Source organism: Ochotona curzoniae, unplaced genomic scaffold (genome assembly GCF_017591425.1).
Source record: "Ochotona curzoniae isolate NIBS_2020 unplaced genomic scaffold, NIBS_Ocur_1.0 contig_2927, whole genome shotgun sequence".
In the NCBI taxonomy this organism is placed as follows: domain Eukaryota; kingdom Metazoa; phylum Chordata; class Mammalia; order Lagomorpha; family Ochotonidae; genus Ochotona; species Ochotona curzoniae.
This window is the reverse complement of record NW_024465654.1, coordinates 3,135,184-3,189,892: the sequence shown is the minus strand read 5'-3', so window position 1 is coordinate 3,189,892 and position 54,709 is coordinate 3,135,184. Positions and strand designations below refer to the sequence as shown.

The 54,709-nt window shown below is 57.6% G+C and overlaps 5 protein-coding genes and 1 non-coding gene across 11 annotated transcripts; all 6 read right to left on the bottom strand.

Moving 5' to 3' along the window:
- Positions 1-3,379: 3,379 nt before the first annotated feature.
- On the bottom strand, positions 3,380-20,456 carry PTPN6 (protein tyrosine phosphatase non-receptor type 6). Of its 2 annotated transcripts, none has more exons than XM_040978825.1 (15): positions 20,418-20,456; positions 13,629-13,751; positions 13,195-13,389; positions 11,007-11,196; positions 10,747-10,863; positions 10,538-10,651; positions 10,364-10,460; positions 9,988-10,067; positions 9,666-9,815; positions 6,331-6,462; positions 6,044-6,198; positions 4,548-4,615; positions 4,275-4,426; positions 4,086-4,177; positions 3,380-3,790 (listed from the first exon to the last, which is right to left on the bottom strand). In XM_040978825.1, the coding sequence occupies exons 1-15, from the start codon at positions 20,429-20,431 to the stop codon at positions 3,676-3,678; spliced, it is 1,794 nt and encodes a 597-aa protein (XP_040834759.1). In that variant the 5' UTR covers positions 20,432-20,456; the 3' UTR covers positions 3,380-3,675. The 2 variants fall into 2 exon arrangements, with proteins under 2 accessions (XP_040834759.1, XP_040834760.1); XM_040978826.1 differs by lacking the exon at positions 20,418-20,456 and adding an exon at positions 13,853-14,038.
- A 695-nt stretch (positions 20,457-21,151) lies between these two features.
- On the bottom strand, positions 21,152-23,315 carry CUNH12orf57 (chromosome unknown C12orf57 homolog). 2 transcript variants are annotated; one of them, XM_040979027.1, is made up of 3 exons: positions 22,679-23,315; positions 22,353-22,442; positions 21,152-21,374 (listed from the first exon to the last, which is right to left on the bottom strand). In XM_040979027.1, exons 1-3 carry the CDS (start codon positions 22,728-22,730, stop codon positions 21,223-21,225), a joined length of 294 nt encoding a protein of 97 aa, XP_040834961.1. In that variant the 5' UTR covers positions 22,731-23,315; the 3' UTR covers positions 21,152-21,222. The 2 variants fall into 2 exon arrangements, with proteins under 2 accessions (XP_040834961.1, XP_040834960.1); XM_040979026.1 differs by having other exon boundaries at positions 22,266-22,442; positions 22,679-23,034.
- LOC121155606 lies at positions 22,978-23,039 on the bottom strand. The gene has a single exon (XR_005883684.1). It is a non-coding gene; the product is annotated as a U7 small nuclear RNA (small nuclear RNA).
- A 393-nt stretch (positions 23,316-23,708) lies between the features above and the next one.
- Positions 23,709-35,591, bottom strand: ATN1 (atrophin 1). Of its 2 annotated transcripts, XM_040978820.1 has the most exons (10): positions 35,524-35,591; positions 29,941-30,134; positions 29,677-29,814; positions 29,448-29,560; positions 26,890-28,863; positions 26,459-26,681; positions 25,511-26,207; positions 24,693-24,836; positions 24,261-24,441; positions 23,709-24,169 (listed from the first exon to the last, which is right to left on the bottom strand). In XM_040978820.1, exons 2-10 carry the CDS (start codon positions 29,965-29,967, stop codon positions 24,136-24,138), a joined length of 3,531 nt encoding a protein of 1,176 aa, XP_040834754.1. In that variant the 5' UTR covers positions 29,968-30,134; positions 35,524-35,591; the 3' UTR covers positions 23,709-24,135. The 2 variants fall into 2 exon arrangements, with proteins under 2 accessions (XP_040834754.1, XP_040834755.1); XM_040978821.1 differs by lacking the exon at positions 35,524-35,591 and having other exon boundaries at positions 26,890-28,859; positions 29,447-29,560; positions 29,941-30,564.
- A 3,409-nt stretch (positions 35,592-39,000) lies between these two features.
- Positions 39,001-45,869, bottom strand: ENO2 (enolase 2). Of its 2 annotated transcripts, XM_040978823.1 has the most exons (12): positions 45,791-45,869; positions 44,668-44,767; positions 44,165-44,260; positions 43,982-44,040; positions 43,699-43,768; positions 43,146-43,279; positions 42,748-42,970; positions 41,659-41,856; positions 40,707-40,908; positions 40,366-40,474; positions 40,161-40,219; positions 39,001-39,949 (listed from the first exon to the last, which is right to left on the bottom strand). In XM_040978823.1, exons 2-12 carry the CDS (start codon positions 44,750-44,752, stop codon positions 39,880-39,882), a joined length of 1,305 nt encoding a protein of 434 aa, XP_040834757.1. In that variant the 5' UTR covers positions 44,753-44,767; positions 45,791-45,869; the 3' UTR covers positions 39,001-39,879. The 2 variants fall into 2 exon arrangements, with proteins under 2 accessions (XP_040834757.1, XP_040834758.1); XM_040978824.1 differs by lacking the exons at positions 43,699-43,768; positions 43,982-44,040; positions 45,791-45,869 and having other exon boundaries at positions 44,668-44,758.
- A 995-nt stretch (positions 45,870-46,864) lies between these two features.
- Positions 46,865-53,597, bottom strand: LRRC23 (leucine rich repeat containing 23). Of its 2 annotated transcripts, XM_040979024.1 has the most exons (7): positions 53,455-53,597; positions 52,783-52,954; positions 52,582-52,691; positions 51,553-51,806; positions 50,156-50,286; positions 49,528-49,664; positions 46,865-47,176 (listed from the first exon to the last, which is right to left on the bottom strand). In XM_040979024.1, exons 2-7 carry the CDS (start codon positions 52,906-52,908, stop codon positions 46,903-46,905), a joined length of 1,032 nt encoding a protein of 343 aa, XP_040834958.1. In that variant the 5' UTR covers positions 52,909-52,954; positions 53,455-53,597; the 3' UTR covers positions 46,865-46,902. The 2 variants fall into 2 exon arrangements, with proteins under 2 accessions (XP_040834958.1, XP_040834959.1); XM_040979025.1 differs by lacking the exon at positions 53,455-53,597 and having other exon boundaries at positions 52,783-53,010.
- Between the last annotated feature and the right edge of the window lie 1,112 nt (positions 53,598-54,709).

Sequence of the window (54,709 nt, the reverse complement as noted above, 5' to 3'; positions counted from 1 at the left end):
AGCGGCCCCCCCTCCGCGCTCAACAAAGAGCAAGCAAGCCCATCTGTCTCATGTTCCTGTTCACGCTTTATTTCTCTCCCGTTTCCGAGGTTGGGAAGCAGCAGACACGCCTGGGGAACCAGCAAGTATGTCTCCAAATCTTGCTGCGGCTCCAGAGGCAGCCATTTTGTCTCCTTCCCATTGTTCCCCTTTTCCCAGTGAGTCACACCACGCAGCCAGAGGGGTAAAGGTCAGAGGTGGCTGGGCAGGAGGCCTCCGTGGTCTTCGCGCCTCCCTGAAGGTCACTGCCGAAGAGACCCGACCCGGGGGCCATCTTTACCAGACAGTGTTAGGAGCTTTCCAATCAGACCATCCAACACTGTGCTGGAAGATGGACCCAGAGCCGGCCAGCCGGAGCTCCAGGCCGGTGCTGCCCAGTCGCCGCAGGGACCCGGGTCGCACGCCAGCTGGGGGCCTCCTGAGAATACAGAAGCCAACCCCAAGCGCAAGGTCGCCTGGAGCTGGGAATCCACGGGATGACAGATCACAACCAGGTGGGGGGAAAGGAGGGTTGCAGGCCATTGTGTCCCTTCCAAGGGCAGCCTGCCAACCTACCCCGCCCCCTTTACGCAGCACCCTGAGCCCAAGGACAAGGGGGGTTCCGCGTCGGGGGAGAGCTGCTGGGGCAGGGGTTCGACGGGGCCGCGGAGGGCCTGAGGCCATGTCTGTCGCTGACACGGGGCCAGGGGCCTCCATCATTACCCGGCAGTATTAGAGACTCCCATCCAGCACCCAAACACTGCTGGGTAAGACGAGGGCCCCCACCCAGCCTACCCACCTCCAGCTCGGGCGGCCCCATGCCCTTGCTGCGGCGGGGGCGGCTGCGTCGCTGCGGATCCCGGAGTCTCCCATCCCCCCGCCGCCCGCGTCCCTGGGGACACTTCCGGGTGCGCCCCTGGCTGCCCACCACCAGCGCCACCGGCCAAGGGCCCAGCAGGCCTTCAGCAGCCCCCTGGCCCGCCCGCTGCTGCTTTCCTGCAGCGGGGAGCTCCTTCGCCGCCATCCCCACCCTCCACTAGCTGCGCCTGCTCCCCCAGACCCCACCGACACACACGCACACACTGCCCGGTGCATCCGCGAGCTCGGCCCCAGGCCCGCGCGCCTAAGGGGGGAGGCCTTTACCTGTGCCCAGGCCCACCTGCCCCTCACCGAGGCAGTGCGGAGCAGAGGAGGGGGCGTCCAGGCCCGCACGGCACGGCCTCGAGCGCGCACTGGCCGCCGCTCTTCCTCCTTCCTCCTCCGCCCGCCGCTCCTCACCTGGGCCCCGCCCGCCGCCGCCCAGCGCACAGGTGTGTCCTCCTGCCATAGGCTGCCCCCCCACCGCCTTAACCCCTTCCCTGCCAGCGCCCGCCGCCTCCCGGCCCCACTCCCCGCCAGGCCTCCCCCTACCTGCTCCAGGCCGCCCGCTCCTCGCTCACCTGCCTCCTGACTCCCACCCTGTCCGCAGACGAACAAAGGGAGGGGCTGTCCCTGCGCCCCCCCACAGCCACTCCCGGCCGCCCACCCCAGGGCCTAGCTGGGCCGCCTCGGATCCTGCCCACAGCCGGAGGTCCCCGGGGTCAGCGAGGTCGGCGAGGGGTCAGCTTGGCGGTGCTACGACTGGGTCCCTGCCCAGTGCCCAGCCTATGTTGCGTATGCCTAGAGAGAAAGAGACGCCAGGCCGGTGGCGAGAACGCGGACAGACCGACGGACCGATGGGCAGGCCTGCAGGCAGGCCCGGGCCCGGCGCCTCCCGGTTCCCAGCGCGCGGGTCGGAGGTCCTGCCAGCCTGCCCAAGCCCGAGGTGCCCCCGCAGCCATGGGCAGCTGCCCCGGGCGCAGCGGCCTTGCTCTGCGGACAGCCGCTGGCGACCCCACCTCACCTCGCGGCACCCACGGTGGACTCAAGTCCCCAGCCAAAGGCGGTTAGCCCGAGGGCGGTTAGAGGGGTGGAACCTGCCTTTCTTTTGTGCCGCTTGCTTGGGCTGGGATAGAGAAGGGCGTTGCTGGGAGAGGGGCCCCGAGGCGACAGGTGATTGCCCCACCCACCCCGCCACCCCCGGGAGGGCCGCAGCTCCGGGGAGCTATTGTGTTGCTCAATCCCTAGGCTCCCTGCGCTCGCTCCCTCCCCTTTGTTTGCGTCCCAATTCATACCTGTCCGCAATTATTTTATGTTTGTGGGCTCCTGGCCAGCCTCCCCAAGGCACGCTGGCGGGCCCCAGCCCTAACGAGCCCCAGTACCCGGACACAATGGATCCTGAGCAAGGGTTGGCCGAATGGCTGTGTGCTCTGGGTGCAGCCTAAATGCTCAGTTTCTGGGGCGTTTCTTCTGGGTCCACCCCCATCCCACCTCCCAGGACACTGGCTTTGTCTGTGGAAAGGGACTCCCAAACTGGGGAGGTTGTGGAAGGGTATGGGACAGCAAGATAAACCTGCTTCTGCCTGCTGGAGCCCCCTATGCGGTGCTGCTGGCTACCCAGCACCGGCCCAGCCCGACTTCCTGGCCGGTGAGAACGTGCTGGATGGTTGGGTCTAGGAGTGGGCCCTCTGGCCCCAGCTGTAGCTGCAGCAGCAGGTTCTGGGGCCAGACCCAACCTGCAGTGCCTGGACTCAAGACCCACTCACTGCGTGTGGGATTGTAGCTTCCTGAGAGGCAGCCCAAGTCATCCGGCCTGCCACCCACATGCAAGACCCGTTCCAGGCTCCGACTTCAGCCAGGATCAGCTGTTCCTGTTGTGGGCATTTGGGGAGTGAGCTGCTCAATGAGACATGAAGTCACTGCTTGCAATACTGGCATCCTGTTTAAGGCACCAGTTCGAATCCAAGCTATTCTGCTTCCCATCCAGCTCCCTGCTGCTACACCTGGGAGCAACCAGTGCCAGCCCTGGTACTCAATATCCTAACACACACACACACACACACACACACACAAACACACACACATCCTGAATGGAGTTTCTTGGCTCCGGCCTGGCTCAGCCCCAGCTGTTTGAGGCATTTGGGGAATGACTCAGCAAATGGAAGATTTTTCTCTTTGTCACTCTGCCTCTCAAATGAATAAATCTTCAAAAAAAACAAAAAAACAAAAAGTGTTATCTCATAAACAGTCCCTGAACACAGCCCATGTGGCCAGGATTCTTGTTGCCATGGTTACCACCATCCATTGCCCCTCGTGTTCCTGATAGCCTGTTCTGGCCATGCTCCATTCTGCCTGCTGAACAGAGGCAGAGACACCATGCCTACGGCCACTCTCCTGGGTGCAGCAGAAGCCAGAACCAGGTCTGTGTGTGCCTGGAGGCAGTCCCACCATGTCCCCCTGCCCACCTCCAGCCCAGTCACTCCCTCACCCGGCAAACAAGGCGCACAGTGATCCAAAAGGTTTTATTTACAGAAGTAGAAGGGCTGGCTCTGCCTGGGGCGTGGCTGGGCTATATACACAGTGATGGGGTGCGGGGAGGGATGTGGGGTGTGGCCATTTACATTACAACCCAACGGGGGCTCCTAGACTGGGCGGCTAGGGTCAGTCCCCCACTAGAAGCTGCACAGATAAGGGAGTAAGAGGATGAGGGATCCTGGGTCCGCCAGCAGCTGGTAGCCATCCAGGGGATGCTGGTGGAAGCAGCCGGGCCTCCCACAGCCTCCTTGGCCAGCGCCCAGCTCACTTCCTCTTGAGGGAACCCTTGCCCTTCTCCTTGTCGGCTGACCGCTGCTTCTTCACTTTGTCCTCCTTCTTGTTCTTGCTCTGCAGGTTCTCATACACGTCCTCCTTGTGCCTGCAGGACAGGAGGGCAGGTGCGGGCTGGCTGGTGGTGAAGGCTGGGCAGAGGGAAGGGGCCAGCGCATCTCCCAAGTGGGCAGGAGGCAGACAGGATGGGGAGGGCAGCTGGTCACCCCTCCACTGGCCCACCCAATTGGGTAAAGGCTTATAAATGGCGGTAGTAAGAGCAGAACTTGAACTTGAACCCAGACCTCCCCAACTGCAACGCTTTTCCTCTCCAGAAAGAAAAGGTTCTGGCTGGCCAGGAGAACAGGGTCAAGGGTGGGAGGTGGCAGCCGGGGGTCACTCACCGGGAGGATGTGCGGACAGCCTTGGCATGGGCATTCTTCAGAGCTGGAGGGTACGTGATGTTCCCATACTCTGACTCCTGGCCCTTCTGGGACTGCAGACAGAGCATAGTGGGAGGATGGTGGTCCCCAGTGGGACTAGAGGTGTCCCCTCTCCACTGTGGCCTTCCCAGACCCTGTTCTTGCACATACCTGCATGACTTCCAGCTTCTTCTTGGTGGTTTCAATATACTGAGCAATGGCCACATAGATGAACTTGTACTGTGCCTCGGTCTGCACCATGCCTGACCGCTGGGCCCGCACCATCTGGATAGTCTTCTGGATGTCGATGTCACAGTCCAGCCCTGGACAGGGGCAACAGGCGGCAGGCCCACCTTAGGCCATGGCAGTGGTACAAGCCAGGATGGGGCTTGGCTTGGGGGTCCCGTTCCCCACTCCACCCTGGCACCCCCAGGGAACACTCACCCTTGGTGGAGATGCTTTCCATGAGCATGTCAATGACAATGATGGTGCCTGTCCGGCCGATGCCTGCGCTGCGGAGAGAACCCAGCGCCCATCTGTCAGAGCCCAAGAACCCTCGCTACAGAGGCAGCTCGTTTCAGCCTCGTGCGACCCAGTCACTGGACAAGCAAGGGCCAGTGCATCTGCCAAGGGCTGGGCAGACACACCGCCACCTCAACACCCCTCCCTCCACTTCCTGTTCCAACTCCTGACTCCCTCACACACCCTGCAAGACCCAGGACCCCAGCCAGGCTCAGGGGTCCTCCTTCCCTGCCTTGGGGTTTCTTTGCAAAGAGCTTCATTTCCTTGAGACGGCAGGGTTCAGGGTGCCACTGTCAACCCAGGAGGGAGTCTCCCTTCTCTCCTCCCTCTGCCAGCACTCTCACAGCCAAGGTCTGTGCCCGTCATGGCAGTGCCCCAAGTCTTGATGTCTAATTTAAAACCCAGATTGTCAAAAATAACCCCCCCTCACCCACTTCCTTCCTGCAACATCTAAATTAAGGCCTTGGGGATTTCAAGACGTATATGAATGTGTGAGAGTGAGTGTGTGGTGAGCAAGGGAGGGGCCCCTGCAGAGGAGAGCTCTCGGGGACGGACCGAGCCACAGCACCAGGGCACCTGTGGATGCCATGCACGCACACACACACAGAGATGCCACAGAGGAGGAGCATTTCTGGAGTCCTTAGGGCCTGGCGTCACAAAGAGGGAGCGGGAAGGGAAGGGTCCATTTCCGGCTGCCCTGTTCCCTTCCTGACGTCAGTGTGGATTATGGAAGTGCCAACAGCTCCCATTACGCAAGGGTGAAGTGTATTCTAGTGACAGCCTCGCCGATAATTCTGAGCACACAGATGTAGAGTCTGAGATCAGACAAGCTCAGTCTTTTGCCCAGGACCACACAGCTGGGACTGGGAGGCACCAAGTGGAAACAGGAGGCCTCTATCTGAGACCTGCACCCACTGTCAGCCCCACTCTCCGTGTGCCCCAGGCCCCAGCACCCCTACCTTCCTCCACTGACCCCATCTGTCTCCTGACCTTGAACCCCAGAGGAGCTAAGGGTGCATGCACCCTTCCCAAAAGACATCACACATCCCACACTCTCCTGTGCAGGCCAAGATGGGGATGCTGACTGGGGGAGGGAGAGAGAGAAGGAGAGCAATGCAAAAGCCTAGCTCCACACTGACCCTAGATGGAAGGTGCTGGGTGCAGAGAAGGCCCTGGAAGGACTACGGTGAGCGACCTAGGACCTCAGTAAGCAGTGACCGCCAGGCCAGCCCCTCCACAGATGAGCAAGCTGGCAACCTGGCAGGTGGCTGTCCCTGGCTGAGGGTGGAGCCAAACCCAGAGGAGCCCGGGTGTCTGGGAAAGGCACAGAAAGAGCTGACAGGCCAGGTGCTGACAACGGAGCAGGGCATGGTGAGTGGCAGTCACCTGCTAGCTACTGTCCTTGTCGCTCTCCTCACCTGCAGTGCACGATGATGGGCCCCGCGTGGGGCAAGCTCTCCTGCCGCTGGTTGATCTGGTCCAGGAAGCTGAGGACACCCCCAGGCTCGCTGGGGACTCCATGGTCAGGCCAACTCAGGTACTGGTAGTGCCAGATTTCCCGAACCAAGTCCCCCTGGAGTGAAGACTCGGCTCAGCACCTCCTGCTCTCACCCTGCACACCCTCCGACAGCATCCTGCCCGGCCAGGACAAGAGCGCAGGTTCCAGGGAGGGGCTCTGGGCGTGGCCAGGGCTGGGGTCACTCACGTTGTCCAGCGGGGAGACCTGTAGGGTGCGGAGCTTGTACTCGGCCGTGTCGTGCTCCCTGCAGTTGGTCACAGAGTAGAGTCCATAAACGCGCTGAGTCCCCACTTCCGGCCAGTAAGGGACGCATTTGTTCTGAAAAGGGAAGGAATGCGGGGAATGAAGCCAGAGGTGGGATGATGTCTGGAGTGCTCAGTCAGGCAGCCGCGCATGTGACCTGGGCTCTACCAGCAGCATGCAATGAGGCCTGAGCAGCAGCTTAGCCTTCCCATCACTCAACAGCAACACACGCTCCACATCCAAGACACACCGAGGCACTGCCTGTGCCCTGTGCCCCAAGGCTCAAGGGAGGAGGGAGGCAGCACCTGGCATAACAGGCTAATCCTCCACCTGCGGCGCTGGCATCACTTAAGAGTACCAGTTCAGGTCCTGGTTCCTCTACTTCCCTTCCAACTCCCTGATTGTGGCCTGGGAAAGCAGTGGAGGCCCAAGCCTTGGGACCCTGCACCCACATGGAACACTGGAGGAAGTTCTTGGCTCCAAGCTCCAACCACTACAGCCATTTGGGGAGCAAAGCAGGATATGGAAGACTTCTCTCTGTTTCCTTGTGTCTCTGTAACTCTGCTTTTCAAATAAAAATAATAATAAAAGGGGGGGGCAATGGCCTAGTGACTACATCCTAGCCTTGCAACCGCCAGAATCCCATATGGGCGCTGGTTTTTGTCCCAGCTGCTCCACTTCCCTTCAAAATTCCTTTACTGCTGCCTGGGAAAGAAGTCAAGGATGGCCCAAAGCACCAAATTGGAGACCCAGAACAACCTCCTGGCTCCTGGCTCCAGGCTTCAGATCAACTTAGCTCCAGCTGTTGCAGCAGCTTGGAGAGTGAACCAGAGGATAGAAGATCTTCCTCTCCATATCTCCTTCTCTCTGTGTATCTGCCTTTCCAATAATAATAATAATAAATCGTTTATTAAACAAGGAGCAGGGAAAATAGAATGAGCTTGGAGCACAGCTAAAGAAGGGGTTAATTTTCTGGGTTCTAGAGTCTATCAGGGCAGCTTCACAGAGGAGGTGGCACCTGAGCTAGGTCTTCAAAATTAGGGAAGAGAGAAAGTCACTTCCTAGAAGCAAGTGAGTTTGGGCAAAGCTTCAAAAACCTGGGAGATAGTGGGCATTCCCGGGCACCAGTGCCCCGACTGCCAGGCCTCAGACAGAGAGCCCACAGAGAAGGCAGCTGAGAGCCCCTGGAGGCGCGCCAGAGAAGGAGGCCCCAGGGGTCTGCCTGGCACTTCAGACAGGAGCACTTGGCCTGCAGGACAGGGGTGTGGGGGAAGGAGAGCCCACAGGTAAGGGAGACGCCAGGGGACTTTCCTTTTACTATTTATTGCCAAGGCAATAAATACTAAAGCTTTAACCACTGCAGCCATTTGGGGAGAAAATCAAATCAAGTAAGTTTGATTTACAGAGAGAAAGAAACAGAAAAATCTTTTTGCTGGTTCGCTCCCCAGAGGGCCACATCGGCCACAGCTGAGCCGATCAGAGGCCAGGAGCTTCCTCCAGGTCTCTCACGCGGGTGCAGGGTCCCAAGGCTTTGGGCGGTCCTCTGCTGCTCTCCCAGGCCACAAGCAAGGAGCTGGATGGGAAGTGGAACAGCCGGGACACAACAGACACCCACAACAGCCATCCACAACAGACACCCAAGTGGGATCCTGATACTTGCAAGGTGAAAATTTAGCTACAGAGTTGCAGCCCTAGGCCCACCAGGGGCTTTCTGAGCCAGAGCAAGAGGGGCCTGGGGAAGAAAGGAGGACTGGGCAGCGGACCCCCAAACACAGCAACAGAGAAGGACGTCCCTAACACCTGGGGTGGGCACAGTGATGCTGTGGATCACATCACCGCTTGGGATGACCAAACCCCATCCCAGGTCTGCAGTTCAGGCCCTGGCTATCCTGCTTCGGGCTCAGCTTCCTGCTAATGTGCCTGGGAAGGCAGCAGAGGATGGCCCAGGAGCAGCTGTCCTCCTGCCAGCCGCAGGGGAGACCTGCGCAGGGTTCCTGGTTCCTGCTTTGGCCTGGTCTAGTCTTTGCTATTGCAGGCATTTGGGAAGAAAAGCAGCAGATGGATATACTAATCTCTCCATCACTCACTCACTCTCCCCCTCCCTCTCAAGTAAATAAATCAGTAGCCCTGGGACTAGAGTTCAAGAGACCCAGATGTTGAAAACAAGCCCCTGGGAGTCCTGGTGTGTAGACAAGACATTTTCTCTTGCCTTTAGTTATCCCAAGAAGGGCTAAACCCTTGTCCTCAGGGTCCGCAGTGTGGTATAGCTAGTAAAGCCACCATCTGCAATGTCTGCATTTCCATCTGTGCTGGTTCAAGTCCCAGCTAGTCCACTTCCAAGCCAGCTCCCTGATGAGGTGCCTGAGATGGGGCTGGCACAGTGGCACAGCACACTAATCCTCTACACTGTGGTACTGGCATCACCAGTTGGTGGTTTGTGTCATTTCTTTTTTCTTTTTTAAAGATTTTTTTTTTTTATTGCAAAGTCAGATATATACAGAGAGGAGGAGAGACAGAGAGGAAGATCTTCCACCGGATGATTCACTCCCCAAGCTGCCGCAACGGCCAGAGCTGAGCCTATCCTCCAGGTCTCCCATGTGGTGAAGTGTCCAAGGCTTTGGGCCATCCTCGAATGCTTTCCCAAGCCACAAGCAGGGAGCTGGATGGAAAGTAGAGCTGCCGGGATTAGAACCGGCGCCCATATGAGATCCCAGCACATTCAAGGTGGGGACTTTAGCTACAGCCCAGGCCCTAGCTGCTCCACTTCTGATTCAGCTCTCTGCTTATGGACCAGGAAGGCAGTGGAGGATGGTCTAAGTCCCTGGGATCCTGCACCCACGTGGGAGACCTGGAAGTAGCTCCTGTCTTCTGGTTTTAGTTTGGCTCAGCCCTAGCTATTGTGGCCATTGGGGAGTGAATCAACAGATGGAAGATCTCTCTGTGTCTCTCCTCCTCTCAAAAATGCCTTTCCAATAAAAAAATTAATATTTTTTAAAAATAAGAATAAGATGCCTGGGAAAGCAGCAGAGCACAGCTGAAGTTCTTGGGCCCCTGCATCCACATGGGAGACCCAGAAGAAGCTTGTGGCCCCTGGCTTTTGTCTGGCCCAGTGCCAGCCATTGTGGCCATACGGAGCATGAAACTCTCTGCAAGTCTGCCTTTCCGAGAAATAAACCCTCAAACAAGCCAGCAAGCCCGCTCAGATCCCTTTTGCCCTGATACTTGTTCAGAGTCACGATGGCGAATGGCGGGGCCTGGGGAGGCGGGTGCTGCCTTACCCGGCCCTTCTCCACCTCCCGGGTGGTCATGACGATGACCTGGCTGTTCTCCTGCCACACCATTTGCCAGAAGTCGTTGACCGTGGCCTCCAGACAGCCCTGGCTGGCGATGTAGGTCTTAGTGTTCTCATCGGGGCTTAGCAGCTGATTCTGGAAGCCAGCAGCAGCAGGGCCATGAGCCAATTGGTTGGGGACGACCCTGGCACCTCCGCCACACTCAGCCACCCATGGTAGCAAGCATCAGCTTGGCCTTGACATCTCAGGGGTCCCCAAGAACAGCTAGGAGCCCAGCCAGTCTTCCCCCGGGGCCAGGCCTGCTGACCTTGATGTAGTTGGCATTGATGTAGTCAGATCCAGGGATGTTGCTGTCGCGGCCCTGCAGGATCACCCGGCTGTGGTCAACTGGGAGTGGGCAGAGGGAAGGCAAGGTGGCCAGGGTCAGACCCCGGGCACACTAACAGCCCAGTCATTCTGCAGTGGGGTCTGTGTGGGGCAGTGGGGTAGAGGGTTCAGAGAAGCAATTCAGTGAGGACCTAGCGGTAGTCTGCCTGTTGGCTGGGACTTGGGTAGGTGACCTTCTATGTGGGGGCAGGAGGAGGTCAAGATTTTATGGGGGGGCAGCTTCCTGGAGGAAAGGGGAGGGCAGGGTGAGGAAGGAGCCTGAGCCAGCGTGGGGCCTGGCCAGCTTGGAAGCTCACAGGGAAGGATGTTCTTATAACGGTTCTTGCTCTTGTTCTCTGGCCGCTGCCCTTCCAGCCGCTGATGCAAGTTCTTCACCTCCTGCTTCTGCAGGCTCTATGGGGCAAGAAGGGGGGACGTGAGCACCAGCCAGAACCCCACATGCTGCCCCGCACAGCCCCGTGGTAGCGCACCTCAAACTCCTCCCAAAAGCCGGCCTTGGCTGAGTCCTCCGACTCCTGCTTCTTATTTAGCTCCAAAACACGGTTCTCAATGTCAGCTGCGTTCACCCGCGTGGCGTAGTATGGCTGGAGGGTCAAGAAGGGTGGGCAGTCAGACGTTCCCATGGTCACAGGCGAGTGGCTCAGGGGAAGGCGGGAAGTGGCCAGGCCCACTTTCTCACCTGCCTCAGGTAGACAAATGCCCCGGAGGCCTCCTCGATGCCCGTTTTCTTAAAGTGCTCCACCAGGTCCGTAAGACTGTCGAAGGTCTCAGCCCCGCCTACCGTGTAGCGTCCACTCTGCGGGGCACCAAGGAAAGCCATGCCAACACCCCCAAGCCTCGGCCCTGAGCCCCAGCAGGCCCTCCCTGCCACCCGCACTTTGGGCACACATGGGAGCCCCACAGTAGGTCTCCTCCCAACTTGCCTGCCTGCTTGCCTACCTCACACATGACCTTGATGTGCGTGACCCTGAGCGGTGAGCCCGGGCCAGCCTTGGGCTGGTCGCTGAGCACCGACAGCACAAAATCTCCAGGCTGGCTGAGGCTTTCACGCACGAGAAACGTCCAGGGTTCGCCCTTGGCCTGCAGCAGGGTCTCCGCCTGTGCTCCAGACATGTGGCCATGGTACCACCTGGAGGAAACGGCAACCATGAAGCTGAGACCCAGGCCACAGCAGTGAGCTCCCTGGGCATCATACCGCCCTTCACAAGGCCAGTGCACCGAGGTCCATGGCTCTCACATGAAAAGCAGCTGTGACCCCATGGCACAAAGAAGCTGGGGCCGTGCCATCATACACGGGCCCGGAACCTCGTACGGACAAAAGGCAGCCTAACCAGGCTCTGAGCGGGTGTTGAACCCAGAGCCCATCTGAGAGCTTTGAGGATAGAGGTGAGGCAGGCAGGATTTGGGCCACAACGAGAACCCAAAGACATTAGAGACAAATAAATAAATAAATAAATAAATAAACAAAACAAAACAAAAAAACCACTGCGGCCCACAGGGAGCCGGGGAACGGGGCGCTCACAGGGAGAACTGCCCCAGGGGGTCGGGGAGTGGGCAGGCACAGGATGGTTTAAGAGGGCTCCAGGTGGGTGGGATGATGTCACCAAAAAGGGAGGCAGAAGAGCAGAAAACAGAACTAAGACCTTTCCCCAAAGTATACCCCCTTCCCAAGAGGAAACCATAGCCCCGCGATGCCCGGCCCCACAGGAAACCACGTGATGGAAAAAAAACACAAACTCCTTCTGGGGAGAGAGTGAGAAGTGAGGTTCCCTCAGCCGGCAGCAGGAGGAGGGGGGCATTTTCCAACCGCAGGGATGGGGGGAGGAAGGAGGGGCTGGCCTCGTGTCTACCCCCTACCTTCCTGGCCCAGGGGAGGCTCCGGCTAGACACCCCTGCTGGAGCCCCTCCATCCCCTAGCCAGGAGTCCCCCGAGCTACCCCTTCCCCGACCACCACTCCAGGGGACAGCACAGGGGGCACCCCCAAAGCAGTGGGGAGGGGGCGAACCCCCTTCCCTAAGCACCAGGATGAGGAAGTCCCCATGCAAATGTGAGGCTGACCACAGGCAGGGAGGTAGCCTACGAGGGGACAAATGCAAATGCCGGAAGTGGAGGCCAAAGAAGGGGCAGAGGCAGAAGTCTGCAGGCCGAGCTTCTTCCCAGAGTCCTCCAGGGTCAGGGGTGAGACCCAGGCCTCCCGACCCCTGACCCCGCACCCCAGCCCTGCCCTGTCCTGAGTCCTCATTCACAAGCCTCAGGAACCTAGACCCTCAATTCCTGCCCAGGAGCAACTGAGCTCTCACCTCCCCATCCAGAGCCACCCCAAGCTCTGACTACCCTATCCTGACCCGGGAACAAGAGTGGTTCAAGGGCCCCTGAGAGCAGGAATCCCTCCTCCCTCCCTCTCAGGCGTGCTGCTGCAGGTGACCAAGAAAATGCTGAGGGAGGACGGCCACGAGGGCAAGCAGGGCAGCCGCTCTCCACGGCTTCCTGTCCACTCAGCCCTGTCCACTATCAAGTTTGAATCAGTCCTTTGGGCAACAGTCCTGATGCCAAGTTCAGAGGCCTGCACCCCAGAAGGACTGAAGGTTCATAAACAAAACACGCAGAGGGACCCTGCTGCCTTTCACAAGGTCCTGTGTGTGCACCCCAGGGCAAGTCCGAGCACCCCAGCCCTCACACCTTGTCCTGCTCCAGGGAGATGACAAGGGAAGGCAAAACTCAGTTCTTGGGAGCCCCTTCTGCTCTGCACAGCCAAGGAGAGAGGATGGCCTTGAGCAGCCCCCTGCACCTGGCAGAGTGCTGGACTTCTCCATCTGGGACCCCACTGCACCTGCAAACCATCATCTCTGGCACTGGCTGGTGTGAAGGCTGTTTTTACATAGCACACAACCCTGACAGTGTGTGTGTGTGTGTGTGTGTGTGTGTGAGGGGGGTGGGGTGTCCAGGCCTATTCAGGCCCACAGAAGGAAAGCTTTCTAACAACAGGCCCGGCCGCCACTAGGAGGACCCTGAGTGAAACAAGGCCTCCATCTGTGGCTTCCTGGGAGACACAGGGAGAAAAGGCCAGAGCTGTGCATTGGAACTAGCGGGGGGATACAGGAGAGGCTGGAGGTGCAGGGGCCTCACCTCTCACTCGTGGGGTCGGAGCAGTTGAGCGGGTACTTGAGGTGGATGATGGTGCCATCTCGGTCTTGCAGGACTCCCTGCTGCTGTGTGTAGTACTCCACCAGCTCCGTTAGCGTGGCAAACTTCTCCCCTCCATACAGATCGTAGAAATCCCCTGAGTTCTGAATTCGAATGTGGGTCACCTGGTCCCCCACCCTGTGGAGCAACCAGCCGTAGTGAGTGAGGAGCCTGGTGGGGCTGACCGAGTTCCTAAGTTTGGGAGGGAAGTGGCCGGCATAGGAGTAGGGTGTTGGGCCGGTGAGGGGTACTGGGGGACTCTGGGGACCTCACAAGGATGCAGACAAGACATGGATGCAACCAGGGCAGGCAGCGTGGCTGGCAGGGGAGCCAGGAAGGCGGGTCTGGGGGCCAGGTTGGGTGGGAAGGCCACCCACCTGACGGACAGGGAGAAGTCGCCCTGGTTCTTGCGACTGGGCCGTGCCAGGAAACTCCCATGGACGCCTCGGCCCTTGAGCAGGGTCTCAGCGTCCAGTCCACTAAGATCACGGTGGAACCACCTGGAAGGCCAGACAGGACAGTGAGGAGAGGTCCCCGGGTCCCTCCGTCACCACCAAGGGCTCCCTGGCCCGTCCACCCCCACCAAGGCTTCAGCCCTTACCTCACCATCCTGGGGGCTCCCGGAAGAGCAAGGGCACGGGGAGGAGGGTGGGCAGCCTCACGAGGGCTGCTGGAGGTGCGTTCTGGGGCTAAGGCTCACACAAGGCTCCCTGCGAGTGCCCAGGCCACCTCACCACCCACCCCACAGGTCGGTTCTGGGGCCGCCTGGAACTGCCACTGTACTGGCCTGGGACAGCCAGCAGGGCGGAGACAGGAAGGGGCGCGGCCGACCCCTGGAGGGAACTCACTTCTCATTTTGCCCAAAGCAGAAGAGTGGGGCGGAGGGGGTAGTGGGGAGACAGTGGGGTGGGGGCGGGGCCCACTTCCCACAGGGCTGCCACCAGAGGCTGGGGCCTGGCACTGCCGATCTGTGACAACTGAGGGTTTGGGCGTGCCTGGGACATGGGAGGCAAGCATTTTGCTTCATGCACCTGAGTCTACAAGGACCCCATGCCACACTCCCTCCTGCCAGTCTCCTCCTCCTCCTCCCCCATCCCATGCTTCCTCCTCTTCCTCCTCTACTGGCAGCTTCTACACAGCCTCCCTGCGCCACACTAAGGCTGCCTGGGACAGTGTGAGCTGTCCGTCCTGGGACCCTCTTGAACGGCAGATGCCCTGCAGTGCTGTCCTCTGCGAGACTTGGCCGGTTGCTACTCACCAGAGCTCTTGTTTGCAGGCTGGGAGTGGAAAGAACGGCTTAGGTCACCCAGTTGGTAAAGTGCCAGTGCCCTCCCTACCAGGACTCAAACCCTGACCGGCTGCTTCCTAAGCCAGGGGTGAGCACGCCCACACCCTAGGCTTCAGGGCTTCTAAGAACAGAGGCTGAGCAGGCCCTGGTCCAGGGAGACGGCAGAAGGTGTCCCCAAGAGGGAAGGGTGCTCTCCCCTCCTTCCCACACCTGAAGACACCCTTGCAACACAGGGATGGACAAAGTGACCCCTGCCCAGTCAAACAGATTGAACAGACTGGGGTCTTTTCTCCTTCCTGCCCCCAGACCTCTGCACTGCCTTGGACGGTGAAGGGACCTAGGTGAAGGGGGACAAGGAAAGGAGGGAGCACGCTTCTCCTTTGTCAAAGATGATGACCTAGTGGACACATCCCAGCCCAGCTCCTGACCGCTACCTTGAACCTGCTCATGTCCTAGCCCAGCTCCTGACAATAGGACCCTACTACCTGGGAGGCAACCAGGTGAGGGCAGCAGTGGCTGGGTGCTGCCACCCACGACAGGAGAGCTGGATGGAGGTCCCAACTCCTGGTTCTGCTGTCGCCCATCCATTTCAGGTTTGTGGGGAGTGAACCAGCAGATGGGAACTGTATTTCAGTCTCTCACAAATCAATACCTAACTTTAACAATAAATAAATATTTGTAACTTGACGGGATATGGCAATTTTCTGGAAACTTTCGCTCGTGCTAGGAATGCTCTACATCTCCATGAGTGTGTATAGATAAAGCATTCAGGCCACATGCTTAACATTGATGATGCATTGTAAATAAGCTATACCTCAAAAAATAAGGAAAAGATGTGGGCGCTGTGGCAAAGCGGATGAAGGTACAGCAACAGCATCCCATATGGACGCCAATTTGAGTCAAGGCTGCTCCACTTCCAATCCAGCTCCCTGCCAATGGCTTGGGGAAGCAACAGAATATAGCCCAACTGCTTCGGCCCCTACAACCACGTGGGAGATCCAGCTTCTAGCCTCAGTCTAACCCAGCCCCAGCCATTGCAGTCATCTAGAAGGTGGGCCAGCAGATGAAAGATCAGACCCCGCTCTCTGTCTCTCACTCTCCTTCTCTTACTCTGCATTTCAACTAAATAAAACTTTTTTTAGAAAAGAAAAACAAATAACATACTAAAATCCAAAAGTTTAACTTCCCCAGGAAAAGTATTTTTATTGTTTGTAAATATCAAATATAACTTCTTTTTGAAAAAAAAAAAATAAAGGCTTTTCCTCCTTTATTGCTTTCCTCCTCCTAGATGCCCTGGGGAAACTGCAGGGTCTGTTTATCAGCTGGAATCCCCAGGAGCTCCCTCTTGTGCGGAGGGAGGGGGACAGCAGGTGCAAGCCTGGCTCTCCCCAGGAGGTCCACAGCATTCAGTACCACTCCTGGCACAGGAGCCTGTGCCCTGTGGACCAGGGCATCAGACACCACAGTCCTGTCCACAAGCACGGTTCCTGACTGTTCCCACAATACCCCCACTCTCCTATACACGCACATATGTACACATGCACACACATACACAGTCACACCCCATGCGATGCATCCACCACATCCATCCACACACGGGCTTGTCTGAGTCAAACGCCCACACACAGGTGTGATCCCGACCGCCCAGTTTCAGAAGTGGGCTCACACATCCCGCCCCTCCCCACTTTCCAGGTACCCCAGCCCCGGGACCATCTCTTTCCAGGGTTCATATTCCCTAGTGGCAGCCAGTCAAACAGACACTGGGAAACCCCAGACCCACGGGAGAACAGAAACTCCCTGAAGGCTGTTGGGCCACAGGACACGGAGAAAAGACACTGTCCCCACTGTCCTTTGACAAGAAAGTCAGTCACAGCATGGTGGCTGGTGCCTACGGAGCTGACAGTGCACCTGCATACAAATGACCTTCCCATCACAGCCTCAGCCCAGACTCCCCAAGACACCAGAGAGAACATGGAAGTTTTCAGAAATTCAAGAGAGGGACAGGCACTGGGTCTAATGGTTAAGATGTCGGTCCCCAGGAGATAATGCCTGCATTGTAGCTACCTGCCCACGCAGACCCCAGCGGGCAGCGGGCAGCAGTGCAGGTGGCTCCCTGCCATCTGCCTCAGAGGTCCAAATCCAATTCCAGGCAAATGGGGAACAGACCAGCACGGGTGAGCTCCTCAGTCTGCCATCTATCTCAGCCTCACAACCCATTTAAAAATTAATTTAAAAAGAGGAAAATTATTGGGAGGGTGTGCTTTGGTAATTGATGTTTCTAAAAACCACAAAGTAGAAGTTGTCACAGAAAATTATACTTTCCTTGGGGCTTTGATATACAGCCATTTTTTCTGCCATTTTTTTGAGTTCCTGTGATGTCAGACAGAACTCGTTTGCTTTTTTAAAGTCAAGATGTATTTATCTTAAAAAAAATACATTTATTTTTATTGCAAAGTCAGATATACAGAGAGGAGGACAGAGAGGAAGAGCTTCCATCCGATGATTCACTCCCCAAGTGATCGCAACAGCTGGAACTGAGCTGATCAGAAGCTAGGAGCCAGGAGTTTCTTCCAGGTCTCCTACACTGGTGCAGGGTCCCAAGGCTTTGGACCATCTTCGACTGCTTTCCCAGGCCACGAGCCGGGAGCTGGATGGGAAGTGGGGCTGCCAGGGTTAGAACCAGTACTTGGTGACAGGGCATCTGGCGCCACAGGTAAACACTGTGCCACAGCCCCAGTCCCTCCCTCTTCAGGGCACGAAAGGCTGTGGGTTGCAGAAGTAGGTAGCCTGACCATTCAGAGGAGAAAAATATTCCCTTGGGAAGCAGGCAAATAAAAGCAAAAATATATGGAATTTGTTCCCCCTTTATAAATACAAAAATTAAAAATGAAACCACAGCCCTCAAATACTCCTGTAAGAAGCTGGTGGTAAGTGGCAGATGCTCAGGGCCCCTGCATCCGCACACCGTGTCCCTCCACTCAACACTCAGGCTCAGGGCAGACCCGCACAGTAACAACGCTGCCCAGGACCTTGCTTGGAACCTGGCTGGGGTCCCAGCTGTGAATCCAATGACAACTTCCTGTTAGCAGACACCCTGCCCCAAATGTATTTTAAAATCTTATTTCTTTTCCTTGTATTTGAAAGACAGGCAGAAAGAGATCCTTCATCCATTTGTGCACTCCCAAATGCCTGTAATGGGGCCTGGAGCAGTAGCCTAAAGGCTACTAAAGTCCTTGCCTTGCATGTGTCAGGATCCCACATGGGTGCCTGTTTGTATCCCGGCTGTTCCACTTCCCATCCAGCTCCCTGCCTGTGGCCTGGGAAAGCAGTCAAGGAAGGCCCAAAGCCTTGGGACCCTGCACCCACGTGGGAGACCCAGAAGAAGCTCCTGGCTCCTGGCTTCAGAATGGCTCAGCTCCAACCTTTGCAGCCACTTCGGGAGTGAACTGGCAAACAGAAGATATTTCTCTCTGTTTCTCCTTCTCTCTGTAAATCTGACTTTCCAATTAAAATAAAATAACATCAATATTGTTCAAAAGGAAAGAAAAAGTGTCTACACAGGACACTTACAAGTTTTCTTGTCATTATTCCCTAGCAAGGAAGTATAGCATGGTACCATATGGTAGAAGTAATGTAGAGATGGCTTCAAGGTTGCCTCGGTTCTGCCTACAGGCCCTCCCCCAGGGACAAGGGGGCTGGGGCCTAGCCCTTGGGGTACAGCAGAATGAAGGGGGCCCTGCTGACCCTGAACGGTGTTCAGGAAGAGGGAGCCATTTGAGAGCCCGGGCTCTCCCTCTAGTTTTCTAGTTGTAGTTACTTGAATTTAAAAAGCCATTTTCCACAAGGCTCATGAGCATCCAGAGCAAATGGTAGGGGTGCAAGAAAGGGGTGTTACCCAGAGCAAAGGCCTGACCGAAGTATCAGGGAACAGCTGAACATCTCAGGCCACTCGTTCCCAGCGGATGCTATTAGTCTGGTTTTAGAAATAGAAACTAAGACTCGGAGATATGAAGAAACTTGCCAAGGTCACTAGCCAGTGAGTGGGAGGCTAGACATCCCAAGGTCAGGGCAGCGGAGCTTGCACCCTGAGCACCCCACCAAACACACTGCTGCAGACGCCACTGCAGCGCCACAATGGGGGCCCATGACAGACAGGGCAGGCAGGTCCCCAAAGGCGGAGGGTTCCAATCTGTTTCCTCTGGTGCAGCTGCTCCGCAGGGCTGCTGGAGACTGGGACCCAGCGACAGGGTCTTCCGTGGCCTGGAGGAGAATCTAGGATAGAATCACCAGGCCACTGGGAGGAACGTGATCAGGGAAGCACAGGCCTCGGGAGGAACCTGGCAGGTGGACGTCAAGAACAGGGATTGTGATGCCGCTGGGAACACCCACAGCTAGGAGGTAGCGTGCCTGAGTTGAGTCCTGGCTCGGATGCTGACTCAGCTTCCTCCGGAAGGACACGCTGGAATGGGAAGCAGTAAGTGATGGTTCAACTTCTCAGGGCCCTGCAGCCCATTCAGAAGGCCTAGCTTGAATGACTCAGAAAATGAGAACTCTCCGTCTGTCTCTACCCAGATTCAGACCAGTGCCCAGCATCCCAGGCCATGGCTTAACTGGTTGTGCCACAGTTCCAACCCCTCTCTTTGCTTTTTAAATAAAGAAAATAAATTTTTAAAATATTGGGGCAGGGAGCTGAGTCCAACACAGTTGCCTAGAGGCTAAAGTCCTCACCTTGCATGTGTCAGGATCCCATATGGGTGCTAGTTCATGATCCAGCTGCCCGACTTCCCTTCCAGCTCCCTGCTTGCAACCTGGGAAAGCAGTAGAGGATGGTCCAAAGCCTTGGGACCTTGCACCCACACAGGAGATCTGGAAGAAGCTCCAAGCTCCTGGCTTTGAATCAGCTCAGCTCTGGCCATTGTGGCCAACTGGGGAGTGAACCAGCAGATGAAAGATCTTCCTCTCCAACTCTCCTCCTCTCTGTAAATCTGTCTTTCCAATTAAAATACATCTTATGTATATATATATATATATATATATTAATCTCACTTGTGAATGACAGGGGGATTCTCTGTGCAGGGGGTTGGGAGAAGACAGGGTGGGCAGAAGGAAAGTACAAGAGAGGGTGAAAAACAGAAGTTGGTACGAGTCGGCGGCCAAGCAGCCCACAAACTCACCAGAACTTTCTAAGCAGACTCGCACTTACAACATCCCAGTTGGAACCTTGTCATTCTGTGCGGTCCTGCCTCCTCTTCACTGACTTTCCCCACTGCCCTTCCACTGGCCTTTTCATGTCTGTCCCCACACCAAGGATTTCGTCACCACGTAGCTGGTTCCTCCTCATTCCCCAGATCTCAGCTCAAATGTCACCTCTCCAGGAAGGCCTCCCTGACTCCTCCAGCTGGCAACAGCCGCCCCAATCACTAGCTCGCACATGCCCAACACGTCTGAGGACTTGAAGTCATCCTCTAGACGGGGCTGGGAGCAGGTGTTGGGTCCATTTTGTTCACTCCAGGATTACTGGCATCTTAAACAGCCCGTGCTGGTTGGATGTATGATGCTGCAGCCGGGGGAAGCAGGTGGAACCTGGGCCAGACGTTGGGAAACCAAGGGTGAAACTGGAAACAGGAATTTTGCTCTCATGTTCCACATAATGTGCACTGGCCAAGGGGGACAGAGCTCAGGCAGCAGATCCGAAGCTGCAGGCAGAAACGCAATGGGGAGAACAAACACCCAAGTGTCAGGACCCAAGTGCTCAAAAACTCAGGGGTAGGGCAGCAGGAGGTACAGGGCGCCAGCAAATACAGGCCACCTTCTCCCTGAGCGGCAACAGTCCCTCCCTCCCACACTACCAGGAGACCGTGGCACCCAGAGGACTTACCCGCGGGACAGCATTTCCCAGGAGGATGGGGGAGTCACGGGCAGATAGCTCTAGGGGGCGGGGCCGGGCCAGAGCACCCCGGTGCACCGGCAGCCCAGGTCAGGTGAGAAGTAAGGCTTCCACCCAGCCGCTTCCTCTTTGATCCACCCCGCCCAGCCAGGCCAATGGCACGCGCAGGGACAAACTCCTGCTGATGGTCTCTGGGTAAAGGAGAGGGCGGGCGGGGCTGGCCCGAGACCGCCCACAGCATCCTGCTTTTCACCCCCCGCGTTGCCGCCGCCAGCCACCTAGAGCAGGGCTGCCTGCCGGGCCGGCCTCCTTCCCTAGGGAGGGGAGGAGCCACCTGCAGCTCCACCTGGAGCTCCAGCTGAGAGCGGTAGGAGGGCGGGGAGGGGCGAAGACCAGGAAGTAACCCTGATCTAGCCAACCCCTACCAACAAGACAAGCTTAGAGGGCCTGAGGGCTTGGAATCTTCAGAGAGAGGGGCCCCAGCCGTGCAGGCCCACCCACCCAAGGCCGCGAAGGGAGCTGCCCAGATGGCAGCTGTTCACCTAGAGGGCCGGGGTGAGGGGTGGAGCTGGGGGTGCAGAAGGGGTAAGGGAGGAGGCTGAGGCCTTCCTTCGCTGGTCACGTCCAAGGAAGTACAAGAAGCAGCTGAATGGGGGACAGGGCCTACTGGAAGGCATCTGGGCATTGGGCGAACACGGTTAGAACCACAAAGGACTGAGACAGGCCAAGTCACCGGGGCATTTATTGTCCTCTGGTACATGCCTGCCCCAGCCACGGTCCAGGCCAGGGCCAGCACTCAGGAGGCAGCCACGCTGCCCCCAGCTGCCGGCCCATGTGGCGGGAGCGTCATGGGCGGCAGGAACAGAGCCTTCAGCTTGCCCGACAGGCTGGCGATCTCAGGGTCTTGTGCTTCGTAGGACTTGACCAAGCGAGCAAACTTGAGGACACCTACGAGAGAGTGGCAAGTCACCCACAGGCCTAAGATGGCTGAATGGGGGAGTTAGCCTGAGCTTAAGTTACTGGCTGCTCCCTTCAGGCCAGATGTGCCACATGTGCACCTTAATTCTACATGGCTTATTTCTGCGGTGTTATTATTGATCATTAAAGGATTTATTTTATTTGAAAGGCAAAGTTAGAAATCTTCCAGCCGCTATTCACTTCCCAGATGGCTGCAACAGCCAGAGGTGAAGCTGGGACATTCCTCTGGGACTCCCCCATGGGTACAAGGGCCCGACCACTTGAGCCATTTTCTGCTGCTTTCCCAGGCGCGTTAGCAGAGAGCCGGATGGGAGGGAAATGAAGCAACCAGGACTGGAACCAAAGCCCATATGGAATGCCAGCGCTGCAGGTGACAGCTTTGCCCACTCGGCCACAGCCCCAGCTCCTGTTCCTAGTCTTTAACAATGGATTTGAAAGAAGAGTTCTAGGCTGATGGTGGTGGGGAAGACAGATCATCCAATGAGCCACTCCCCAAATGACCCCAAGGGCAGTAGCTGATCTGGGCAGAAGTGAGACCACCTGGGTATCCCCCACAGGTGCAAGAGGCCCAAGTCCTTGCACCCTCAGGCAGCTGGAGCAGCCTCACAAGGCAGCAAAACCAAACCACTTCCTGGTTCAAGCGGATGGCCTCCAGGTGCTGGTGCCTTGGGATCGGCACCTCGTCAGCGCATGCAATGCTAGTGTAACAGGGCATCGCCAGCACAAGATGAGGGCAGACCCGGGTTCTGAGGGCCAGGGTTGCCAGCCAGATGGTGGCTGCCGTCCTGTGGTGGGCGAGAACTACGGCGGCTCAAGGGCCACCCTGCCCTACCCTCCGTGCACGCCCTCTCCTGGACCCACCTTCCCCGTCGCAGCTAAAACCGTAGGCTTTGATGACCTCCTGCTGGATCTGCGTGGCCACCGGCAGAACGAATTGCAGCATTTTGCCCATGTCGTTGCATGCGTTGTCTCGAGCCTCGTCCATGCGCACCGCGTTCTCCGGGGCTGAGAAAGCCTGAATCACCTCGGCCAAGACCACTGGACGGCAGAGGCCAGCCGGGGGTGGCCGTGGGAGGGCGTTCCGGGGACAGGCGACGGGGCGCAGGCAGGAGCGACACAGACAATTAATGCACCGAAACCAACGTCCCCCGCCAGTCACTCAGAACCTCGAAAGCCGGCACCCCGCGTTCCCCGTCCCCGCTGCCCTGAGGATGGAGCCCTGCCTGCCGCCCCGCATGCTCCGCCGCCCACGCGGTGACCAGCACGCCGCTCACCCTTGGCCTGCTCCGCGCTCAGGGCCGCGGGCTGAGCCGAGGCGGTCGCCATCACTGCCGCAAGACCCGAGCGAACAGGCAGCACGGAAGGGCTGCGCAGGAAGGAGCCAGCTTCCCGAGGGCAGACGGGGAGAGGAGGGAGGGAAGGGAGGAAGCGCCAGCCGGAGCCGGAAGCCGGCACAGCCAGGACCTCCCGCTCGGGGAGAGCGGACAGCCCGATGGCCCCAGCAAACAAGGGCCAGGGCTTTACAGAACTAACCGCACTAAACGCAGAATCTGTCGTTAAAAACGCTCATGTGAGGGGCTTTCCAGCACAGAGCGGAAAGCCTACTAGACAAATTCGAAAAGAGCTGTAACACTGTTACGGCCGCACGCAGGGAGGCGATCGCGGGAAACACTTGAACTCCACTGTTAGTGAGGGTGAGCTCAGAAAAGCGGTTTCTGTCTTCCATCCACTAATAGGTAGGCCACACTGTGCATTAATTCTCAGCAGAAACGAGGAGTATTCTTAAGAACGTGTAAAATGATTCATCTTTAAGAGTTTAGGGACGGTGGATACGAGCCTATGCAGATGAGATCGGTGCTCATTGGCTGAGAAAACTGCCCGTCACAGCCTTTTTTGTTATTAACGAACACAGGGATTCGCAGTCTTCAAAGCCCCGGCCCTCGCACTGCTCTAAAATGGTTTTTCGTGGTAGTGGGCGATGGCTACTTCCCGCTCGGCTGGCCCCCGCGTTGGCCGCACGCGGTGCAGGCTGCCGGGCCCCCGTGCAGCTCCGCAAACCATCCCGACAGCAGGATGGCCCTCGCGGGGAGTCTGCCCCTGAGCGTCCTGTCGCCTTTCCCGCCTTGGTGAGGGCAGGCCAGACCAGCGCGCGGTTACCCCTCCAGGCCCAGGCTCTTGGTTCTCCCGGATCCCCCTCCACTCCCAGCCCCCCACAGGCCGCCCCATTCCCGCTTCCCAGCCCGCAAAAAACAGACCAGTCACAGCCGACTTCCTGGGGAATTGTGAGGATGTTTTTGTTTGCTTGGTTTTGGTTGGGATGTTTTTTTAAAGAGCATCATATAGATATTTATATATAAATTATTAATGTGGGAAGGGACACGGGGTGTACATCGCAGAGGGGCAGGCACACAGGGATTGGGAGGGGTGGGGGTGGCACAGGATGCTACGCAAAAACAGCCACATCTAACAGATGAGATCATCACACCAACGGGGCAGGAGGGGCATGGGGAGGGGGAAAGCAGGGGCCCGAGGAGGAGGGACCTGGCCCAAGACACCGTGCGCTGGCTGTCCCCACCCTGGCCACCCCCACCTGATCGTGTCCCCTCGTCCCTCTGCCCAGGTGCAGGGGCTCGGGCACTGCGCAGCACCCGCTCCTGGGCTCTGCTGGCCACCAGGAGGGGCACCTGCGAGGTCAGCCGTGGCCTTCCGGGTACACTCGCGCTGACAGCTTCTACAGAGGCTTGTCACTCTCCTTCTTCAGGTGACTAGGGGGCGGGCACGAGAGAGCAGAGGTGAGAGAGACAACAACCTTGACCTTACACCCTGCAGCCCAAGGAAATGGGCTTCCCGTGGTACCTGTAATAGTCCTCCTGGGCTGGGAGCGGCACACTGTGCAGTGGGTGATGGGCGTGCAGCCACTGCTGCTGCTCCAGTGCCAGGCGCTGCAGCTCAGCCGACTGCGCGTGCATGGCCTGCAGTTGATGCGCTGCAGACATCGGAGCGGACAGGGAGGCTGGCAGGTCCCGGTAAGGGGCAGCTAGAAGCAGGAAGGACAGGGGCACGTGAGGGACGGACAGGAACCAAGTACCCAGCTCTGGGCCAGAGCCTGACCAGCCACCTTACATGTACTCAGCAGGGCTACAGAGCACAGCCAATGTGACCTGTGGCTGATGGGAGGAGGGTGTTGGGGTTCACCCATCAGCCAGGCATTCAAACAGGTGCCTCAGCTCTCTGCACCTTCCCATCCCTCTCCAAGCACCACCACCCTACCACAATCGCCATCCTTACCAAAGAGCTGGTGACGAAGAACTTCGTTCTCGTGCAGAGGGTGAGGAAGGAGGGGGTTAGGGAGGGTCCCCGCTGGGTAGGGGATCCGGGTAAGGTGAGACCCTGATGCCAGGGGATCAATGAGAGGGTGCACCGAGGCAGACGCTGGAGGGCAGAGAACAGGGAGGTGTCAACGCCAGGTGGGCAGGCTTAGGGGCAACCATGCAGCTGGGTGAAGGGGCGCCAGTCTGGGACAAGTAGACACAGGAGGAACTCCCCAGGGGCACAGAGGCCCCTGTAGGGGATAGCAGGAGCCCTGGACATGGCAAGCTGGAGTGGGGACACATGACTGGCAGGACAGAAATGACAGCTGTCGCAGAGGGGTCTAAGAAGGACAGTGATGGGCTACTTTGAGGGGACAGAGACAGCACAGGAAACGAGCTGGGAAGAGAGCGGAGAGGGGATTGCATGCATTCTCAGGGGGGCCAGGTGGAGGGTGCCCGGGGCCAGGGGGCAGAGGAAGGAGTGTGGGCAAAGGATGGCGACTAAAGCTCAGTGCTCCTGCCTAGGGCACCACACCCAATGCTACGGGTCCCCTTTGGAAAGCTCCAGATCTAAAGGTGCGAAGATCAGGAAGGGGAGGAGATTAAGAATTGAGCTAAATCCAGAAGGACAAGTAAATGAAGGGGAGCAGGGGGCTGGCTAAGGGACAGTGACACAAAGGCAACGCTCCTTCTGAAGGTAGCAGCCCAGGCTGCTTAGCAGGGGCCTGCCCAGGGCTGGGGAGGGGGGGAAACGCAAGCTCTTGGAACTGTGTGGGACTGGGAGAGGGGTCTCACCTGCGTGAATGGCATCCTGCTGGTGCAGGTGCAGATGCGAGTGGATGTGGGAGTGCTGATGGTGGTGGGGGGTTACGTTGAGCATCTGCAGCCGGGCCAGGGGGTCATTGCCCAGGGCCGCCACCCTTTCGGCGTGCTGCCTCTCGGCTGCCAGCCGCTCCGCGTAGGACATGTCAGGACGCAGGGCTGGCCCAGCGGCCAGTGCCAGCCGTTCCCGCTCCAAGGGCCCGAGGCTCGGATGGAAGGGGAAAGGGTGCAGGCCTGGCGGGCCGGGCTGCAGAGCCAGGCCACCGTGACGAGGGAAGGGATCCAGGCCAGGCCCAGGGACCCCATGGAGGGGCTCCAGCTCACTCGGCTTCACCTCGAAGCCAGGCTTGAGGCGGTCGCGGAGGTCTCGTTCCCGGGCTTCGCGTTCCCTCTCCCGGGCGGCTGGGTCGCTGCTATACAGGGCCGGGACGTTGTAACCCAGAAGCCCGGGGTCCACGGCCCCAAGGGGCACATAGAAGGGATGGTTACGATTGCCAGGAGACATGACATGCGGCCGGGCGTATTCACTGAGAGTGCGCAGGGCTGGAGTGTCAGGACCCAGGTAGGGCGGCACCGTGGCCACAGCGCTGCCTGGCTCAAACGGAGGTCGGTGCGGCACTGGGCCCAGAGACGGGCACTCCACGGGGGCCCTGCCCTCCTGGGCCAGTTTCTGTAGGATACAGAGAAAAGTGAAGTAAAAAAGACGTACAGCAAAAAGGGAGAGTGGTCCCAAGTTGCCCACTGGTCTCCAAAGTTGATTGCCTCACCCCGCTGGACTGATCCACCACGCACCCTCCCGCCCACTCCCCCGCATCCTTTCGGGATCTGCTCCTTGGGCTGCAGTGGTCGCTCCTGGCCGACAGGTGGCGGGGCAACGCCCCCGCTCTCGGCCTCCCGCGGCGCACATCGTGACGCACTCACCACGCTGCGCTCGAGCTCGCGCTCCTTCTCGCGCTCGCGCTCCTTCTCCCGCTCCCGCTCGCGTTCGCGCTCCTTCTCTTCGCGCGCGCGCTGCTCGGCCTCGCGCCGCACCTTCTCCACCAGGTCGGCGCGCTTCTTGGCCAGCTTGGAGCCCTCCAGCGGCACGAAGTACAAGTCGCTGCGCGCGCACGAGTTGAAGCCGCGATCCAGGTGCTTGTTGAACCTGCCGGGCCAGCGCGCGCTTTAGGCGGCGAGAGCTGCTGGCGCGGCCCCGCCCCGGCCTCGGCCTCAACGACGGGCGCGCGGCCGGTGATGGCCAGGTCCAGTGTCCATTTACAAAGCACCACGAGAACGCAAGGCCCCTTAGGGCCTCCCTTCTCTCGATCCTGCATCCCAACCCCACCTGTACCCCATCTCACCCTCTCGCTCACCTGGCCGACTGACTGGCATGGCTGGGCATGTCTACCACCTTGGGAGGGGGCGAAGGGCTGCGGGCCGGGGGCACTGGACTCTCCGGGGCCTCATACTCCTCAGCCGGCTCTTGCTTGATCTGCGTGGCATTCAGGGGAGGCCCTGAGTTTGGGGCCGCAGGTGGCGGCGGCAGAGATGACAGGCTTGTGGGCCCCGCAGGTGGCAGGGGTCCGGGCCCCACCGTGGGCGAACCCGGCTTGAAGGTCCCAGGGCCTGCGGGCGGGGAAGCGCCTCGATAGCCCGGTGGGGTCCCTGTTCGGAAGGAGGGCGGCGACCCAGGCTTGTATCCCGGTGGGGTGGCCGTCTTGTAGGCTCCAGGGGATGGGGCTCTCTTTCCATATGGCGGGGGCCCAGGTGGGGAGGCTGTTTTGTAGCCTGCTGGCGACGAAGCCACGGTGGCAATGACCGTGGAAAGGGTAGCGGAGGAGGTGGTGACCGGAGGCACGGCTGGGAAGGAGTAGGGCGCCCCTTGGGGGCCCTGTGAGGGGGACGGATGGGAGCAAGGGTAGGAGCCTTGAGAGTTGGAAGAGGAGGCGGCTGGGGGTCCGCTGGGGCCTGCTTGGCTGTAGGACACCTGGTTGTGAGAGGGCGGCAGGTGTGCTGGCCCTGGGGGATAGGGCCTCAGGGACCCCAGAGAGGATGACATGGTGTAAGGGTGAGCGTGGTGGGAGCCACTGCCCTCCAGATGGGGGTATGCTCCAGGGGGAGGGGGCCCGGAGCTCCCGTGGTGATGCTGCTGCTGTGTCTGCGGCTGCTGCTGTTGTTGCTGGTGGTGGTGGTGGTGGGTGGGGGCTGGTGGGTGGGCAGTGGACTGGCCCCCGGTGGAAGGAGGGAAGGGGCCTGGGTGGGCATTGCTGTTGGCTAAGAGGCGGCCGTATGGAGGAGGTGGAGGGGGGCCCTGGCTCCACACAGCTTGGGATGGGAGAGAAGGCTGAGTGTACTTGGGTGGCTGGTTGGAAACAGAGAGGCTTGTCGGCGGTGGGAAGGAGTGAGGATAACTGGGCAGCGCCTGGGAAGCTGGGTACTGGGAGGCAGAGGAGGAGGGCGCACTGGAGGAGACGGCTGCCGAGCTGCTGCTGGAGGAGTAGGAATACCTCATTGGAGGGGCTGGGGCAGAAGAGGAGGAAGCAGGGGGGAGAGGATGGGGCGAGGGAGCCAGAGTAGGGCCCTTCTCAGGGCCAGGAGGAAGGCCTCCCATGCCCTGCCCCATGGCGTGGGGGGAGGACAGATGCCCGGGCATTGGCTGGGCACCCAGGCCTGGAGGAGAAGCCGATGCGTTGTTGAGGGGTCTCAGTGCCGGTGGGGGAGGCAAGTTTGGTGTCACGTGGGGGAACGTGGCTGGTGGCGGAGCAGAGGGCAGGCCCCCGCTGCCCATGGGAGTGTTAGGTGGCTTGGCTGGGGGAGCACCAGTGGCCCCAGAGCTTGACATGGAAATGGGGGTAGTGGGTGGGGGGTGCTGCTTGCCCCCACTAGGGGCCCCCACTGAAGAGGCAGCCCCTCCCGCTTTGGAACCCATGGGAGGTCCAGACAAAACTCCACCAGCAGCCCCCGAGTAGAGCTGTGGGTGAGGCGGGGGAGCCCCGGGAGCAGCCTGGAACATTCGAGAGGTGGGGGGCTCCATGGGAGCATGATATCCAGAGGGTGTCACGGAAGGATGGGATTCAAAGCCAGGCTCTGGCTGTCGGGGGGCACTGTCTGGAGGTGGAGGGGAAGGAGGAAAGAGTGGAGGTGGGTGGTAGGGACGTGCAGGCCCTTGGGACAGGCCGGAGGAAGAGTCGGAGTCGTTCTCCACACTTCCGGGACTGTAGATGCTGGGGGACGTGCTCCGGTTGTCCTGGTCAATGTCCCGGGGGTCACTGCTGCCATCGTCATTGAGGCTCCGCCCATCCAGGCTGTCCAGATCCGAGGGAGACTGGGGGCGGGGGAGCTCCTGCGGTGGGGAAAGCCGGGTGTCCCCCTTTTCTGTTCCCGTCACAGCATATGGCATGCTCAGCTGAGAGGGTGTTCATGCCATTGGGAGCAGCCCCACGCTCCCCACATCCTCAGAAAGGCCCACCCCTTCCTTAGGTGTCCCCGCCAACATGTCTCCCGTCCACAGCTGACCCAGATCTCAGGCTGCACTGCCTGCATCCACACTGCTCACCTCGCTCCTCTGGGTAACCAGCCCCAAGCCCTCAGTCCCTTCCAAAAGGACCACTTCTGTATGTTCTTTGAATAATCAAAACACAGGGACCTGGGTAGCATATTAAGCCACGACCAACAGTGCCAAGTACCCCTTTTGGGTGCTGGTTCGAGTCCCAGATGGTCTACTTCCAATCCAGCTCCCTGCTGATGCGCCTAGAAAGGCAGCAGAGGATGGCCCAGGAGCCTGGTCCCCTGTACCCGTGTGCCTCACCGCCATGAGGTTCCTGCTTCAGCCTGGAGAGTGGCAACAGATGGAAGATCTACCCCCTTCTCCCTCCATCACTCTGTAAATTGTTTAAGTGGTTAGAAGACTGCTCGGGGTTCACGTCCCACCTCAGTTTTAGTCTTTTTTGGTGCGTTGGTCTCCTCACTCTCGCTCTCTGAGATCTCCTCACTCCGGCCCTGCTTGTTGGTCTTCGGGGTGGAGGCTTCCTCTACTCGGGCCTTCTGGGAGAGGGACAGAGAACATTCCTGCCTTCTGCCTCTGGAGCCTCAGCCAGACAGGAAGTTCCTCCCCCCGCCCTGGCCCCAGCGTCCTTAGGGAGAACCTGAGCACAGGAAACCTTGGCCGTCTGCCTGGACTTCTCGGCTTTGCCATCGCTGCTGGACGTGCTGACCCCTCCAGGGGAGGCCCGGCCCCTCGATCTCAGTTCCTCCCGGGGCCCAGGGGCCTCTTTCTTCCGTCCACTCCTCATTGACATCTGAGGGCAGAAGCGGGAAACAGGTCACTCTTGTTTCCATGGCTCAGGGCTCCTGAACCCAGTGCTTCGTCCGGCCCTTCCGTGCCCCTTCCCTGCCCTTCCCTGCCTGCATTCTGGCAGACTTACTGAGTCTTTATTCTGTCGGGTCTTCATTCTTCAGGCTGTGGAGACCCCATTCTCCTCTGCCTGTGCAGCTGAATACAGAAACTTCTCTGCTGCACCCCAAGTTCCCCACACCTGTGGCCTAGGGAGCAGGAAGCAGGATCTTCACGTTTCCAGTGTAAACGCCTGGAACTTGCAGGATCTGTTTGCAGGGAAACCTGTTAGCAAAGAAGGCCATGAGAGCGTTCATGCTGAGGACTCTGGGTATTATTGTGCCTGTCCGAGGGCTCAGTGGTTCAACCTTTGGAACAAGAAGTACAGATGCCAGACGTAGCTGGCTAGTCCCGTGTACAACCTCAGCTACCTGAAAGGGAAATCTGCTGACCAGACAATCTGTTATCTCTGGGTAAGGCATACTATCAGAGTGCCTGTAAGTCCCAACCCAGGACTGCCGTGCCATTCTTAATCACTCAGGGGTGTGGACACATGGATTCTAAACAGACTTACAAAAGAGCATGAAAAAAATTCAGCAGGGGCCAGCACTATGGCATAGCAGGGAAAGCAATGCCGGTATCCTGTATGCTCCAGGCTCAAAAATCAACCGCGCTGCACTTCTGATCCAGCTCCCTGCTAAGGCACCTGGGAAGGCAGCGGAAGGTGGCCCAGGTACTTGAGCTCCTGGCTTCTTCCTGGCCCAACCCATCGTTGCATACGATTTAGGAGTGAATCAACAGATAGAAGAGCTCTGTCTCTGCCTCTGTTTATAGCCTTTCAAATAAATTTAAGAAAAGAAAGGCTGAGAGGCAGGCATTGCAGGATAACACGTTAATCCACGAAGTCCCAGGTCCTCTGCTTCTGATCCAGCCTCCTGCCAGTGCACCTGTGGGTCCCTACCACCTACATGGATTCAGGTGGAGGCAGAGCTCTGGGCTTCAGCCCAGCCTAGTCCCAGCTGCTGCAGGCATTTGGGGAGTAAACCAGCAAATGGAAGATCCATCTCTGTCCCTCTCTCTGGCACACTCTGCTTTAAAATAAAACAAACCTAATTAAGACATAAGGGGACTCAAGTAGTCATTCACTGGGTACCTTCTTTATGCCAGGACCTTTACCTACATAATTTCATTTAATATTTACAACCAAGCCTGAATGGTAAGCATAATTACTGTCATCACGGAGTAAGGAAGCCGTGCTTCAGAGACTGATGGTGTCTCGCCCCAGCCTCACCCAGTGAAGAGCAGGGGGCACAAGCAAGCCCACAGCCCTGCCCCACTGCCCTCGGGAATTGGGGGACCGAATTCTCAAAGGCCTTGCCCAGTCACAGAGATGGGACTTCACAACAGGAAAAGCTTGGGCCATTCTGTGACCCAAAGGAGCACATCCCTACAATTGAAAAACCAAACCTGGGTATTCCCGAGTTGCAAAGCCTCATCAAGATGTGCTCTGCAGCTCAGTCGGCTCTGAACCCATGGGCTCCGCAACTGCAGGTATAACCACTTGTTTGGATCAAAAATTTGCCTTTAAAGAATCCAGAAAACAATGCCAAATGCACTTCACACACTGCAGTGAATTGCCACGATGAGGTGTTGCACACCACCAGCCACAGTTGACTGTCTCTCCAGCACTCAAGCGCTGTTAGCCTCACGCTGTGTGGCTGCAGCAAACACATCCAGCCCTCCTGTCATTACTCTCTAAATAATGTAGCATGACAACTGTTTGCACAACACCTACACTGCATCAGGCAGTGTAAGTGACCCAGGAGGATGGCCCGTTTGTATCAGGAACTTAAGCATATGTGACTTTGGGTATCTGTTGGGAATGGGGGAGGGGATACTGCAAACAACCCCCCAACCAGCGGATACCAAAAGGTAACTGAAGCTGAGTGTGTTCGGGAAGACTCACAAGGCCAGCGAGCACACATGTAGGATCAGAGGTTCCTAAGACCTGCACAGGAGCACACACCTCCCCACGGCATATTCAGCTATATATTTCAGCAGCAAGGCAGGTATCCTTTTTATTTTTAAATATGTATTTAGTTGAAAGGTAAGTACAGAGAGAATCAGAAGAGTGATCTTGTCTGCTGGTTCACTCCCCAAATCCCTGCAACAGGCAAGACTGGGCCAGGCCACAGCCAGAAGCCTGGGATTCCGTCTGGGTCGCCCAAGTTCTTTCTGCTACCTCCCAGGCGCACTAGGAGGAATCTGGAATGGGAAGTGCAGAGTAGCAAGGGTTCGAATGCCTTGAATGTAGGCAGCTGCCCACACAGCAGCTTAACCCACCGCACCAAAACACATGTGGCTGCAACACCCACATGGCCACTGGTTCAAGTCCCAGCTACTCTGTTTTCCATCTAGCTTCCTGCTAACATGCCTGGGAAAGTAGCTAAAGATGGCCCAAGTGCCTGGGTCCCTGCCACCCACATGAGAGACCAGGATGGCGTTCCAAGCTTCTGCCTGGCCCAGCCCTGGCTCTAGTGCCCACTTGGGGAGTCAACCAGCAGATGGGAGATCTATCTCTGTAACACTACCTTTCAAATAAATACTCCAAAAGATAAAGCCCCCAGAGACAAGTATATTTACATGTCTATATTCAGCTACATTCATTTGTACTTATACTTCTTGCTAAGTCAAGTTTATCCATATTATTGACTGTAAGATCTTTTGAGAGTAATAATGTTATTTTTGTACTGTTTTCTTCCTTTTTATGTTGATAATCATGTATACGTGGTTGTTCTTTATGTTGGCCTTTAACTCTCTAACTTCAGTAAGTTCTTAAAAAATTTACATATTAATTTTCATTTTACTTGAAAGGGAGAGTGAAAGAGACACATTTGCTATCCACTGGTTCACTCCTCAAATGCTTAACAACAGTCAGGGTTGGGCCAGGCCAGAGCCGGGGGTCAGGAGCTCGCCTGAGTCTCCCACATGGGCTGGAGTGTCCGAGTACTTCGGCCATCACCTGCTGCCTCCTCCTACAGCGCCCATCCGCAGGAAGCTGTGTCGAAAGCACAGGAGCAGGGACTTGAGTCAGGCACTCTGGTACGGACACAGGCATCCTGAGCAGGGTCTTCACCACTGTCCCAAACGTGTGCCCCTCAGGACGTCCTTATTCCTGAACTAAGTATTGTCAGACTGAAGCAGACCCATCGAAGCAGGGAGGCCCTGGGGCCTTCTCAGTGGCTTCTCACCCATTCCCACAGAACTACAGAGGCAAGGTGCTGAGGAGTGCAACCTAGCCAGGAAGGCGAGTCACTCGGCCTTGCAAAGTAGCCAGGCAAATCTGCCAAACTTTCCACTGGTGCTGTCTGCCCAGCAAACTAGTCACTTTCCTTTAACTATGGCATCTGCCACCATCTTGAGTTTGTGGTGTGGACTGGTTTTAATGATATTATCAAACAACAAAGGCAAAAAACAAAAGGGGAAAGAAGGCTGAAGAATACTGGGACTGGTGTGTGTTGGCCACCCTCTGGCAACAAGGTTCCCATCTCTCCTTCCCATCACAGAACCCCAGTCCGTCAAGCACTAGGGGGTCCCAAAGGTCACAGAAAGACAGCAATGTCCCTGCCAGCTGAAATCTGGTAAGAAGGTATAATGAGTAGCTTTGAAGGAAAGAGCCATACAAGTGTAGGCTGATCCTGAGTGCGAGTGGTGGCATGGCAGGGGAGCGGAGGGAAGGGGCAGGGGCTGCATGGGGAGGTGTGCTTCTGTCCACAGTCACTGCACTTGGTATTCACAGAGCACCTACTGTGTTCAGGGCAGCTGGCTCGGAAGCAGTCCCCTCCCCTCCCTTACTACAAAAGGAAAATGACAAAGACCAGAGGGAGGAGGAGGTGGGCAGGGAGAAACAAGCCAAGAGCCCTAAGAATAGGAAAAGAGATTAAGGGAAAATTCTGGGCAAGATGTCAGAAGGGAATACAGTGGAGTCAGAGTGTGACAGAGTCAACTTCACGATCCAGCCCCATCCCGTTATTCAACCAGATGAACACCACAGCCCTCAGGGCAGCCCACGCCGGCTGACAGCAGCACCCCACCTATACCTCCTTAGGACCACTACAGCTCACTGCCAAGGGACTTTTCCAAGGTCACAGAGGGGCTGCAAGGACCAGATCCAGGACTCCTGGCTCCCATGCCAATGCTGCACTAAGCCACCACCTGGCCTCTCTCCTGAGCTACCCTCCCCTGGAGGCCCAGCCATTCCTGTGAGGTGAGTGGAGGGAAGCGGTTGCTGTGGGGCCTGGGAAGATGGGAGACCTGGGAAGTCAACTGGAAGAAAATGGAAGACCATCAGAGTAACGAAGCCAAAAGGACCACTGTGGCCCACACATCCCTCGGGGAGGGCAGAGGCCAGAAGAACTGGCCAAGAGGCCGGCCAGCATCTACAAGAGCATGTCACACTCAACAGCACCACCAGCAAGCACCCTCCTGAGCCCAGCCAGCAGTTCCAAGGACACAGCCCTGGGCTGAGCTCAGGCCAACAGACTGAGCCCCCACCCACCTGACAGCCCACTGGGTTGTTGTCATGGCAACAGAATGCCCAGCTCTACCCCAGAGGAGAGCTTCCCAGGGGTCCATCTGGTGGCTACCACCACCCAGTTGCTAAAGCCACTCTTCCCTCCTCCGTACTCTTCTGGGAAGGAAGCTGAAGGGTGTCTGCCCAGGTAGTCAGAGTCCTGGCACAAAGGGAGATTTTTTTTTTGTTTTTAATCTGGAAGCTGTGACCAAGGTCCACCATCCCCCCTCCTTGGAGATCAGAGCTGAGGGACCTGGGATGAAAGGCAGAGGTCACAACTTGTTACAAGTACCTCTTAATTCTCTTCTCCACCCTTTCTTCCAACTCTTCCTCCTCCCGTGCTTTGCTCCTCAGCAGTCAGACCCACGCGACCCACCCGGCCATGGTGCCTCTCTCTCTGAGAACTAAGGAGGACTGGACTGGGGGAAAACCAGGGTCAGAGGCCCTCAAGAGTGGGTCACAAAGACACGGCCTTCCCGCCCCCGGCTCGGGCAACCTCACGCTCTCGGCAGGGGTGGACCTCTCGCGGGCCCTGAGCAGCGTCTCCCCAGGTTGGATTCCCCTCGCTCATCAGCCACAATCCGCACCCCCCTCCCACCTACCACACCCCTTTCCCTTCTATTCTGAACACCCGACCCCTCTGGGATCCGAAGCCGCAGGTTCTAGGCCCGTGGGGGTTCTTCCCGGAGCTTTCACGTCCCCACCTCGCTGCCATCTCCCCGATCCATTCTGCCTTCGCCCCAACCCCACTCACGGCTTCCGCGGGCTCTCCTCCCCCACCCTCCGCCTCGGCGTTCCTCCCCTTTCAGTTCCCGGCTCCGGGCCACCCTCGGCCCCCTCGGCCCTTCTCCTGGGATTCTCCCTCTCCATCCTCCCTCCCGATCCTTGGTGCTCGCCCCCATTCCTTCTCCCGGGCGGTCCAGGTCCCCCGGCCTCAGGCCAGGCCATGCCCGCAGTAGTGGGGGAACGGGATTGTTTTTTTTTTTTTAAATCACAAATGGAGGCGGCTGCAGGAGGGGGAACTGGAAGGGGTGGGGGCGGGGAGCCGCAGGCCCGGGCCGGGCGGTTTCGGGCCCGGACCCGGGTGGCGGCCGATCTTACCTGGCCGGAGCTCGGGACGGCTGGCTGGCTCCGACGCGTCCGGGGGGCGGCGGCGGCCGCTCCCCCGCTCCCCACTCTGCTTCCTGGCTTCAGTCGCCGCCGCGACGCCGGCGGCGGCGGCCCCGACCCCCTCCGAGAGCGGCCCCCATCCCCCTTTCTCCCCCCACCGGGTCCCGACCGTCCGCCGGCCCCCGGAGCAAATCCCGATCCGCGCTCTCGCGCAGCCCGCGCCCCTCCCCAGCCCCGGCCCGCCGCCTCCCCGGGCTGCCCGGAACGCCCCGGGCCGCGCCGCTCGCTCGCGCCCGGCCGGCCCTCGGCACCGCTCCGAGCCGCCGCCGCCCGCGCCGCCGCGCGCAGCCCGCAGCCGCGCGATCCGCGGCCCCCTGGGCGGCCCCCGCCCTTCCCGGGCGGCTCGCGCGCTCGCCCCTCCCCGAGGCCCGCGGTGCCCCCTCGGCGGGTCCCGGCCCGGCGCGGGGCTGCGGGCGGGCTGGGCGGCGCGTCCGGCGACTCGCACAGGAAAAGCGGACGGCGGAGGGAGGGAGCTGGGGGGGATGGGAGAAGGGAGGAAGAGGGAGAAGGAGGGAGCGCGGAGGAACGGAGGAGAGAGGGGCCAGGAGGGAGACGCGAGGGAGGGAGCGCCGAGCAGGCTGCGGCGGGGGGAGGCGCCGCGCCACTTGGCCCAGGCCGAGGGGCCCGGGGCGCGCGCTTGGCAAGGTGGGGAGCCCGCGGGCCCGGCGCGGGAGAGGGCGGGCCGGGAGGGGCTGTGAGTGCTAGGGCAGACGTCGGGAAGGCCGGAGAAGTTTGGGGGCGATCGGGTTGGGTCCTTGAAGTGGATGGGTGAGGCAAAAAGCAGCGTGGGAGGGGGTGTAGTTATCTGTGGGCTGTTATCAGAGAAAAGGGTGCAAACGCCGGGTCAGATGAAGACATAAGGGGATGAAGTTTCTGGAAAAGTAGAATTTGGGGAGGGGTGATTGGTGGTGAGAACGGTGAGAAGAATCTGGGGTGATAGAGAGCCAGTGAGAGACCAAAGGGATGTCGTGAGGAGAGGAGAAAGGGGGGAAGGTGCGACCAGAGACAATCTAGGAGAGACTGGAGTGCTGGGAGGGGGGAGGGTCCAGAGAGCGAGGGCTTCTGCTGCAGCTGAGGGTAGCCTCCATTGGCAGACAGAATGGAGGTAAAGGGGTTTCAAAAAGATGAAAAGCAATGGAAGGCGAGGAAGGGATTTGTAGAGGGAAGGCCTGTGCTGGGGAAAGGCTGCAGTGCTGATGGGCAGGGGGGAGTAGTGACGGGCCCTCCCTTCCCTCCAGTAACTTCCCCCCTTTGCCCTCCCAAGTCCATTGGAAGTGTTCTGTAATGTACCAAAGGTCCTAGAGAAGGGGTCAGGTGGGATTAGGCTCAGGGTGGGCTCAAATCCTTAGGTGCCCTGGTCCACCACTCCCAGGAGACCCGCCAGTGCCCTCCAGCCATCACCCCTCCTCCGTCACCCCTCCTCCATCCCCCCTGCCAGTTCACCACCCACTCTGTCTGGGCTCTCTGCTGGCCACACTCAGCAGCAACATCTCCCAGGACAAAGGACAGCAGAGTCGTGGGGTGATTTTTGGGAAGTCTAAAGGAGAGAGGCTAGCTGGGAAACTGGAAGAGCTGGAGCTGGAGTTTGCATTGGGAGCCCTGGGTAGCACTCCTCTGATTTTGGGGTGGGTGGAGGGTGGTACCTGTAAGTGCCAGTCCAGTTAGAGGCCAAGGGTGGGCCCTGAATTGACAGGGCTCCCCCCTAGCTTCTGGAAGCAGGTTGGCAGTATGCCCCCTAATTCCTGGGGCCGACTTAGCCAAATTCTGAAACCCAAAAGCTCTCAGCAGATACCAGCTCTGCCCCTCCCCCCTACCAGGAGCAGGGACCGAGAACCGGAAGCTTCCTTGGCCCAGGAGTGAATCACCAGGTTCCTTAAGTTGCCCAGGCTCACTTGGCCCACCCCGTGCCCTCCAGCTTTGCCCCACTTTTCCAAGACCCTTTGAATGCTCCTTGAGGGCCCCTGCCCCTCCCTCCTCCACCCCATCTTGAGCCAAGGCTCCTCCTTTCGCCTCACACCCTCCCCTCTGCACCTCCTCTCTCTCTGCACTGCCCAGCTCAGCCGGCTCCTGGGCCCTGGCCCAAGCTATTGCCACTGCTCCCAAGCTGCACTCTTCCCTCTTGTTTTACAAACACTAGGGAATGGTTAGCTTGTCCCAGGCTAAAAGGAATGGGAGGCCAAGGTAGTGATGCAGATGGGACAAAGTCAAGAGACAAACCAGGTCCGGGCTCATTTCCTGTATATCTACCTGAGGGCCAACCGCAGGGGACATCACACACACACACACACACACACACACACCTTGTCCCTCAGCACAGCTTCCTCTCCTGGCCCCAGCCTCCCTCCCCACCCCCCGCGGGTCTCCAAGCAACAGCACAAAGAGAGAAGAGAGGGACAGTGGAGGCCCAGGCTGTAATCCAATCCGACCTACTACCTGTATGTGTGGGTGGGGGGAGGCCGGCTGTCAGAGAAAGTGACCTAGGGGAGAGGGAGGAGGCAGAAAGAATGGAGGGGAGAGGTGGCTCAGCCGGCAGTTACTGAGCAAAGATGGGTATCAGACCGCGGTGAGGCCCAGAGAGGTGCGGGGAGCCTGAAAGAGCCACTGACAGAGAGGGGAAACCTGAGATGGCCACCTGGGAATTCAGAGGTACTGTTTTGGAGGGAGGCTAGTGGCCCCTGGACCTGGAAGTGGCTGGGGCGGCAGAGACTCAAGGAGGAGCCGAGCGATAGGTTGGGATTCTCTGGCAGCCCTGGAGCCGCGCAGGATGGCGGAGGGAGCCCAGGACCGGAACTCAGACAGTAGCAGCAGCAGAACCCGACTGAAATGAGGCCCGCAGAAGGGACAACCTTAAATCCCTCCCCCACCTCGCCTTCCAGTCTGCGTCCTGCAGAGTCGTGACTCCCCCTAGTGGCCAATATTCCCCGGGTGCACACCCTAGCAGATGAGACCCACCGGAGCACTCCTCTGTGCTGCTGGGGGGAGGTCCCGCTAGGATGTCCCTGCCCCAAGGTGAGCATCTTTAAGTGGCTAATGGACCGCAGGAGGCCACTAAGCCACCTGCCCTCTGCCCAGCACCGCAGGCATGGACACTGGGTTGCCTCAGGCCCTCCTCTGTAACCCTCTCCACTCCCCATCCTGCAGTGAGTCCCAGAACTAGCCAGGATTTCACTGGCAGAGGCCCACAACTTGACCTGAAGCACGTTTTCAACCCTGAACCCATACTCCCAATTTACCTGGGAGCATGAGCACCACCTGGCTGGGAGAGGGTGGGCAGTGTCTCCTCCCACTGGCCATGGTCTTCCTCTTTCTGTGCAAGCTCCCCCCACCTAGCTCTGCTCTCCAGCACCCACATCCCCCCATCTTCTGCCCCTCATAGACTACAGTAGCAGTACTCAGACACAATGATGCATGGTGAGTCAGACTTTAATGGCGGTGCTCGTTTCAACGCCACAGGGGCGGTGGTGACAGTGGAACACGGCACAGGGAGTGGGATGATGCTGTGGCACAGCTGGAGGAGCAGAGGACCCAAGGTTGGGGGGTAGGGGAGGGTGGTAGGGAAGAGTCCCCTAGGCTCACAGCCCCCACTCTGGGCTGAGTTAGGCTTCCATTAGTGCACACACAGAACTTATTCTGTCAACTGTTTCCATTCTAACAAGATCTGCCCACTCAGGTCATCTTTGGACCTACAGCCACATGAGATCCAGAGGCATAGTCCCCTCAGGTCAGACCACATGCAGGCCCTTGGGTTTCAAAGGAATGATTCATTAACAGGGAGCATGAAAAATAAATAAATAAATACACTAAGGTCTTGGGCAGGCAGGGCTGCACACCCAGCCCTGCCCAGCCCTGCCCTCCCCGCCCCAGGCACCAGGCACACCGTTCATGGCTCATGTGCAACCTGGAAGCACAGGCAACAGAACGAGGCACAAGTAGTGACACGCAGGCCTCTCTCAATACCCACACATCAGCGCCAATGCTCGGTCACGCACACTCTGCTTTCTCCCTTGGGACCCCACATCACCCTCGTTCCCATGGCCAGTGTTTGAAGAATGAGAGCATAGAAAGGAAGGGGAAGTGGGGAGTGTGGAGCCCCCAAAGAGCAGGCCGGAGGAGGAGAGCAGAGCTGGGGCAAGGTGCCAGTAAGCCAAGGAGCAGCCGGAGCAGGCAGATCAGGGAAGCGGTGGGCACCCAGGCCCTGGGGGTGAGCTATCACAGGTCACCAGGACAGCAGGAGGAGGTTCTGGGAGGAGGGGACAGAGAAACCAAGTCTCGGGCAAGTGGAGCCAATCACAGCACACTGGGATTGCGGAAGTTGTGTCCGGCGAAGCGGGCCTCATCCCCCAGCTCTTCTTCAATTCTGAGAAGCAAACCAGAGGAGAAGCAGTTGGAGAAGTGTAAGGGCCCAGCATCCCCTCTCAAGGAGCCCCCAGCTGCCATCCCCTCACACCCCAGCTCCTGAGTCCTGTCCCTTGGGCCAGCACTCCCAGCCTCCCCATGTCCTTTCAGGATGTGGACATCTACTGCCAACAGGCCCGGGGGTGGGAGACAGAAGCCTCGGCTGCCCTCACCTCATGAGCTGGTTGTATTTGGCCAGACGCTCCGAACGGCACGGGGCGCCAGTCTTGATCTGAAACATTCCAGAAGTTAGGCAGCCCAAGACCTGCTCCCTTACCCCCTGAAAGGAAACTACTCTTCTGGAAACTTCCCCAACACCCTCCAACCACCCAGGAGGAGGGAGTCGCCAGCAGAGAAGTCCTCTGTCTTCTCACCCACCTGGCCTGTGCACAGCCCCACCACCAGGTCAGCGATGAACGTGTCCTCGGTCTCTCCCGAGCGGTGACTCACCATGACTCCCCAGCCATTCTCCTGAGCCAGCTTGCACCTGCGTCCACACATCAGAACTGATCCCCCGGCCCCACACACCAGGCACTTCCTTCCAAGCCCCAACAGGCCCAAGTTAAGAAACACAGGTGGGAAGCTATCTGGGTGGTGGCAGAGAATCGGGGCTAAGGACACCTCCTATGCGCTTCCTGCTCTCTTCAGCATCCTACTTCTTAGAGGGCTCCTGCAGAAGTAGGGTCTGTGCAGGACCAGGGCTGGGCAGGGTCACTCACGCTTGGATGGCTTCCGTGACTGAGCCGATCTGGTTGACCTTGAGCAGTAGACAGTTGCAGGCCTTTTCCTCCACGGCCCGCTCGATGCGCTTTGGGTTGGTCACTGTCAGGTCATCACCCACAATCTGGATCCCTACATTGGCTGTGAATTTGGACCAGGCGGCCCAGTCATCCTGGTCAAATGGATCCTCAATGGAGACCACTGTAGAGGGAAGAATAGGGGACTGTGTGTCCTCTTTGGGTCTCGATGCCAGGCAGGAAAAGCCCCCACGTTGATTCCCTGGAGTGTAATTAAACTGGCTTCTCCATGTACTCCCTATGTAAGCCTGCCCTGACAGGTCCTTATCCTGATTATACCATAAGATTTGCCAATAACTGGATTTCCGAGCCTCTCTCCCAACGTAACACTGCATTTGCCTGTCCTATCCCTTCGCATTGGTCTCAGGCCTTCATTCTGCAAATTTTGTCTGTTTTCTCTTATCATGGCAGCTGGACGCAGCTGGACGTCTCCATCCGGGGGGAAAAGGCCTCAGGAAGCCTCGGCAAGGGCCATTCGGTTCCTTCCCAGCCTCCCCCTCAATCCACACAGCAGTCCCCACTCCACGCAGCATCTGCAGTGCACCCACGATACTGAAATATGCTCATGTCCCCTCCCTGCCCAGGATCCCAGAAGCCATGACTTTGATCTGGATCTGAAGCAGATGGAACTGATTCATCCAATTTATATTGCAGATGAAGAATCTTCAAAAAGTCCACATACAAAAATAAAAAAGCATGTAGAGAAAACTGTGCATGGATTTTAAAACTCTTTGGATGGAAACACAGTTTAATTCCATTTTGCCCCAGTCTTTGCAGAGTAAGCCCAGTGTCGGCAGGGAACACTGTGGAGCCTGCACAGCCCAGAGCCCCTGCCCCCCTGCCCTGCTCTCCCTCACACAGCCCTCACTCTCACCAGGATAGTTCCTGACGAAGTCCTGATAGAGGGCCCCCAGCTGGTCTCCGGTGATGTACCGGGAAGGATCCGCGGGAGACTTGAAGTCCAAGTCGTATTTGCCATCACGATGAAACTCTGAGGCAGCAACATCCATGCCGATGACAATCTTTTCCGTGTAGCCAGCCTTGTCAATGGCTTCCTTTACCAACTCCAAGGCTGGGGGCAGGCGACAGCGAGCAGACACAGCAAGATCATCATTACAAAAAAAGTTGATCAGGGTAGGTCTCAGTGGCTAAAGTCCTTGCACGCCAGGGGATTCCATATGGGCACTGGTTTGATTCCCAGCTGCTCTCTTTCCCATCCAGTTCCCTGCCTGTGGCCTGGGAAGGCCGTGGAGGATGACCCAAAGCCTTGGGGCCCTGCGCCCACGTGGGAGACCTGGGGAAGACACTCCTGGCTTCTGGCTTTGGATCAGCTCAGTTCCAGCCACTGCAGCCATTTAGGCAGTGAACCAGAAGATAGAAGATCTTTTCTCTCTTTGTCTTTCTCTGTCTCTGTAAATCTGCCTGGTAAAGCAGATTTCCATTTAAAAATTAAAAATTAAATCTTTAAAAAAGAGAGAGAGAAATGCAGCAGAGAGAAATATCAAAGATGACCAGAGAGTAGTTCTTCAAGCCAACGTTCAAGTATGCTCAGCCAGTTTGGCCCCAGAGCCTTGACTCTCAACCACTAGCTGCATCGCTTCCCTCCACGATGCTGTTTCTCCCAGGCCAGGGAACAATGAGGGATCACGCTGAGTGGCCTCAACATGAGGGCAGCAAGGGAACAGGACTTGGAATGGATTTCCTGGAGCATGGCACAGCTCACTAAATCATTAATTCAAGGCTCCTATGGCATTAGAGGATGGGGTATCCCCCACAGCTCACCTAGAATTCTAGAGGCTCCCGCAAGAAGTCGCATGGATGAGCCCATCCTCAGAGCTGGTCCCTACTAGAGTTTCCAGAATTTCCAAGGACACTGCCCTACACTGCTCAGGCCTAGGTGGAGTGTGACCCTCCTAGTAACCCCGGGAGTTATTCAAGCCTGGGGTGGGGTTCCCAGCCTCACCTTCACTATTCTCCAGGATGTTGGGAGCAAAGCCCCCCTCATCCCCCACGTTGGTGGCATCTTTGCCATACTTGTCCTTGATAACTCCCTTGAGTGTGTGGTAGACTTCTGCTCCAAGCCGCATGGCGTCCCGGAAGCTCTCGGCGCCCACCGGCAGGATCATGAACTCCTGCATGGCCAGCTTGTTCCCGGCGTGAGAGCCGCCGTTGATCACATTGAAGGCCTGGGGAGCCACAGTGACGTCCAAGAGCCCCGTCCTCCCCACTCAGAAGCGTGGAGCCTCTTGGCCCCCAAGCTTTCTCAGTAGCTGTTAATACTTTACTTCCCTCCCATCGCAAGGTTTCCAGCTGCCTCCCACACACCCGGGGCAGCCCGGGCCTGACCCAGGTGGCGCTCACCGGCACGGGCAGGATGAGGTCTGAGTTTCCAGCCAGCTGAGCAATGTGGCGATATAGGGGCAACTCCCGCTCAGCTGCCCCGGCCTTGCATATAGCCAGGGACACACCCAGGATGGCATTGGCACCAAACTTAGCTAAGAGAGTACAGAGGAAGGCATTGAGCCAAATAGGTCCCCCTCCCCTCCAGCCCCTGCCTCCACCAATATTCCCCAAAAAACAGCTAGGTGAGGGGACCCCCTCCTTTCTGCCCACCCCGCTCCATTTTATCTGGCAATCTGCAGCTGAGGAGGGTGAGTTGAGGGGAATGGCACATGAATCCGCCCTTCTGGAGGCCCCAGAAAATCCCACACCAGATCCCTCTTCCAAATGCCACAAGTTCCTCGTCCTGTCCAATGTCACGGCCTGCCACTGTCTGAGTTTGGGAGAACCCTGGATGAAGCCCTAGGACCCTCATTCCCCCAGGAAGTCCCACCCCCAGCAGGGGCTCCTTCCTCTCTCCATCTGTTCCCTGCCTGGCACTTGCCCACGCCGCTCCCTCCCCTGCCCTGCTTACACTTGTTCTCAGTCCCGTCCAACTCCAGCATCAGGTTGTCCAGCTTCTCTTGTTCCACCACGGAGATGCCCTGTGGGCAGAGCCCCCATCACCCAGGGCCTGGACGGAGGCCTCCCCCCCGTACAAACAGCTGGCTCACTCCTGGCCAAAGGGCCACCCAGCTGCAATAAGGGATTTGAACCTCTCTGGAAGCAGGGGGGCAGGGAGAAGCTCTACAGCCTCCCCACCCCAAGAGTCTCCATGACTTTACACCTGCACTTCCTGGACTAAGAGCGGGTCTCACCGAGCTGACGAGGGCTGGCGCGATGGTGGTGTTGACGTGGTCCACCGCCTTCAGGACCCCTGGGGAGAGGAAGGGAGGGCCAATGGGGCAGAGGCAGGCGTGCCATAGACAACTGGGCACTTGTGTGAGGTAGGCGTACAAGACCGAGGGGTAGCAAAGCTTGGAAGAGAGACAGGGCCTCACCTTTGCCCAAGTAACGCTGTTTGTCCCCATCTCTCAGCTCTAGGGCCTCATAGATGCCAGTGGAAGCGCCACTGGGCACTGCAGCCCGGAAGAGACCTGGCAGAGGACCAGACAATGAGGGGGAAGGAGGACACTGTAGGGACCAGAGGATCCTTCAGCCCTCCAGTCCTAAATTGCTGCCCCCCACCCAGCCTGCCCTCACCTCTACTCCCTCACACACACACACACACACAGCCAGATGCACAAGCAGTGGCCTCACCCACAAGCGGGAGCCATTGCTGGCAGTACACCTAGGCACACACAGGTGTACAGGCACACATGCAGAGGACAGGCAAGTCTCATAGACTCAAGCAGAACACAGGACACATGTCCTGGCTCCCCCACCAAGGAGCCTGCAACCCCACAATCCAGCCTTCTGAGCTGGACCCAGCACCTCATTCTGCTCCAGCCCGAGCCAGTCCCAAAGTTAGGGCTACAGGAAGGCTGACCCGACCCCAAGATACCTTTGGCGGTGTAGAGATCCACCTCCACCGTGGGGTTCCCTCGGGAGTCCAGAATCTCCCGGGCCCAGATCTTCTCTATGGACATGATGACTGGGATCTCCTCGGGTGGAAAGGGATGGAAAAAGAAAGGTAAGAAGCTTACAGGGGTGGAGCCTGGTAGATGGGCGGGGCCAGAGGCTGGGAGGGATGGAAAGAGGTTACTGCAGTGGGTGGGGGGTGGGGAGAGCAGGGCTGCGGTCGGGATCCCCCTCCCCCGCCCAGTGGGAAGAAGCGAAGGTCACTGCAGTGGGGGGTGGGGTGCCATCAAAGGAGAAGATGGGAGGGGCTCGGAGGGCAGTGGTTCCCACGATCAAGGGGGGCAGTGGGGGGGCGGGTAGAGAGATGGCACCCCCGTGTCTAAATGGCTGCCGGGCTTACATTTTTCCTGGGAGCCAGCAAGAGGATGGGCTGCCTGGCCTTCAGTGCCTCTCCTCTACAGCCCCGACCCCTTCCCAACTTAGCAGCCCAGCCTGCTGGTACCCTGCCCCACTGCAAAGGCTCGACCTCCCTCCCAAGGGATGTGCGGTACAGGAGGAGGCTGGGGATGCGGTTTTAGGGAAGGCCCTCCTGCCCCTGGGGAAGGAAGAGGATTCCAGACCCTCGGCGGGCCCCGGCTCTCCGCCACCCCCTATGATCCCCCCACCTTCCGCGTCTCCCTAGGCAGCTGAGGGAAGGGAATGTGGGAGGAGTGGGCAGCAAGGCGGCGCGGGAAAGCGGAAATCGAGGAAGTCTGGGGACGTTAAGGAAGGTGAGCAATGACATTTCCCCAGATGCAATGCAGAGAGCCGCGGTGGGTTAACTTAAGCGACCAACCGACAGAAACGGAGGCCAGGACCGGCAAGCGGGAAGAGGCAGGCAAGGGTGGGAGAGATGCAGCCAGAAACAGGTGCGGAGGGCCTGGCACCTGAATGAGGAGGGGTGAGACAGGAGCAGGAGGACGAGGCGCGAGCCCGGGAGGCGCGGGTGGTGGAGCAGGTGCGCAGCGCCGCGGGGCGAGAGATGCGCGGAGGCGGGGAGAGGAGGCTGGGGGGCACAGCAAAGGGAGGCGGGGGGCCGCAGGGGCGCTGGGCGGCCAGGGCTTCACCTCGGGGCTGCAGACTCAGCTGGTGGCGGCGGCGGCGGGAGTGGCGGCGGCAGGAGTGGCGGTGGCGGCGGCAGCGGCGGCGGGCGGCGGGCGGGGGGCGGCGCCTATAGGGCCGGACGGGCGCATGTGACCCGGAGCCCCCGATGAGTCAGGAGCTGCCGGTGGAGGCGCACGTACGAGGAGGGCGTGAGATAGCGGGGTGAGAAGGCTTGAGGGAAGAAATGGGGGAGCGACTAGGACGCCCCATGACCTGCCCCCGCCCCGTTAACTGCGTGCCCATACCCACGGCTGCCCCTCTAGCAAACGATAAGTCTACCACACGCTGGGCCAAGGCCCACCCTGCCGGCGAAGCGTGCGACAGACTCCAATCTCAAAACTGGTCAGAAACGCATGCAAATGTGTCTTTATTGGAAAACCCCCACACTGCTGCAGCCACAGCAACCCGCTTGCATCCTTCTGCCCTCCAGCCCTGCCCAGGTGAACACCCCAGAGGCTGTGACGAATTTCCAGCTCTGGGACGCAGGGAGGCATCTTAGGTGTGGGATGAGGGGGTACCAGGTGTCTGTTGGAAGAGACCCAGGAGTGGGGCCTGTGCCCCATTTGCACTGCACAGCTTTCCAGGGCTCAGCGGCTTCCTGCCTCACTGCCTTCCTCACCCGCCTAGTCCCGTGTTCCTGCTGTTAGCACAGGCTCTCCCTCTTGTGCCTTCTCTCTTAGGCTCCTCTGATGCTTCATGTACCACCACCAACCTCCAGCCGACAACCCCCAGCCGGACACTTGCCCCACTTGGCCTTTCCCAGGTGGTCACCCCATTGTCAGCTGTAGCTGCCCACTCCCCCACCTGCTCCTCTGCCTGTCCCCGGGCTCCCAGCACCACCCCCTCAGCAGTTCTCTCTCAGGACTCTGCACGGATCTACTAGAAAGACCCTCTGGTCTTCTCCTGACCCTGACCCTTCCTCCCCACGCCTGCCCGGACTCCTAACTTTAGTGTCTCCCAGGAATCCCTTGGTTACGCACCTGCTCGCTCAGCCCCTTCACTCCCCCGCCTGCCCAGCCCTTGGCCTCCCTGCCAGCTCCCGCAGCGTCCACAGAGGCTGTGAGAAGGACAGCTGCTACTGCGATGCAGGCTCCTGATCCGGGTCCCGCCCCTGCTCAGCCTCCTGCTCCTGCTCCTCCTTCAGCCGCTGGCGAATTTCCTCAGCCTCAGCCTGCTCCTCCTCCTCAAAGAAGTCCTTGTCCAGGCGTTCGAGGTGTGCGATCTGCACCAGGGCCTCCTGACGGTAGTCGGTCTCATCGGCACACGGGTTATCCAGCAGCACCAAGGCTCGCAGCTTGGGCAGGTCCCGGAGCTTGGCCAACTCCGACAGGTCGGCCACCATGTTGCCCCTGCCAACAGGGTCAAGAAGGGCTTGATTGGCAGCCAGCTGCTAAGAATGGGGTTTCTGGGGGCACCTCCCACTGGGTTCCAGTTTTCCTAGAAACACTATGAGGACTGGCTGACCGTATTACATGGTATTGCCATATTTGCAGCACAGGGGCTGTCCAATCCCACCTCTGTCCTACTTCTGTCTTTCAAGGACTTCCCAGGTGTCATATTTCCCTCCGTGATATGTTCTCTGTACCCCCTTGGAGCAGCAAGGCTAGGCTCCCCATCTTTCTTGTAGTTGGTGAGGAGCCAGCAAACCTCCCTTGCAAAAAAAAATTTCTTGTTAAACCCACATAAACAGAACATTTGATACGGTAGTTAATTTGCCATTCCCCTGTATCAGAGAACTTGGTTCAAGTCACTGTTCTGTTTTCAACCCAGCTTCCTGGTAATGCGCCTGGGCAGCAGGTGACAGCCCGAGGCTTGGGTTCTAACCGCCACTGCTGCAGTCCCGCAGCGGATTTCTGGCTGCTAGTTCCGACCTGACTCGGTCAGTGTTTGGCAGACATTTGGAAAGTGATCCAACAGGCAGAAGCTGGTTCAATGCCTTTGAAATAAATTTAAAATGCGACTTTTAAACTGTCTTAACAGTTATCTATTCATTTGGAAGGCAGAATGACGGAGATGGAGCGAGATCTTCCATCTTCTGATCCAAGATGAAGAAAGTGGAAGCAGAGTAGCTAAGACTCAAAAAAAAAAAAAAAAAACCAAAAACTCCAGCCACTTCATGGGTCTGGCAGGTAGCCTAGTAGCTAAAGTCCTCACCTTACATGCGCCAGGATCTCATATGGGTGCTGGTTTGTGTCCCTGCTACTCCACTTTCCTTCCAGCTCCCTGCTTGTGGCCTGGGAAAGCAGTCGAGGACAGTCCAAAGCCTTGGGACTCTGCACCCACGTGGGAGACCCAGAAGAGCTCCTGGCTCCTGGCTTCAGATTGGCACAGCACCAGCCACTGTGGTTACTTGGGGAGTGAATCATTGAACAAAGGATCTTTCTCTCTGTTTCTCCTCATTTCTACATGTAACTTTGCAATAAAAATAAATCTTTAAAAAAAAAAAAGCCACTCCAGTCAGTATGAGGTACACGTGTACAAATGGTGGTACAACACTGAGCGCCACGGAGCTGCTCTAAGAATGTCTTATAAGTTATGCACACAGAGCTGAGAAGGTAGGGCCTGCGTGGGCAGAGGAGGCGTGTGAGACCTAAGCATGGGTTCAGGGTGGTAGGTGCTGTGTTGGTACTCCCCACAGGAAGGTGCCTGGAGCCAGGGATGGGCTGGGGTGCGGGGCTGGGGTGCCGGGCTGGAGAACAAGCCTTGGTCACCTTGTGTTTTCCTGTTCTTTTCTTTTTATTATTATTATTTTTTAAGGTAGACAGGTGGAAAGGCGCTAGGGATTGTGGGGGTGGCAATGAGAGTTGCTTTCTTCACTTCTCATCCGATAGAGCATTTGCTGTGTGTCCTGAATATGTGGGGAAACTTTCTTGGTAAACAGGACAAATCATGTGCCTGGCAATGAGAAGAATTCTTCCTTCCTTCCTTCCTTCCTTTTCTTTCTTTCCCTTTCTTTCTTTCTTTTTATTTCTTTATTCCTTTCTTCCTCCCTCCCTCCCTATCTCTTCTTTCTTCCTTCCTTCCTTCCTTTCTCAAACCTGAACATGACTTGTACTTGATAACAGTAACAATAAGGGATGGGCCCAGAGCATGGCAGAGTAAGTTAAGCCTCTGCCCGTGGTGACAGTGTCCCATATGGATACTGTCTGAGTTCTGGCTGTTCCACTTCTTATTTTATTTTTTCAAGATTTATTTATTTGGGGCCTGGTACAATAGCCTAGTTGTTAAAGTCCTTGCCTTGCATGTGCCAGGATCCCATATGGGGGCAGGTTCGTGTTCTGGCTGCTCCAGCTCCTGGCTTCAAATTGGCTCAGCTCCGGCCACTGCAGCCACTTGGGGAGTGAGCCAGCAGATGGAAGATTCTGTCTCTCCAAATCTCTGTGAATCTGTTTTTCCAATAAAAATAAATAAATATTAAAAAACATGTTTTTTGTTTATTTCTATTGGAAACTTGCCAAGCAGTTGCACTCCTCAAGCGGCCTCAACAGCCAGAGCTGAGCTGATCCTACGTCAAGAGCCAGGAGCTTCTTCTGGGTCTCCCATGTGGGTGCAGGGTCCCAAGCCTTTGTGCCATCCTCGACTGCTTTCCCAGGCCACAGGCAAGGAGCTGGATGGGAAGTGGAACAGCTGGGATACAAACCAGTGCCCATTGGGATCCTGGGCGTGCAAGGCAAGGACAGGAGCACCGAGCGGCATATACCTTAGGTTGAGGTACTGCAGGGACTTCATCTCCTTGGAGAAGCCACTCAGCGTTTCAATCTGGTTGTCTCGAAGATGCAAGGTAGTGAGGCTGCTCAGGTTCTCCAAGCCTTCCACCTTCTTCAGCATGTTCTGGGCCTAGATTCCCAGGACACAGGAGAAAGGGAGCAGAAACAGGAAAGTGAGAAACGAAACCCAACAGGTGGAGAGGAGTAGGGGCGGACAGCGGAGATGTGCAGGAGCAGCTGGCCACCCTGCAGAAGGTCCCACCAGAGCCACTTCGTGTGAAGGAGGAGACCCTTCTGTCCACCCCAACCCCTCCCCTGAGATGCTGGAGGGCCACCCGAGAATAAAGGAGTCCAGAAGACTAAGTGGCCTCCTTCCTTAGCCTGAAGGATGCACCTCAGTCATGGCCCATTTTCACACCTGTCTAATCCACGCAGGAGTGTAAGTAGCCCTGCTGCATGGGGCGTCCTTTCCTGTTGAGCCTGCCCCAGTGTCTGGAAGGGCTCAGCAGTGACCCCAGTCATTACAGGGATGAGGGAGTGGGAAGCCGAGTCCACACCCCGACTTCCAGGAAGGAGCCCTTTTCCTTGCCCCCACCTCCCCACAATGCCCCAGGCAGCCACCAGGTAGAGGTTTTTCAGCTTGGGTAGGTTAATGCCCATGGTGCTTTTCAGCTGGTTTCCACGCAGCTCCAATGTGTGCAGGCTGCTCAGCTTTTGGGGGTCCAGTCCTGTCACCATCTGGATGCGATTGCCTAAGGAGGAAGAAAGCATTGAAGACTCAAAGGGTGACACGGACGTTCCGCCTCAGGGCTGCAGACCAATGCCTTTTCTATTCTAGGTGGACAGAGGAGGGAGATGGCCCCAGCTTGCCACCTCCTGGGCCCTGGGACAAGTGGCCTGAGAGTCTAAGGATCTGATGGACACACACATGTCCACCCTAGCCTTTGAGGAGTGACCAGTGCACCCTAGCAATCTACAAATCTTTTATTTTTTAAGATGCATTAGAAAATTAAATTTATTTATATCTGAAAGGCAGATTTTACAGAGAGAGGAAAGACAGAGAGATCTTCCATTTGTTGGTCCACTCCCCAAATGGCCACAATGGTCAAAGCTGATCTAATCCAAAGCTAGGAGCCAAGAATATCTTTATCTCCCACATGTGGGGTGCAGGGACTCAAGGTTTTGGGTATCCTCTGCTGCTTTCCCAGGCATTAAAGAGAACTGTATTGGAAATAGGGCAGCCATGACTTGAACCGGCACCCATTTAGGATGCTGGCACTACAGACCAGGGAATTAACCTCTGCATACTGCGCTGACCCTTAAGATTTAGTTGAAAGCCAGTTATAGAGAGGGAGAGAGAAAGACCTCCCATCAACGAGGCAAAACAACTAAGGGCTTGGCCAAGCCACAGCCAGGAATCTGGAATTCCATCCAGAATCCATCTCATGTGGATGGCAGGGGCACGCACACTTGGACCATCTTCCACTGATTTCCTAAGCACACTGACAGGGAACATGACTGGAAATGGAGCAGCTGAGATTGATGCCAGTGTTCATACGGGGATGCCAGTGGTGTAGGCTGTGGCTTAACCCACTGAGGGAGGCCCCAGAAGTCAGCATGTCTCCCTCCTTCTCCCCCTTCAAATCTCTGCTCAGATTTTAACAACTCAGTGATGCTTGTCCTGACAGCCTATTAGGAACGGCCACCAGTGTTCCTAGTTCTCCTTACTCTGATCTATTTTCTTCCAAGTCTTTTTTAACACACTATATAAGTTGGCTTACACATCATGTTCCTTGCTCATGATCTCTCCCAGCTAGAATGTCATCTATATGAAAATAGGGATTTTTCCTTGCTCTGTTAATTGCTCTACTTCCAACATGGAGAACAGTCACAATGACATTATGAGTCATAACTGAGTATCTTCATGAATGATGCATAGGCAAGGACGGCACTGTCCACTTCCGCTGGCCCGGGACTAGAGACGGGAGGCTCTCAGGCAGCCCCGACTACGGACCCACCTTTGAGATCCAGGCTGGCCAGGCGAGGATGAGCAATGCCTTCAGTGTCCGTGATCTGGTTATAGGCAAAACTGGCCATCTGCAGGTAGGGCAGTTCATTGAGCTGGGCACTGTGCAGCCGATTGTTGTCAGCCTTGAGCCAGAGCAAATGCGTGAGGTAATTGAGCGGGGACAGGTCTGTCACGTGATTGTCAGAAATATCCACATAGCGCAGATGAATGTAGGATCGCAGCAAGGAGATGTCTGTTAGGTCTCTAAGAGATGAGACGAGACGGAGGAAGAGCCAGAGGGAGAGTTAAGAATCCAGCAGACTGCAAGAGGTGCCAAAGCAGAGGGCAGTATGGAGAGGGCTTACAATGGAGAAAAGAATGGTAACAAATGTGGTTGGGGACAAAATGTAGGCAAGGGGGCGGGAAGGGAGGAGGAAGAACTCCTGAATGTCTACATCAGCCAGGTCTGGGTCAGGCTAGAGCCAGGAGCCAGGAACTCCAAGCTGGTCTCCCACCAGGGTGGAAGGACCATCAGCTTCTGCCTCCCCAGCTGCACTGGTAAGAAGCTGGCTGGAAAGCCAAAAAAAAAAAAAAAAAACCAAAACTCAGAAGAGCATTCTGGGATGCCAAAATGCCGGTGTGCTCACTCACTGTGCCACAATGCTGAGCCACCTCCACCATCATCATTACCACAACCGCCACCACCGCCACCACCACCACCGCCACCACCACCGGAGGCAGGTTCTTGGCAGTGAGCGGAAATCTTACGTCTGTGAAGGACAGAGAACCCGCACTCTGAAGGGCAGGTGAAGGAGTCAGCAAGAACCCCCTACATAACCTCAGTCTCCAGTTTCCCAGGCTAGTTCTGAGACGAGGAGTCTCAGAGCTGCTGAAAAGCAAATTCTCTGCTTCCCTCCCCACTAATCGAGGACAAGAGAGACCAAATTAGCCCAAACATCATGAAGCGTGTGGGAAAGATGAGGCCCTATAGTGGGCCAAGGCCTCATCCGCAACCCCCGTCCCACACCCATAAACGCACCTCTCTTTAATCTCTAGCTTGACGTAAGCATGAGCCAGGCCACTGCCCGTCTTACAGAGCAAAGAAAGCCCTTCCTTCATCACGTACTCCGTGAGGGGCGTGGGCGCCCACTGCGGGAGGAAGCCGAGCTGGAGCGAGGCGTCCCTCTGCAGCCCCATGACAGCCCCCGGCCCTAGGACTGCCCCCGGCCCCGGCGCTCACGTCCTCGGCTAGCTCTTCCCCCTCTTTCCTGTAGTCCTCCCATTCCTCTGTTTCCTTCTCATCATCATCTTTTTCGAAGTCATCCTGGTCTGGCTCAAAGTCTTCCAGATCCTCTTCGTCCGACATCTCTCCTTCCACCTGCGGACTCCGCAGTCAGACCCAGCTCCCCGTCCTGAGGAAAAAGGTCACGTCCAAGGACGGGTACCCTCCCTACCACCCTTGGCTCCCAGCCGCGCTGCGTTCCTCATCTGCTCCAACAGCGCGTGTGACCCACTGACACTTCTGCTGTGGACCCGGCTCCCTTCACGATGCCTTTGCCAGTCCTGCCCTGGCATCAAGCGCCACCTGCGTGCTGGTGGTGACCCTGTCTGGTTTCTAGAACTTCCTTCCAGGTCTTCCCCCCTTCCCCTGAAGCCCATTCTCCTTCAAACCTTAACCAATCCCTCCCCTTCCTTCCACTCCCCTCATCGTTGTCTTCCACCCCTAACCCCAACCCGTGCAATGCTTCCAAACGGTTGCTCCTCAACGCCATTTCCCTGGCTCCTCTGGCCCCTGACGTACAATCTCCCACTCTTGCCGCAAAGGGGCGCAGCTCCTGATTCTGCTGCAGAGGGTCTGGATACGAGGCAGGGACTAAGTTTTGTAAGCCGGGAGGAAGGATTGTGCACCTACCGTTGCTATGGCAAACGGGGTGGGGTACTGCGGCCTCCAGCGGCCCCTAGAGAGGGAGCGAGCGTGGGGACCAACTGAACTTCCAGCCAGCCCCGGAAGGGGTGGTCAGTGGTTGCCTGGTTACGGGGCCAGCTTCCCGACGGGGAACCCGGATGGGGCTCTCGGAGAGGGCGTTTCTAGGCGAAGGCTGTCCGTGGGCAGGAGCGCAGGTGGACTGGGAGGAGAGGCGTCACCCTGGTGTCCCTGGAGACGTGAAAACGAACACCCTGCTTGCAAAAGTGTGAATTCAGAAAAAGTCACCCTCCATGCTTGCAAACAAAACAAGGCGAGGGGAACACTAGGAGAAGGAGAAAGAGGATCTTTCTCCCCCACCCCCACAGGCCTCAGCCAGTGGTTATTTTCCAATGAACCTTTGGAAGGTAGCAGAAGGAATCCAAACCCAAGATATTTTTGTTTTTTATTTTGTTAAATTTTAAAATTTTGTTTATTGAAGATTTATTTATGGGCCCGGCACGATAGCCTCGTGGCTAAATCCTCACCTTGCATGTGCTGGGATCCCACATGGGATTTTTTGCTTTAATTGGAAAGGCAGATTTACCTAGATGAGAAGATATTCCATCCCTGTTCACTCCCCAAATTGCTGCAAGAGCAGGAGCTGAGCCAATCAGGAGCCAGGAGCATTTGGCCGTCTCACGTGGGTGCAGGGTCCCAGGGCTTAGGACCATCCTCTGCTGCTTTCCCAGGCTATACCAGAGAGCTGGATGGGAAGAGGAGCAGCAGGGACACAAACTGGCATCCATGTGAGGATCCCAGCATGTGCAAGGTAAAGGTTTAGCCACTGGGGGGCCCGGCGCCATGGCCTATCCTAGTGGCTAAAGTCCTTGCCTTGAATGCACCAGGATCCCAATATGGGCACTGATTCTAATCCTGGCAGCCCTGCTTCCCTTCCAGCCCCCTGCTTGTGGCCTGGGAAAGCAGTGGAGGACGGCCCAAAGCTTTGGGACCCTGCAGCCACGTGGGAGACCCGGAAGAGGTTCCTGGCTCCCAGCTTCGGATCGGCACAGTACCGGCTGTTGTGGTCTCTTGGGGAGTGAATCATCGGACAGAAGATCTTTCTCTCTGTCTCTCCTCCTCTCTGTATATCTGACTTTGTAATAAAAATAAATGAATCTTTAAAAATATATATTTATTTTATTGGAAAATCAAATATGCAGAGAGGAGGAGAGATCTTCCATCCGTTGACTCACTCCCAAAA

Bases quoted from the DNA above. Each gene is read 5' to 3' on its own strand.
- CUNH12orf57 (XM_040979026.1), bottom strand. From the start codon at position 22,730: ATGGCGACCGCCTCGGCTCAGCCCGCGGCCCTGAGCGCGGAGCAGGCC. The intron at 22,443-22,678 runs GTGAGCGGCGTG...TCTGCCGTCCAG, and splicing joins GAGCGCGGAGCAGGCCAAGG to TGGTCTTGGCCGAGGTGATT. The intron at 21,375-22,265 runs GTGGGTCCAGGA...ACTCTCTCGTAG, and splicing joins TTTTAGCTGCGACGGGGAAG to GTGTCCTCAAGTTTGCTCGC.
- LRRC23 (XM_040979024.1), bottom strand. From the start codon at position 52,908: ATGTCGGACGAAGAGGATCTGGAAGACTTTGAGCCAGACCAGGATGAC. The intron at 49,665-50,155 runs GTGGCTGCCTGG...CTGGGAATCTAG, and splicing joins AGCTGAAAAACCTCTACCTG to GCCCAGAACATGCTGAAGAA. The intron at 47,177-49,527 runs GTATATGCCGCT...CCCTGTTGGCAG, and splicing joins CTGCAGTACCTCAACCTAAG to GGGCAACATGGTGGCCGACC.
- PTPN6 (XM_040978825.1), bottom strand. The intron at 6,199-6,330 runs GTGAGTGACCCC...TCTTCACTCCAG, and splicing joins AGGTCTCCCCGCTGGACAAC to GGGGACTTGGTTCGGGAAAT. The intron at 4,616-6,043 runs GTGAGGAGAGCG...TTCTCTCCGCAG, and splicing joins CCCATCATCGTGCACTGCAG to CGCAGGCATCGGCCGGACAG.
- ATN1 (XM_040978820.1), bottom strand. From the start codon at position 29,967: ATGAAGACCCGACAGAATAAAGACTCA. The intron at 29,561-29,676 runs GTTTCCTGTGCT...TCCCTCTCCCAG, and splicing joins AGTCCAGGCAGACGGCCAAG to AAGGCCCGAGTAGAGGAAGC. The intron at 26,682-26,889 runs GTGAGCGAGAGG...CTGGCCCGGCAG, and splicing joins CATGCCAGTCAGTCGGCCAG to GTTCAACAAGCACCTGGATC.
- ENO2 (XM_040978823.1), bottom strand. From the start codon at position 44,752: ATGTCCATAGAGAAGATCTGGGCCCGGGAGATTCTGGACTCCCGAGGG. The intron at 44,261-44,667 runs GTATCTTGGGGT...GTCCTCTGCCAG, and splicing joins GGATCTCTACACCGCCAAAG to GTCTCTTCCGGGCTGCAGTG. The intron at 40,909-41,658 runs GTGAGAGTGAGG...TTCCCTCTACAG, and splicing joins CTTCGTCAGGAACTATCCTG to TGGTCTCCATTGAGGATCCA.